The 72,089-nt window shown below is 34.7% G+C and overlaps 1 protein-coding gene, 2 long non-coding RNA genes and 1 other non-coding gene across 7 annotated transcripts; 3 read left to right on the forward strand and 1 right to left on the reverse strand.

Annotated features, from left to right (window-relative positions):
• The first annotated feature begins 5,399 nt into the window (after positions 1-5,399).
• On the forward strand, positions 5,400-15,485 carry LOC103500422 (PH, RCC1 and FYVE domains-containing protein 1-like). The gene is made up of 9 exons (XM_008463718.3): positions 5,400-5,915; positions 6,661-6,747; positions 9,912-10,001; positions 10,092-10,178; positions 10,268-10,387; positions 11,001-13,088; positions 13,219-13,365; positions 13,815-14,386; positions 14,959-15,485. The coding sequence occupies exons 1-9, from the start codon at positions 5,868-5,870 to the stop codon at positions 15,077-15,079; spliced, it is 3,360 nt and encodes a 1,119-aa protein (XP_008461940.2). The 5' UTR covers positions 5,400-5,867; the 3' UTR covers positions 15,080-15,485.
• Positions 15,486-25,073: 9,588 nt separating this feature from the next.
• LOC127148132 (uncharacterized) lies at positions 25,074-30,251 on the forward strand. Of its 2 annotated transcripts, XR_007818853.1 has the most exons (3): positions 25,094-25,336; positions 27,436-29,085; positions 29,502-30,251. It is a non-coding gene; the product is annotated as an uncharacterized LOC127148132 (long non-coding RNA). The 2 variants fall into 2 exon arrangements; XR_007818844.1 differs by lacking the exon at positions 27,436-29,085 and having other exon boundaries at positions 25,074-25,336.
• A 20,347-nt stretch (positions 30,252-50,598) lies between these two features.
• Positions 50,599-50,754, reverse strand: LOC127144310 (5.8S ribosomal RNA). The gene has a single exon (XR_007815960.1). It is a non-coding gene; the product is annotated as a 5.8S ribosomal RNA (ribosomal RNA).
• Positions 50,755-61,303: 10,549 nt separating this feature from the next.
• LOC103500423 (uncharacterized) lies at positions 61,304-64,871 on the forward strand. Of its 3 annotated transcripts, XR_540064.3 has the most exons (6): positions 61,304-61,532; positions 61,947-62,057; positions 62,605-62,688; positions 63,600-63,657; positions 64,235-64,334; positions 64,607-64,871. It is a non-coding gene; the product is annotated as an uncharacterized LOC103500423 (long non-coding RNA). The 3 variants fall into 3 exon arrangements; XR_007818878.1 differs by lacking the exon at positions 64,607-64,871 and having other exon boundaries at positions 61,304-61,830; positions 64,235-64,514; XR_540065.3 differs by lacking the exons at positions 62,605-62,688; positions 64,607-64,871 and having other exon boundaries at positions 64,235-64,514.
• The last annotated feature ends 7,218 nt before the right edge of the window (positions 64,872-72,089 follow it).

A 72,089-nucleotide genomic window follows, 5' to 3' on the forward strand; every position in this document is an offset into this window, starting at 1 on the left:
TATACTAAACTGAGTCATTACTACTCAAAAGGAAAATAAAATTTCTTAAATTAAATTTAAAGGTAAAACAAATGTTCATGGTCAAAACTTCAAATACTCATTTGAAATCATAAATAAATAATTCAATAGAAATAAATCTCAAAATAGCAAATTCCTAGTCTGGGCTCTATCTAGTTTTCAAGAGTAAAATAAATAAAAGTGCATAAATACGGAAATCACAATTAATATCATTAGGCGGAAGCAAAACGTTTCCTATGGCATGCCACGGTCACTTCTTGTCATTCGCCGGTTTTCCTGTGCACTTACCTCTACCTCTACCTAAAAAATTAAACATAAGAGAGTGAGTATAAAAATATACTCAGTAAGGGACCTACACTATCCCGCTAGGTGGCTGTTAACTTCCTATTAGAGTCCTGTAAAAATGATATCTCTAACTGGCATGTTCCTGAATACGTGCAATCTGTGATCCCGTAGAAACATCTCTAGTCTTTAGTGAACCCAAAGAAACATCTAGGATAATATTGGTCTTCGGTGAACACAAGGAACACTTAGAACAAACTGGTTTTTAGTGAATCTCGAGAGAAACACTAAGACAATCGGGCTGTGAGTGACCCCGTCGAGCCACTCGTAAACATATCATCTCATACTAGACTGGCGATTCCGTCGGACTACGCACTCATAAAGAGGTGGTGATCTCAAGGGACATCCATGTGAGTACGACTCTAATAGAAAAAGCTAACAGTACACTATATCCATAGCATGCATCATAACATAACATCATCATAACGTGGCATGAGTATTAATCGAAACATTCCTAATCATGAGATTAATGCTTCATGCATAAGCATCAACAACATTAAATATCATCATCATAAACATAACTCAGTCGGATCTATCAGTCATCATAACCTAGACTTGTCATAACTAGCAATCATCACAAACATAAACACCTTATGCATATTAGCTACATCAGTGCATAATGGAAAAGCTACATGCAAGCTCTGATTTCAATTCGTAGGTCTAGTAGGAGAATCTCTTACTTGAAGATTAGCTTAACCAAATGTAATCCTAACAGCAAGGTCAAGCTTCCAAAAAATAAATCCTAAACAGTAAGGGCAATTTACTAAGTTCAAAAACTTAATTCGCAGTTGATTAAGGATCCAAAAATCTTGTTGATTTAACTTACCCAAAGTCGAGGTCGAATTCGATTTACACTTAGTTGGACAAATCCTCAGCTCAACTTCCAATTAAATCTAACCAATTTAATCAAACATCCAAAATTACATTAATTAGAATCCAAAAAATCAATCTTTGTTGGGCACTAACCAAAACCCAATCAAAACTTACCAAAAATAGGTAAAAAAAAAAAGCAAAAAATAAGCTTGGTGGCTCAAAATGGCTTGGCTAGAGGAAAAACTGGCTAGGTGGCTCGGCTAAAGGAAGAAGTCGGCTCGAGTATGGTTTGGAAATAGGGGCGGCTTGTGCGCGGCTCAGACGCTGAGGTTCGACTAAGGTGCGCGAAGACAGCTCGATGCTCCTTTGTGGCGATCGACGGATAGGTCAGGCGGCGTGAGATGAGACGTGGTGGTGGCGGCAGTTGATTTGGGGTTGAGATTAAGGTTTCTTTAGGGTTTGTGAGGAAGATATGGATGGTTACCACGCAATCCGAGGCCTTAAATAAAGAAAATTAATAATAATATAAAATTATTATTATTTTCTTTTCTTTTTTTCCTTTATTTAATTTCTCAAAATCTCATACTCTCTCTTCATTAAAACCCACCAAAACTTCTCTTTAAACTCAAATTTCCCTATCTCTCCAATCCAATCACCTTTATCTTTGAAAAAATAAATATCCTTACCTAATTATATTATCTACATAATATAACTATTTAAACTTCAAATTCAATTAAATTATATAATCATATGTATAATTAATCAAATTTCTCTCAAATACAAATCTCTTAAAACAAACAACTTTAATCAAAATTCCAACTTTAAACAATTAGATATTTTTCAAAATATCTAATAAATTCCAATATCCTCAAATCAAATATTCCAACAATTGAAAGAAAATTACACCCAAAATTTTCAAAATAACACTTAAGATAATTAAAAATAAATTACCTTAATTTGAGACGTTACAAAAATAGAAAAAATATAATGAAAAAGAATAATAATAATTATAAAACAATGATTATAATTTAAAAAATATAAAAAAAATTGCAGAAAAAAAGAGAATGAAGAAGATGGAAAGAAAAAGAAAGAAATAGAAACCGTGTGAAATTCAAAAGCGGCGAGAACAAACCTTGAATATTTATAAAAATGGCTTGCTTCATAAACTTTTCGATTTTGTTACATAGACAATAAATAATATTTTGTTATTTTGTTATAATCATGAAAATTAACCTTAAAAATATATTTAATAATAATGCAAAATGATATTAATCATTTTAGAATCAACATGTACATACTCTTAATTACGTGACTCATGTCTCACATTTTGTGGTTCATAAAGACAGGTGAGAAGGTTTTTTCTTTCAAAGAAAAAACGCAAGAAAAAGTAAAAGTTATAGCCCTCATTCAAATTTTAGTAAACTTTAAATTATTAAAGTTGAGCACACTTTTTCAATATCCAATATTTATCTATACATTGAGCTGATTTATTTTTGAAAATATCTTACAAGATATTAAGAAAGCTTCCTCCCTCAGATTATTTCTCAAACTTAACCTTAATTGAAGTCAAACTTCTTGTAACATTTATATAAATCTAGTTAGTTTCGTAAAAAAGAAGGATGGTAAATAATAAAATTATTAAAAATATTTATAAAATAGAAATTTTAGATTCTACTCAATTATAACAAAATATTATACACCGATAAAAGTTTTGTCAATATTTTTCCAATGGTATATTTTATAAGTATTTTGATTTTGTTGAGTATATTTAAAAGTGAAATTAAAAATAAATAAATAATCAGAAATTGAAACCTACCAAATGCACTTTTTCCAAAATAATATGATCAATTCATATTATAGGGCCCACGTTGCATAAAATCCTTCACCAATGAAAGTTTGAAAAAGCTCATCTCATTCACAAACGTGCCTCCCTCCCCCAAACTAACATAAAAACTATTTTTTTCTTTTTATTGTAATTTAATACATTTATTATTAAGATATGAGGTTATTTAAAAATATAACAAAAACAACAAAATACTTATATTATATAAAAAATTCTAAAAACAGAAAAAACTCATAGTTTCGTCATGAAAAATATCAAAAATACCCCGTCAACACTACACATAATATATTTGGTAATGTGCGTAATATATTTTGTACACGATCGTTTAAATTTATTTTTTCTAACTCTATTTTTTAATTTGGTTATACGATCATTTAATTAATTAGGTTACACGATCATTTAGATTTAATTTTTTTTTCAAAATTTAGTACACAATTGTTTATATTTATACACAATTTTTTAGTTTTGCTTATCCTAATCTAAATGATTAAACAATTTTTTTCAAAATTCTTTATACGCCATCTTTTAGATTTGGTTAGACGGAACCAAATCAAACGACCTAAAAAAAGAGAAAAAGAAGAAAGATGGAAGAAATCGCACCTAAAAAAAATGGTAGATGATAAAAAAATGACGGAAGAAAAAGATGGAAAGACAAACTTGAAATATTTAAAAAATGGCTAACCTTATGAGTTTTGTTATGCAGACCGTACATATTTTAATAGTTTGTTATATTTACGAAAGTTTCCTAAGATATTTTGATTTATTTTGTTATATTTAAAAATATTTATTTAAAAGGATAGTAAAAGACAAAATTTTAAAATAACAAATAAAATATTTTGATTTATTTTGTTATATTTGAAATATTTTTCCTAAATTTTTATTTGGTCCATAGGTTCTAAAATATTTTGTGGTCTAAGTTTTAAAAATAAAATTATTATTAAAAAACCCTAAATGGTTTAGAATTTAAGTTTGATATCCTTTAGTTCCTAATTTCAAAATGTTTGTAATATTACTCCTCCAACTATGAGTTTAGTTTTAATTTAGTTCTAAGTTTTAAAATATTACAAACTCACAATTGAGATTTAATTTTTACTCCATTTGAATTTCAATATTTGCCGCTTTCAATTTAATTTTTTATTCAAATACAACACTTTTCTAGTACATCATCAAATACACACTTTCAATGTATGATCTCGATGTTCGTTAAATTATTTGAAATAGAGATCTTTTAAAAAATATAACAAATCAGAAAAATATTTACACTGTATATAACAATTTCGAAAACGAAAAAAGTCCATAGATCCATCATGAAAAGTATAAAAAATGCTCCATCAATTGCATCGTCAACAACGCGTAATATATTGTTATACGATCGTTTATATTTGGTTATTGTTTGGTACACGATCGTTTAGGTTTCATCGTTTACGTTTGTCTATCTAAATCTAAATGATTTATTTTTTAAATTGTCTAGGATATTTGGCGAATTAAATCTAAACGATTTCTTTTTCAATACACGATCATTTAAATTGGCTAAACGATTTTTTTGTAAGATTCTTTTGCTATTTGATTTATTTTTTTTTTACACGGTTGTTTAGATTTGAATAGATTTGGTTAAACGACATTTTTTTCCAGGATCTTGGACAAAAAAAAGGAAAAAAAAAAATGAAAGATGATAGATAGGACAAACGAAGACGGAAACAAAGAAAAATAAAAAGAAAAAGAAGAAAGACGATAGAAGAGGAAAAGACGGAAGACCAAACCTGTAATATTTAAAAAGCAGCTATCTTCATGACTTTTGTTGCATAGATCGTAAATATTTTAAGAAAATTTTTCTTTCAAATAATTATGGAGGGTTAAAAAGCAGATGAGTTGCGTGAGTGGAACGAGGGATGAAGAGGCAAATAGGATGGAAATGATATATCAATTATTTTTTGATCTTTCCTCCCTTTCATCGATTTAGAAGGCCTTAACTCAATTGTTTAAGCTTTAGAATTCTATTTGACATTGGGAATTTTGATTGAATGGTTAGAAAAGTAGCTAAATCTTAAAACCTAAGTATAAAATAAAAATAAAATAAAAATGCGAAAGGTAAAACCGTAAACGTTTGAAAATATAAATTAAAAGTAAACAAAAAGATTAAGAAGTAAATGATTAAGATGTTAAAACTTAGTAATAGAATATTAAGTAGATCTTAAAATTTGAATTATCTTTTGTAAAATATTTTTATTTTATTAAGAAACAAACAAATTCCACTATCTCTACTTTGGAAATGTTTTCTTGTTCCCTTTTTCCGCTCCCAGTCGATGCCAAAAGCAACCAAAACAAATTTCTTTTTCTTTTTTTAATAAAAATATACTTAATTCAAAATATTTTTTAATATATCAAATTTGTTTTTCGTCTTTGACTCTCCGTTTTGCTTTTTGACAAACTTCAGACTCCGATTCTCTCTCCTCTCCTCTCCTCTCCTCTCTCCTCTCCGCCGGAGCTCCATCGTCAGCACCTTTTCCGTCCAATAAGCCTCTTTTTCCTCTATCATTCCGGCGCTTTGCCGTCGTACTCTTCCTTTTCCGGTAGAATCTCTCTTTCTTTGCCGGATAGTTGGAGTTAATGTTCTGTGGTTTGGCTTTACTTGGAATGGAGGTGCTGTGGTTTAGCTATTCCAGGTGATTGACAGATCTGGAAGCTTTGGGGGGAGGGAGAAATGATGTTTTGCTTGTGAGAGATGGTTTGGTGTGTGTTGTAGTCGACGATGATGTTCGTGTATGGATGAGGTAGTCGGCGTAGATGATGACCGGAGCTCAGGCTACTTTTCGGCGAGGGTGGTGGATGTTCGTTGAATCTCTCACATGGAATGGCAGATCTTGTTAGCTACGGGAATGCCAACCGTGACACTGAGCAGGTCTCGATTTTCTAATTTCTTTGTTTCGACATTAGTTTGGGAACATTTCAGAGTTTTGTGGTCTAGCTTTGAATTCTGTTTTGTTTCTTCTCTTTTTGAAGCTTGCTGGTGTACTGTTCCTAGTTTAGGGGAATTTTACCTTCTAATTTGGTTTCGTAACTGCTGCGTTTGTCGATTATTTGAACTGTAATGCGTTACTAGTAGACCTTCTATTGAGCCAAAATTGTTCTCATGTGCGCAGATTTTCCGAAAGCATTTTTTTTGGAAATGTGCATTTTTTATTACTATAAGATGGATTTCAGATCCCCTAAATAGTAATTTTGTTTGAGTCCTGCCAAAATTGGAAGGGAAAAGTTAAAGAATATATAATAATTAGAAAAGTTTCAAGTGTCCCTATTCGTTTGTTGCTTCTTCAATAATTTAGAGTACACTGTAAGGTGATCGGAAAAAAAAAAGAAAAAAGAAAAATAATAAAACAAGCAGTTACCCAACTTTGTTGAATCTTAATGCTTTTGTTTTGCTAGTCGATTCGTGTCAAAACGAACTGATATTTGCAGGTGATAACTTCTTATGAAATCTCATGTTTGATGCAATGTAATTGCAATATCAATCAAGTCGATGACTGCAAGAAAAATACCTTCGTAAAATTTAATTAGTTTCTTGAGTACGGTGGTTTGCATTTAAATCTTATCTATGTTTACAATCTTCTGACTCTTTACTTTTATTCCTTTACAATAATTTGCAGGCACTAATTGCTTTGAAGAAGGGTTCTCAACTTCTCAAGTATGGTCGTAAAGGGAAACCAAAATTTTGTCCATTTAGACTTTCTAATGTGAGTTTGGTTAATTATTTTATTTATTTGAAATAAATGGTTTTCTTCATTTATTGCCTGCCATTCTTACTTTGATGAGTTAGTCTGTTTTAGTTTCATCAAAGTGAATTATATATTTGGATAAATGGTAAAAAATTATTTCATCCTCAACGAAATTTTCTTATAAGCAAACCAACAAGTCATATCATATATCTAACTAACAAAACACCTGCAAATCAACCAAAAACATATACAAACCCATTCGAAAGAAGCAAAATCCACCAACAAAATCAAGTGAATTTAAAAAGTCCAAGCTCGGGATTAAAATAACCAGATCGTACGACAGAAAATATCACCAAAAAAGAAAAAAGCCAGTGACGCCCACAATGATAGAGGTTTGAATTTACTGATGCTGAAGAATCAATAGATGAGTTGAAGTTAGTGTGGAATATCACTCAAGCTCAAAGTTAGTTGCTCCACAAGCTCTGTTAAGGCAGCAGGCTAGGCATCTAGAGGAAAAGCACTGATTAGGCATGGTTGCTAGAGCAGTACGAATAGAGACAAACTGTGAATACTAGATATTATCTCAAAATTCTAGGGATCAAGGTTGGCCAATGAGACAATGGGGAACAACCTTTAATATCAAGTGGGAAACAACCTGAATTTCCCCTTTAGCTGGCATACCCATGGTAAGGATATGTGCAGCCTTTGAAGCCCATGAATCAATATCTCAAGACAGTGACGCAAGATTGAAGCTTTGGCAGTGTATAAGGTTGGAAATGGCAGAAGAATAGCTTTTTAGTCTGATTTGTGGATGGATAGAATTCCTCTAAAATTCACATTCCCTTGATTTTTCAGAATTGCTGTGTTCCGGAAGGTTCTATGCTGATCATTGGGACTTCTCCACTTCCTCTTGGTCTCTGATTTTTAGAAGACTCTGAAAGAGGAGTAACGTTCATCAGATTTGAGTTGGTCCAGCCCTTAAGAAAAGGTCTTCTTTGATTTGGAACAATGCAGTAAAAGCCTTATTGTCTGAATTATGGTTTGAAAGGAACCAACGAGTTTTCCTCAATAAATCATCCCATTGGATAGACCGCTTTGAGTTTGCTCAATTAAACGCTTCTTTATGGTGCACACGATAAAAAATATTTTGAAGACTATTCAATTCAGGAATTTAATCTGAATTGGTAGGCGTTCCTCCTCCCCCAAGCAGGAGATTTTACGTTTTTCTGTCCTGTTTTCTGTTTTGGAGTTATATCGTACTTTATCATGAATGGATTCTTTTTCTTAGTCTTAGTATTATTAGCTAAAGGATCATACTTTTGTATTTTGGCCCTACATGTATCACTATCATATGCTGTAAAGGCAGTATGGTAGCCTTAATCGATTGGTCTTTTCTTAGTTTCGTTTGGATATTATGAGGATGCTTAGGGGTTGTCAACCTAGTTGAGATATCTGGGTGCATCTGTTGATCCTAATTTTTCTTTTGCTCATTGTATAGTCCTCTTGTACTGTGAGCCTTTGTCTCATTTGTTAATAGAAGAGTCTTGTTTCCCTTTAGAAAAAAAGACAACCTGAATTGCCAGCTAAAGTCCCTAAATATTCGCTCTCCCAAGCTCAGTAATGCCCTAGTTTAGGCTTAATTTTCTGGAAAAATGTAAATTTAAACTGTGAAGAATGTTAATTTTAGTAATTATTCAAGTTCTCTCTCTTTCTCTCTCTTTTTTATTTTTATTTTTTAAAAAAATCGATACAAATTACGTACATATTATTCTTCTGCAGATTATGGATGACTACAAGTTTCATATCTCCCTTGGTTGTCAACAAAGCTAACAAAAACTTATGATTTTAAAAGCATATTAACTTCAAAGATGAAGGGCAAGAACTAATTATTCAAGTTCAAACTTTAATACGACACTATGACACTATTAAAACTTTAAAATTAAATATGAATACTTCAACTAACTGTAAAGATAAGAATGAATGTTCTTAATCTTTATCATTGAAAATGGCTGTTGGTTCTTAATCTTTATCATTGAAAACGGCTGTTGGTTTATTGGGAAGGGTAATGTTAAATCTCAACCTTTAATTTTATCGGTCCTTGTTTATCTTTTCTCACTTGATACTATATATACAATGTGCTAGCAATACTATTGACATACTTGTGCTTGAAGACAAGCATGGGGGTCAAAGATAAGTTTTGTTGTTTGCTTATGGCCAAATTTGTCATAGAGATTGAAAGTGGAAGATTCATGTTGCAAATTGTAGTTAGCCACTCTTCTAGCTTATTCATTGGAAGAGATGAATGTGTTCATGGAAGTTTTTTTTGATGAAACAACCTTGAGATTTAATGAAAAAACCCCTCTGACCTAGTACGTTGTTTGTTTGGAAGGGAATCTGACACATGAACAACTGAGTTAGAAAACTAGAAAGGAAGAAGTATAAGAAGGATGGTGAAGTGACGTCTAAAACGGGTGAATTGGTTGGTGTAAGAGGGGATTGAAGGGTGGCTAGTTATCTGGAGGAAGAGTATCAGAGTATGCAAGTGTGAAATCGTCAAAGAACAATGGTTTGCCTAGCGACAGTTGGTGGGCAGTGGATTCCCAAGAAAACTATTGAATGTGCAACTGGTAGATTAAATTTTGAAGAAGACAATTTGTTGAAAAGCTTAGGATTCAAAAGAATTAAAGGGGGAAGCAAACGAGTAGTATTCAAAATTTGTGCTAAAGTATAATCAACCGTAAACAATAATAACTTGCCTCATTGTAACATTTAAGAGATATTTCCTTCTTCTTTCATCTTTTTCATTGACAACAACCGAATAAGTATGCATAAAATGTGGGGGCCACTTGGGCTTGTTTGTCTTGAGATTTCCTTTTGTGCGGTGTTGGATTTTTTATCCAATCTGATTCTTTCTTATTAGCTACCTTTTTCATTGTAAGAGGTAACCGTTTGTCACTTGATGAAGAATGTCTTTATATGCAAGATTTGTTGATACTGGAGGTAGTCTATGTAGAGATCAAGCATATTATCTTAATATCAAAAAAAGAAAAAAATAATAAATAAATGAATAAATAAATAAATAAAAGCTTGCTGTCTCTTTTTTATGCTCATCATGTAGGTTTCCCATGACTTACCTGAGATGTGTACTACAGTGACAGATTTTTATTTAATTGAAATTGCAGGATGAATTATCTTTAATTTGGATTTCAACTACGGGTGAAAAGAGTTTGAAATTAGCTTCTGTATCGAGAATTATTCCTGGACAAAGAACCGTAAGATCTATGGAAGTGTTTTTCACCCGTTACATGATCTTTTTGATTATACTGGTCAAACTTGATAGATGTGTACTTCAATTGTGTTAGGCTGTGTTCCAACGATATCTACGACCTGAGAAGGATTATTTATCATTTTCTCTGATCTACAACAATGGAAAACGATCTCTTGATCTGGTTGGTGATGAACAATCTTATTGTTTGTAACCGAAAAGTCATTGCTCATAAGTTGTTTTAATTAATTGCAGTTTGTTCTGGATTTTCAGATTTGTAAGGATAAAGTCGAGGCTGAAATTTGGATAGCGGGTCTGAAAGCCTTAATAGGTTCTGGTGATGGTGGGCGTTCTAAGATTGATGGATGGAGCGATGGAGGTCTCTATCAAGATGTAATCTTCTAACTTGGAATTGTTTAACAGTTAAACATGCATGCTTCAAGTGTTTGATAATGTTAAACAATTTGAGCATTTTAGCTTGGAAAAACTCATGGGGACCATTATAATTGACTCTCTGATAGCAACTCTACTCTACTTCTGTACTGATGATTAATGAAAGCTGTCGTTATTCTTTCATGAGGGGAGATACATTGTCATTTGACAGTGAGTTCGGTACTGTTGTTATGTCAGTAGGTTTGGGATGCTGTCCAAAATTTTCTGATTGGATTTGGTACTAAAAATCCAATGAGCTGGACGGTTTTCAAAGCCTCATACATTTTATTTGGAATCCAATGATTTCTGACATCTTATAATTGTTGGTCTTTTAATGTTCACAAGATGTTAAATATTATTTTTGTATGCAATGAAGATCTGTGTCATTGAGCCATTGGGTCTAGGAAGTTTGCCAAAATTTATTGCATCTGTATTGTATGACGGAATGCAAGATTTTAGTTTCTGTCACTTCTCTTGCTGTTAAATTTAGAATTTTAGGTGCTGATGCCATCAAAAGTCGTTATAAAGTTTTCTTGTGTATTGCTTTATCCATGCTCTTGGATTTCTTTTTCAGGACAACAGTGACTTAACTTCAAGTAGCCCAAGTGACAGCTACAATAGTGTCGCTAGAGATATTAGCTCTCCTGAGGTCCGTGCTACTTTTAGTCCAAATAAATCTCCAACCAGTGTTAGGTCTGAGAACTCTACAAGGTCACATGTACCAATAAACCAAACAAATATGCAAGCAAAAGGATCTAGTTCAGATATTTTTCGAGTTAGTGTTTCAAGTGCTCCTAGCTCCTCCAGTCATGGCTCTACACCAGATGACTGCGATGCTCTTGGAGATATATTCATATGGGGTGAGGTTATTAGTGATAATTTTATGAAGCCTGGGGCTGATAGAACTAGTAACGTGAGCTCAAGGACGGATGTGCTACTTCCTAAGCCACTAGAGTCCAATATTGTTCTAGATGCACAACATATAGCCTGTGGTGTCAGGCATTCTGCCATAGTCACAAGGCAAGGGGAGGTCTTTACATGGGGTGAGGAAACTGGAGGAAGGCTTGGCCTGGGAATGGGGAAAGATGTAACACAACCTCGCCTTGTTGAAGCTTTGGCAGCTACTACAGTAGATCTTGTGGCATGTGGAGAGTTTCATACCTGTGCTGTTACTATGGATGGGGAACTTTACACATGGGGAGATGGAATACATAATGCGGGGCTTCTTGGTAATGGAACTGATGTCAGCCATTGGATGCCCAAGAGAATCTCGGGTATTCTTGAGGGGCTTCAAGTTGCATTTGTAGCATGTGGTCCATGGCATACGGCATTGATCTCATCCACGGGGCAACTATTCACATTTGGTGATGGTACTTTTGGGGTTCTGGGTCATGGTGACAAAAAAAGCATTTCATACCCGAGAGAAGTGGATTCTTTAACAGGCTTGAGGACAATTGCTGTTGCATGTGGAGTGTGGCATACTGCCGCTGTGGTAGAAGTTATTATGACACAATCTAGTACAAGCATCCCATCCGGCAAATTGTTTACATGGGGTGATGGAGACAAGAATCGTTTAGGACATGGAGACAAGGAACCCCGTCTTAAACCTACATGTGTTCCAGCATTGATTGACTACAATTTTCATAAAATTGCTTGTGGTCACAGCATCACTGTTGGATTGACAACATCAGGACAAGTGTTCACTGTTGGAAGTTCAGTTTATGGTCAACTTGGAAATCCCCATGCTGATGGAAAGCAACCATGCTTGGTGGAAGATAAGCTTTCGGGTGAGTCAGCTGAAGAGGTTGCTTGTGGTGCGTATCATGTGATGGTACTTACCTCCAAAAATGAAGTTTATACATGGGGAAAGGGTGCAAATGGGAGGTTAGGCCATGGAGATGTTGAGGATCGGAAATCACCCACTTTGGTTGAATCTTTGAAGGATAAACATGTCAAAATCATTGCTTGTGGTTCTAACTACTCCGCAGCTATTTGTCTACACAAATCATTGTCAGGTACAGAGCAGTCACAATGCTCTGCTTGTAGACAGGCATTTGGTTTCACAAGAAAGAGGCACAACTGTTACAACTGTGGACTTGTGCACTGCCATTCATGTAGTTCGAAAAAAGCATTAAGAGCGGCACTAGCTCCTACTCCTAGGAAATCTTATCGTGTATGTGATTCTTGTTATGCCAAATTGAGCAAGGTGTCAGAATCTGGAAGTAATTACCGGAAGAATGCTGTACCCCGCTTGTCAGGCGAGAACAGGGACAAGCTGGACAAGAGTGACACAAGACCTCCTAAAACAGCACTTTCAAATATGGATCTGATAAAACAACTTGATAGCAAAGCAGCCAAGCAAGGGAAGAGAACAGATACATTTGCCGTTGTTCGCCCCACTCAAGCACATACGCTTCTTCAACTCAAAGATGGTCCAATTCCCAACACTGTTGATATTCGGCGACTAGCTCCCAAGCCAATTCCTATGGCTAATGGAGTTAATTCCAGATCTGTGTCACCTTTGTCAAGGAGATCTAGTCCGCCAAGGTCAGGTACACCTGTTCCTACAGCGTCAGGGCTTTCCTTCTCCAAAGGTATAGCAGATAGCTTGAAGAAAACTAATGAACTTTTAAATCAAGAGGTTCTAATGCTGCGTGCACAGGTAATGACTTGATTCCTTGTATTGTTAGTTTCCTTTCACTTCAAATTGTGCAAGGAAAGGATTCATAGCTTCTTATAATTAAATATGGACGGTAATTAATTGGGTTGTTAATCTTTCAATAAACCTTTAGGTTGAGAGCCTGAGGAAGAGATGTGAACTACAAGAATTAGAACTTCGGAAGTCAGAGAAGAAAACACAAGAAGCTATTGCAGTCGCTGCAGAGGAATCTGCTAAATCCAAAGCAGCAAAAGAAGTTATTACATCACTAACTGCTCAGGTTGATACTCAGATACATCATTATCTTAGCTATTGAGTATTGTGCCTCTAAGTCTATGCTTTATCGTTATTAATCTTTCATGCAACACGATGGTCTATTTTGACATTCACTGTTATGCATGAACTGTTCCAAAAATAGCATCTTGAGGTTGTTGGTCTGTCAAATTGTATTATGATACAAAAGAAACTCATGAGGATTCCAATTAGAGTACGTTGTGTATGAGTATGGTTTCTATGGCAAACAAAAATTTCTGAATCCATAAAATTTAGAGACTAGGTTCTTTCAGATGGTTAGTTTTGCTATTAGACTTATTCTTCTCCCATTGTTCTTTCTGACCGAGACAATCTAATCAGTGATCATTGTTTTGTTTAGAAATATTCTATGCGAATTTAATATCTTTATATTGAGCTACTGTAATTTTCATCAAGTTCTACTAATGTTATTTCCAGATTAAACATATGGCCGAAAGGTTACCCGATGGAATAAAAATGGGCCTTCCCGGAATTAATGACTCTGAAAACATGAGATCATTGTTTGTTCCGAATGGCATGGAGCAAAATGGTGTCCACCATTTAGCTTCCAATGGAGAGCGTCTTTCAGAATCAGATTCACACAGCTCCTTGTCCTTGGCTTCTTCAGTTGCAACTGATTATTCCTTAAGTAACGGAATTCAAGGTCTGGCTAATTCATCTGGAGAATTCCCTGCAAGTAGTGAAACTAACTCAGCCTCAGAGCCAGGGCGATTTACTGCTGATGGGATAGATGATGATCCAGATGTAAGACTCTCTTATGGTCATAGAGGGGTTTGGGAAAGCCGCCGCAGCAGCAGCATGTCAGAGGGAGCAGAGAATTCGGGTCCTTTACTAGATAGTGAGAATAATGCCAGATCAAGAAGTTCTGCATTGCCAGGAAATGACAATCAAGTTGAGGCTGAATGGATTGAGCAATATGAACCTGGTGTCTACATAACTTTGACGGCACTTCGTAATGGAACTAGAGATCTTAAACGAGTGCGCTTCAGGTAATCCCTCTTTTTTGCAACTCATTTGGTGCACGACCAAACTTCTGAGATGAAAAATTAAGGATGAAGCATGTGGGAATGTGCATAACCTTCCATCATTTTCAAAAACTATTACTGTTTTCCAATATTTAATGGACAGATGATGTATTTCATTATAGACATCCTTTGCAAATATTTTGAACAATCTTTTGAAACCATAGACCCCTAGGATGGTTCTCTTGTACCAATTTGGACAGAGATTTTAACATTTCCATGCAAAAGGCGCAAAATTCTTCTAACCATGAAATTGTAGTATTGGATGGTCCTTTGATAATGTTTTTGTTCTTCATTTTCTGTTTTTAATCATTCTGTTTATTTATTATCATTTTTCTTTGTTTTCTAATCTACTCTGAAAATGTATCTTTAAATCATTGCTAAATTCTTAACTGAAGAAAAAGGTACTTTTCATAGCTTAAATTTTTTGAAACAGAACAAAGAAACAGTCTTTTGCAATAACTTTCTTTGATCTAAGCCGCATCTTTGATTGCTTAAGACCAACAAAATGTTTATTGCTGATGCAATTCTACGTGCAGTCGGAGACGATTTGGGGAGCACCAAGCAGAGAGTTGGTGGTCAGAAAATCGTGATAAAGTCTACGAGAAATATAGTGTTCGTGGAACTGAAAAATCCTCAATTTCTCCAAGTCCTCCGTGAGAGTTGGAGGAAGATGTCTCCCCATGGTTCTACGATCTCTAATAGAAGAAAGGATAACGAAAAATCTTCAGATTCTGAATATAATCTTCTTAGAGTTCAGAGTGAGCTAATTCTCCTCTTTTGCACAAAGTTTGGTAGGTTATATATATGTTTATGCCCATTAAAAGCTCATTTTCGCTTAGATATTGTGGCTTGGTGACCAAGTGGGGGGAAATTAGGGAGAAGGAAAGTGGTCACCTTTTAGTCATTTCTTTGTTAAGTCATTTTCATCCTTTCACCTCCTTTTGTCATATTTTCAATTGTTTTTTCTTTCAATTAATTTATAGGCAGTTTTTCCCATTTTCTTATTATTAGTGTATATATTATGACTAATGAGTTAATGGTAGAGGAAGGAAGTTTTTGTTTTTGTGCTCTGGTAGAGGAAGTGTTTGTTTTTGTGCTCTTTTTTCTTTCTCTTTCTTGACGTACAGGGACAGAGTGCTTTTGGCAGCAATCTCTCTTTAAGGCATTAAGGAGGTTGGAGTTTATTGATCAATTTTCATATTCAAGGTCAATTTCTGATACCTTCCTTTACAGTCTTAATTAGTGTTTGTTGGGTGAATGATTTTGAGTTACAATCACTTCTGTTATGTTTAAAATCACTTTGAAATATATGTTTAATCCTTTGAAATCAATTCAATGTTTAATTTTACACTTCTAAATGGTTTCTCCATGCTCTTAAATTTTATTTTGAATGAGTAAAAGGATTTTTTGAGTAATTTCTAAGGTGACAAGTGATTTTGACATTTTTAGAATCATTTCCAAAGATGCCAATAGATGACTCCTATTCTAGATTTTCTTATCATTATGTGGTAAATCATATCGATAATGCCACATAATAGAGACTGTTGACTGATTTAAATTAGATATTCTTTCTAAATTCACTTTAGAGTTTTGGTATCAGGTCTGTAACTTAGAAGTGTTAAATAATAATGAGTTGATGGTAGATAAAAGAAGATACACGTCTTGAATAAGTAACCGAAAGTGAAAGCTATCACTCGTAGGGTGGGGTCTTGAGTTATGAGGTTTCTCTCTTTTCAATGAGCTACTGTATCGGATCGTCCGCTCTCTCTCTATAAGTTCGTAGGACTAACCTAAAGCTAGAGATACGCTGCCACAAGCTATGCATAAAGTAGGGTTATTAGAAATGCTGGCATTGAATGTTTATTGTTTTACAACAGTATTATTTTAGCTTTTCAGGCCTAAATCTCAATAGTGCCCTAATTGTAATTAGGCTAATGAAGACATGTATTTAAAGGTAAACTATATACCCAAGAGAAACTTTGAGCAAATGGATGTGAACCATTTCTTCTCTATAGATGAAATTAGGCCTATTATGCAACAACTGCTAGCTAAGCTATGAAGATATATGATTAAGATATCAACTTGAATATAATTCAATTAGTTAAGTTATACATTTGCTCTTACTTTCATACGTTGGTAGGATTAGAGAGGAAGTAACTAATATTATTATTTTGTTTAAAATATCATTTTTGTAATTGTACTTTGGATTTCATTTCATTATCTTGAACTTTTCATAGTACTATTTTTTATTCTTATACTTTCAATATACCCTTAAAACACTTTGTTGTTTAGTTTTTCCCAAAAGAAAAAATTAGTGAAGAAATATTTACGGTCTTTTTTCATGCATTATTTAACCATTCTTTATTAAAATTAATTTGAATGACTAATTTTAATATTTATTGAATGTGCATGAGCCATGGGCTAACTTTGAAATTCATTTAATTAACAATTAAAAGTAGAAGAATCAAAATGAAACAATAAAGACTAAAATGACGATTGACATAATCATTCTTTTTAGAGGTTGAAGGTTTGATATGCCATCCCTTGCATTTCAAATGCAAGGTAGGTTATTATAGGTTGTGGTTAATATAGTCTATGTGATATGATCACTTGTGTTATTATATATTGTGTTTGGGTGCAGATTATTACATTATGATTTATAATAGTTCGTAATTGGTGTATGAATTATTTTAATTTGTGTACAAATTGATTTAACTCCACCACCCTCCCAACACCCAACAAAATTTGCAGAGCAAAATACCAATGATTTGTTGCTTCTTAGTTTTGGTTTCAACTCCAACAGAGTTCACTTCTTCCAAATACCAATCATTTGTTTCATTGGGTAAAGATACTTAATACTCAAAATAATCAACTAGCAAATAACTTGTCATCAAATATTTAATTTACTTTTTCATCCACCAGATCGACCACTCGTCTAAGAATGTATAAGTTGAAATATTCATGGTGAAAAGATGTGCAGAATAATGCAAGAAAGGGAATGATATTTGTATGAAGTTAACAACAAATTTAGTTAGCAAACCTATGATTTAAGTCTCATTGTTCGTATCTTTGATTTTTTTTCGTAATTATATTGTTCTTTAACTCACTGTATCAAAGGGCACTTGAATTGAGCATAGAGCTTTATTTTCTACCTCCCACTCATTATATTTGTTGTTTATTTATTTTAGTTTTTGTATCGTAATTTAGTTATGCAATTTTGTTGTAAGAGAACTTACATATGTTTAGGTTTAGTTCCTACTCTTACCTTTCACTTTTGTTAAAATATAAGAAGATTAGTTATATTTAAAATGTGATTAAGATTACTTGAACCATAGAATTCATTATTTTTGTGACCATTTTTTCTTTTACTTTTATAGTGTTGTAAAAGGGTCATCATGAACAATCAAACAATTTACACACAAACATGTTTTGATCTATGCAACTTAAGATCCACACACAACTTTAAATGTCATGTACTGAGTCTACTAGTAACACAAAAAAAATATTTAAGGGTGATCAAACCAAATATAATCTAGGCATACAAATTAAAATACACTCAAGAATCACAAGAATTCTCAAGATAATAATGTAAGTACAAATCCTCACAATGTTGGGATTCTTTCTCAACCTAAGCTTAGATAATACCACTTAGTCGCTAAAAATTGGGATCTCCAATGAATATAAGCTTGTGGAGCTTAAGATATATCATAAAGATGAAAAAATATAGAGAAAAGGGAGGGAAAAGAGTGTGGAATTCGGTTGGAGATCGGAGGGATTGATTATATTCGCTTGGCCTTCGAGAGCGTTGTGGCCCAATGGCTTTCCTTCATATATGATATTTTCCATAATTGAACATGTTGGGTTGTGTGACGCTGCAAGATGATTTCTTATAAAAATAAGCTATTAATGCTCTTAAATCACAAATCTTTACTGGTCCTATAACATGTCTTTGAGATAAATAATCATTTAAATCTCATTAGACATGTAACAAAAAAGAAACACAGGGTGTTGATAATAAACATGGTATAAGAATGTATAAAAGATTTTCCAGAAATAAAGTCTGCAGAGAATGATGTTGCAGGCGGCCGCAAAGCTTGAATTTAATTTTAAGTTATAGCATGGTGCATCGTCTGCATACCGTAAACGGACATATACCTCGTTTTGACACATTTTGTAGCACGTCAAATCGCCCATATATCGTAAAAACTTAAAAGGAGAGAAATCAATATTGTAGCATTGGCAAAACTCGAAGCTACGACATAGTTCATATGCTATAAATCGACAAAGTGGGCATCATTACTCTAAAGTGTCAGCTTACCTTCCGAACTGTTAAATCACTTGAGCGACAAAAATGTGGAAGACTCTATCAAATCACAGTGTCTACGACATGTTGATGTTATAGCATTGAAGACGAAAAATTTGTAAAAAGAAAATATATATTATTTTATTCTCCGAAGTATTCCCACATTGATTATTTTGGAATGTGGAGGCTCCTATTTGCCAACATCTCCACTTGTGTGCACCGCTCCTATCATCCGGGCGAGGAGGGATAAAATAATATATATAATTTTACTAAATTTCTTTTAATTTCTAAACGTTGTTTCCTGAGCTGTGTGTGTCTGTCAACTTTTAGTGATTATCAGTTAATTTCGGGTGAGGCTGTTTTATCTTGGGGACGACGAGACAACAATCGGTTTGTACAATTCAGAGCAGAGCCGTGAAACGTCTTAAAGAAAGCGTGCTCTGTGACTCAGCCGTACTAATCTCTTTCTGTTTTGTAATTTTTAGTTTTGTTCCTCAACCGATCCATCCTGCCATTGTTGTTCTGCCTTTGCCGTACCAGTTGCAGACTCTGAACGTGTTTTGTATTGGAAGACCGAAGTGCAACAACAATTTTAAGACGTTTTCTTCTTTATAGTGATGGTCGGACAATTTCAATCTGATTTGATGTCTCTCGATCTCAACCATCCATTCCGATTTGAAGGAGCACATTTCAAAAGGTGGAAACAAAAGATGTTATTTTTCCTCACGCTGAAGAAGATGACCACTGCTTGTACTATTGAAAAGCCGAAGGTCTAAAAAACAGTCCTACAGAAGAACAAATGAAGGACCTCGCCACCTAGACAGAAACCAACTTCATTTGTAAGAACCTAATTCTTAATGGTTTTACTGATGAATTATATGATTATTACAGTACCATGACTACTGTAAAAGAAGTGTGGACGCGCTGCAAAAGAAGTATGATACTGAGGAAGTAGGATCGAAGAAGTATGCTATTAGTCAATATCTAAGATATCAAGTTACTGATGACAAATTTGTGGAGGCATAATCACATGAAATCCAGAAAATAGCCCATGAAAGTATCAGTGAAGGTATTCCACTCGATGATCAATTTTAACTTGCTGTTATTATTGATAAATTACCTCCACTGTGGAAGGATTTCAAGAACATTCTAAGGCACAAAACCAAGGAGTTCTCAATGGAAAGCCTAATCACGAGGCTAAGGATAGAGGAGGAGGCAAGGAAGCATGATAAAAAAGAAGAGGTGAACGCTATCCCCAGAAAGAAGCCCATGTAGTTCTGAAACTGGATCTAAAGCCGAAAGGAAACAAGATGAAACGAAGATCCAACAAATAGAATAACTCCCAATCCAGAAGTACGATACAAATTGTTTGTTATAATTGTAATAAGCCTAGTCATTTAGCTGGAAATTGTAGAAATAGAAGTCGTCTTACTGCACAGGCGAACCTGATAGAAGATGAATTAGTAGCTATAATTTATGAAGTTAATGTAATTGGGGGTCTGAAGGTTGGTGGCTAGACATCGATGCATCTCATTATGTCTGCCACGACCTTAGTCCTTTTAGAAAACACAATGAGATTAAGGATAGGATAAGACTATCCTTCTAGGAGATCATCATACAACCAAGGTGGCCGACATTGGAGAAGTAGAACTGAAATTCACATCTGACAAAATACTTGTGCTGAAGGAAGTTCTGCATACTCCAGAAATTCGAAAGAATTTGGTCTCCAATATCTCCTCAACAAGGCTGGATTCACACAAACCATAAGATCAGACTTGTTTACCTTAACTAAAAACAATGTATTTATGGGGAAGGATTACGCTATTGATGACATGTTTAAATTGAATCTAGAAATTAATAAGATTGCATTTTCTGCTTACATGTTGTCCTCTATTATTGTTTGGCATGCTAGACTTTGTCATGTTAATAAAAGGTTAAGTAGCAACATGAGTAGGTTAAATCTTATATCTAAGTTGTCTCTGCATGATTTTGAGAAATGTGCAGGTTGTAGTCAAGCTAAAATAACTAAAACCTCGCATAATTTTGTAATTAGAGTAACAGAGCCTTTAAAATTAATTCATTCTGACTTATGTGAATTTGATGACACTTTAACTAGAAACAGTGAAATGTATGTAATTACCTTTATAGATAACTGTTCTGACTACACTTATATTTATCTACTTAAAAATAAGAGTGATGCTTATGACATGTTCAAAGTTTTTGTAATTTAAATAGAGAATCAATTTAACAAAAGAATTAAGAGACTTTATAGTGATAGAGGAACTGAATATGATTCAATTGCCTTCAATGAGTTTTATAATTAAAAAAGGAATTAATAATACATGAAACTACAACATCTTATTCTTCTAAAATGAATGGAAAAGCAGAAAGAGAGAATAGAACTTTAACTGAGTTAGTAGTTGCTATCTTACTTGAGTCAGGAGCAACACCATCTTGGTGGGGTGAAATAATTAAAACTATTAATTATGTCCTTAATAGGATTCCTAAATCAAATAGTAAAACTTCACCATATGAAGTCCTTAAACATAAAACACCAAACTTGTCTTATCTTAGAACTTGGGATTGTCTAGCTTATGTTAGAATACCTGATCCAAAAAGAAGGAAATTAGCAAGTAGAGCCTATGAATGTGTCTTTATAGGATATGCTTAAAACAGTAAAGCCTATAAGTTCTATGACTTAGAAAACAAAGTAATCATAGAATCGAATGATGCAGATTTTTTTGAGTATAGATTTCCTTTTAAATCTAGAAATAGTGGGGGCCTAAATAGTCAAACTAGTGAGGGCTCAAGTTCCAGTAGTTTACCTTCAATTAAGATTCAAACTCAAGATAAGGAAGTAGATCCTGAACCTAGAAGATGCAAGAGAGCGAGAACAGTAAAAGACTTTGGAGAAGACTTTGAAACGTAAAACGTAGAAGATCCAAAAGATTTAACAGAAGCCTTATCCTCAGTAGATGCCAATTTATGGCAAGAAGCTATCAATGATGAAATGGACTCTCTTGAATCTAAAGAACTTGACACGTAGTTGACTTACCCCCTGAATGTTAAGGAAGAAACTCAAACCTGATGGATCAGTAGATAAGTATAAGGCTAGATTAGTAGCAAAAGAATTTAGGCAGAGAGAGAATATAGATTTCTTTGATACTTTTTCCCTAGTCATTAAAATCACCTGTATTAGAGTGTTGATATCTATAGCTGTCCTTGACAATCTCTTAATCCATCAGATGGATGTTAAAATTGCTTTCTTAAATGGTGATTTAGAAAAAGAGATTTATATGGAACAATCTGAAGATTTCATAGTTCACGACAAAGAATCCAAAGTTTGTAAATTAGATAAATCCCTTTATGGCCTAAAACAAGCTCCCAAGCAATGGCATGAAAAGTTTGACAACTTATTCAAGTCAAAAGGACTCAAAGTAAATGAGAATGACAAATGTATCTACTATAAAACTGAAGGTAGGTTATGTATTATCATATGCCTATACGTAGATGATATGTTAATCTTTGGATCAAACTTGCACGTCATAAATGATGTAAAATCTATGTTGAGTGCAAACTTTGGCATGAAAAACCTAGGTGAAGCTGATGTAATCTTAGGCATCAAAATTATAAGAACTGAAAATGGAATTTTCTTAGATCAATCTCATTACATAGAAAAGATTCTAAAGAAGTACAACTACTTCGAAAGTAAACCAGCATGTACACCTTATGACTCTAGTGTAAAATTATTCAAGAACACCGGTGACAGTGTTAACCAATCCAAGTACACTAGTATAATAGGTAGTTTGAGGTATACTGTTGATTGCACTAGAGCAGACATAGCTTACGTTGTAGGATTACTATGTAGGTTTACTAGTAGACCCAGTCTAGAACCTGGAATGCAATAGAGAGAGTAATGAGATACCTTAAGAAAACCCAAAACCTAGGACTACATTATAATAAGTTTCCTACTGTACTTGAAGGTTACAACGATGCTGATTGGAGCTCCCTCTCAGATGACTCAAAGGCTACAAGTGGCTATATTTTTAATATAGTAGGAGGAGTTGTTGCTTGGAAATCCAAGAAACAAATACTATTAGCCCAACAACGATGGAGTCAAAGATCATAGCACTAGCTACTGCTAGTGAAGAAGCAAGCTGGCTTTGAAGCTTGCTATCAGAGATTCCCACATGGGAAAGACTAATACCAGCCATACTAATCCATTGTGATAGTACTGCAACTATTGCAAAAGTTCATAATAATACTGCAACTATTGAAAAAGTTCAGAACCTTTATTATAACGGTAAGAGACGACAGATACGTCGTAAGCATAGTACCACCAGAGAATTGCTCACTACTGGTGTAGTGATAGTGGATTATGTACGGTCTGACGATAACTTGGTTGATCCTTTGACGAAAGGACTCGCTAGAGAAAAGGTTTTTAAAACCTCAGAAATAACGAGACTCAAGCCCATTAAAACTTGAATTACTATGAGGTAAACCTAACTTGAACGACTGGAGATCCCAAGAAACGAGTTCAATGGTTAATAACTGATCATAAGTAATATGTTGAGAATCATGCTAATCAGTTAGAAGTTCCATTCTTATGATTTGAAGATTAGCATGATATTTTGAAGCGTATGATGAGGCTGAACTTTGTTCTTAATGAAATCTATATTTGATATTAAGTAGGGTACCTAGCTACAAGAGTACTCTTGATAGATTCACCTTTGTGAATGTGGAAGTGAAAGTCGCTTCCTATGGAATTCTGGCAGATTCCTAGAGCATTCATTAAACTGGAATATACATGCAAGGCCATAAAGCACGGGCTGTTTTTAGAACTTCACTTAAATAATGCTGTGTGTGCAATAACATTAGAAATAATGTTCAAAACAACGAGTTACTTTACAATACTCTAAACTATTGTCACTACATAAAGATTCAAGTCATCAGACACCTTTACTTAAGCACAACACTATAGAAACAGACACTGCTCGATGAAAATATTTTTAAAAATTTTCAAGTGAGGGACTGATAGTTAAAATTTTTCAAGTGGGGGATTATTGAATGAAAAATTTGTAAAAAGAAAAAATATATTATTTTATTCTTCAAAGATTTCCACATCGATTATTTTGGAATGTGGAGGCTCCTTCATATACCTATTGATTGACCAATGGGTTTGTGCTCTTAGGGCACCCAAGTTTTGGAAGGAGGAAAGAGATAGGAAAATGAGAATATGCCTACATCTCCATGCACGTCGCCGTCACCGTTTGTCGAGCGTGGCGAGGAGAGATAAAATAATATATATATATATATATATATATATATATATATATATATATATATATATATATATATATATATATATATATATATATAATTTTACTAAAAATTTCTTTTAATTTCTAAACATTTTTTTAGAAACGTTGACCATTAATTAAGTGATAACATTTGATAACGTTTACTTAATTAAATGTTTAACATTTCATTTAAATTAATTTGACTGTTTAAACGTTTCCTAAATTAAATTAATCTTACCATTGTTGATCTCTTCCACCACTATATAAGTCCCTCAGTTTTCATCTCTAAACATAACACAAAAAGAAAACGATCTTCTCCTAATTCACAAGTTTTTCGAGCTGTGTGTCTCTGTCAACTTTTAGTGATTTAGTGATTACCAGTTGATTTTTGTGCAAAATCAACTGAAGGGTGAGGTGTTTTATCTTGAGGACGGTGAGGCAATAATCTGTTTTCACAATTCAGAGTAGAGCTGTGAAACGCCTTGAATAGAGCGTGCTCTGCGACTCAGTCGTACTAATCTCTTTCTGTTTTGTAGTTTTTTCTTTTGTTCCTTAATCGATCCATCATAAATTGATGTTCTTTGTCGTACCAGTTGTAGAATCTGAACGTGTTGTGTATTGAAAGACCGAAGTGCAACAACACCTAAACTTTTCACTAATGAACACAACCAACCAATAATAACCCATTAGAGAAAAAAGAGATGGGTGATTTGTGCAGAACTTAGACGCGTCTTGGTTGGAATTCGACGTTTTAACGACATAAATGTTGTAGCAAGGCTAGTTTTTTAAACCCGAGACTTTAATCTAATCTTTGTTCATTTCAAGTAATAGAAGTAAAGTTTATTGTTGATTTTTTTAGTACAGAATGACCGAAGTAAGCTTGTAATTGAAATTACTGGAAGAAAGTAAAGGAATTTTAGTTTTTGGCAAAAGCAAAGCTAATTTTATTTGGAATAAAAGAAAAAAAAAAAGAAATGAAAATGGGGGATCCTTATTGTTTTATTTAAAAAGAATTTAAATAAAGAAGAAGAAAACAAGACAATGAAAATGAAGGTTGGATGCACTACATGTGGGCTTTATTTCCACCGTTAAGATGTATCCTCATTAATTCTCCTTCAAATTTCCAGAGCATTTCGAAGGGAGAAACTGAAAATAGAAGAATAAGAAAATTTTGGAAAAATTGGGTGGGGGAGAATAAGAATTTCCAAGAGAAAAGCTTCAGCCATCACAGTTCTTGGTTCACACAACAAACTTCTGATGTTTTATTGACTGCAAACTACTAAAGAAGAATTAGAAGGTGAGACCTATCAGGTTAGAAATCTTGTTCTTTTTCTAATAAATTTTATGAAGCATGTTTGAGTTAAATCTGATATTAAGTAAATGAAAATTGAAGAGATAACTTACTGTTTTTATACGTGAATCTGAGATATCTCTGGTTTTTCGAGTAGCCTGAAGTCTAGAAGAGGAACTCGAAGCTCTATTTGGTATGGTGGGAAATATTATATAATTTTTCAAAACTTTTATAAATTATCAATTGAGCCAAATATGGAGGGAAGTAGGTTAATTGTCGGGTAGAAGACAAAGGTTTGTTGGAATTGTGAAATTTGAGTAGTACTTGTTTTGGGGGATTTTGGAGAAAATATATTATGAATTTGGCTTTTACTTCTTCGTGTAAGATGTAGAGGACTTGAAAATAAAGAGTTGGATATAAAATGCACTTATTTAGGTTAAAAATGAATGAGATATGAGCTTATAAAGTTAGGCCTTTGAATTTGGAAATTATTGGATAAAATTGTGAAAGTTTAGTTTTTATTCTATAAGTTGGAATCTTTGCATGACATCGCCAGAACATCATATTAAGTACATCATAGAAGGACAAGAATATTTAGGCTTTTAATACCCAGTTATGGTTTGTTTGACAGGTTTGAAAAACAGTGAGAGATAATCAAATAAACCTTTACTTAATTCTAAAGTAAATAACTGTTTTAATAACTAGAAGGAAAACATAAAAGTATAACACAAGAAACTTTGGTAACTCAATTCGGCTAATGTTGCCTATGTCTGGGGAGTTGCGCACAGCCCTGATGAGTAATATTATTATGATTCACAGATAGTCAATATAAATCAATACAACAAATGCTCTCTAATAAACTATGTGACTATCTTAACAAGCTTAATAGTTTAAGACTCTAGGCTCCCACTGAATGTTTGAGTGAATCTTCTTGACGTCGTCGTCATACTCTCCATGAGTTTAAGGTGACCACTTTGATCACAGCTTCATCTTTCTCATTACTCATCATAAGAATAATCACAGACCAACATGTCGAAACCATAGATAAATAATTGCAATACCTTCTTCTGCTTATAGTTATTGCAATACAAATTCGACTAATAGCTCTAAAAGCTTTCTTCGTTCGTCAGTCGTACCAGAACCCACAAGTTCCGTAGTGTATATATATATATTTCCTCAAGAATAATCTCAAAAAGATAATAATATAAGATTCCTAAAATAAAGGAGGATATTTTATCTTTTTGGAATTAAATAACTCATTAATAAAAAGATAATCTCAAAAAAGCTTTTTGACAAAATCCCAACAAGGTCAAGAAGAAATAGACTAAATCTACAGACCAAGGATCTAGCCAAGACTATAAGTGATATGATGAATTTCAATAGGGATTTCTAAACTTGTTTGCTAGCTAGAACCTTGGTTCTTTAACATGCTTTGAGTTTAACTGTTTTGATTTGTACCACTATTTAGCTAGCTGTTTTCTGAAGCATGTGATTTAGTTAATAAGATTTGATGAGCATGACTTTTATGAGAAAAATGTTAAATTAAGCATAAATTTGATGAGGATGATTTCTGGGCTAGAAAGAGGAAGCAAAAACGAATTATGATAAATGAGTTTGTAAATGTTTTAGCAAAGCATGGGTCATGATTTTATAATTTGCCAAGTGCAAAAAATGTTTAAACATGTTGTGATAATGTTTTCTTTAAAAACAAACTATGGTTTCAAGCATGTTTTATTCTATACATAGGCATTATTATAGTCCGAATGGGCGAGATTATTGCGCAGAGGATATATTGAGACAGGGACGCCTATTTCAGAGGTTTAACCAATAGTATTGAGTTTACTCTATTATCAAGATAGAGGTGGATTTGGTATTGATTATGCTCTGCCATTTCCAAAGGATTTGTTTTATGGTATAGAAAGGAAAAACTAGATTTAAGAAATTGTTTTAAATGCTTTGCTAAGCTCGAACTATTTAGTACGATTTGCTGAGTTTAGACTATTTTGAATCGTTTGATGTGTTTTTTGTCTAAAGTTTTAAAGCATGGTTTGTTTTAGAAACCTAGTCATTCATTGAGCTATTTCAGCTCATTCTTTCAAATTGTTTTTCTACTTTCTAGGTAAAGATCGAGTTTTCGATACCTGACAAGCACACTGTCACAGTCTACTAGAAGCTTCTAGTTCTATTTTTAGTACGTGGGTAGATTTGTGCATAAGAGTATATATATGTTTGAGTTTTGTAAACACTTAGTAAAGTTTGGGTAGTGGGTGTTAGTATTTTGAAATTTTTGTTTTATGGTTTGTTGAACTCTGGTTGTAAATGTCTATATCAGACTTGGTAAACCATTTGTGTTAAATTTGGGTTGCACTACAATGTTGGGAAAAGATTGGTTCTAGTTTACATTGTAATTGTTGCATGATATATATATGAATTACAGGTTAAATTTTAGGTTTAAGTTCAAGTTTCAAGCGAGGTCAGCAGGTATCATTAGAGGGGGACGATGTTTGTTGGCTTCATGCCATCTTTTAGGCTAAAAGCAGGTGGTCTAGATGGGGTGTCTCAAGTTTTTTCTAAACTCTATCTTTTGATCTTTTTGTTTGTCAAAGTTATTTTCATCATGGTTCTTTATGGCTAATTTTCTAGTGTAAGGCTTGACTAGAATCTGTATATTGTGGCAATTTATTAGTATTAATCGAATATAACCTTGTGTATCTTTTTGCCTTAGTTCTTTACCTTATAAAGTGTTTTTCTTTATCTAACCAATTGAAGTCAAACGGTAGAACATGATTCTTTGGAGAAAGGGAGTGTGAAAATATTTAAAGCAACTGAGACTGTAGCATTAATATACATGTTTCATCAACTAAAAATTTAATCATATAACACTAATCCTTAGGTATAATAAAGACACTCAAAAGTTAGAGTGGAAATGATGGTAAACGCATGGAATTAACACATATGACCACCAACTAGTTTGATGTTCTAGATCTCTGCGTGTTTTCAACCATCTAGCTGCAAGAAAGAAATTATTTTTTCTTAAGCAAAAAAAGGAAAAAGAAGTATCACTTGAAGCTTCAATGGTTTCAACAAAATGTGCGATTCATTGCATAAAATTGGAGGTGATTTGCCGACGTCGAAAAAGGCATTGGAAAAAGGGACGTTGTAAGAAACACCATCTCGCGGCGTCGTGAAGAAAGCGTCAGTAGTATGGAGTTCTGGCGATGTCGCACAAATAACGTCGACATAGGGTGAGGATCCAAGATGCTACATGAGGAGACATTGCGAAAACATTTAATTTAAATAATAATATAGGCTTTTCACGATGCCATGCATGTACACGTTGTTGTTGACCCAATTATTGCCGACCTTGCATGTAAGTCGTCGTGAGAGGTTGACCTTTGAAAAAATTCCGACAACCATATCACGACGCCAAATTGCATGGTGTTGTGAGGGGTCTAACCTCTAGTAACATGGGGTGGGTAATTTCATGAGATATGTGACGTTTTGACTGCTTTTGACAAGTTTCTCACAATGCCATAAGTGACTGCGTTGCGAGTTGGGGATCTTATGCTGACGTCATAAGTGAAACGTCAGGATTTCCTCTATAAAAAATCAACTTCACATTCTGTAATTCATAGAACTGAGAAGGTTGACCGAGAGAGAACTGAAAAGGAGAGAAGATCGAGAGAGAGTTGAGAGAGGCTAAGAAGAAGAGCAATTGTTGTCGCTTCATTCTGTTCGTCGTCATCTGCCGCTGTCGCTCTTCATTTTAGTAAGTGGTTTACTTTATTTTATTTTTGTTTTAGTTAATTAGTTTTAGTATTTAGATTTTAAATTAGTTTTAGGTATTAGATTTTAAATTAGTTTTAGTATTTAGATTTTGCTTTAGTTGTAGGTTTTAGTATTGCATTCGAATTTAGTGTTGGTAGAATGTAAGATTGAAGTTGAGATTGAAATTGCCAATACCACATTCTGCCAGTCATGTATTTAGATTTTGATTTAGTCTTACATCTAAGACTGAAAAAGTGATAGCTACATACATAATACTAATATGATTGCATAGGTGAATAACGGTAAAGTTACTGATTGTAAAGCAGAAAAAATTACCTTTGCAGTGGGATGTACTTTTGCTGATAGATGAATGTGTATTATTTGCATGTTTCATACCAAATTTGTTGTACATTTCAGAATTACAATTTTCTATATTGAAGTAGTGAAGAAAGAAAAGGAATAGTATGAGAAGTCTATAGAGGAGCTTATATGCAATGGAGGAGCTCAAAGAAAGTTAAATAGTAGCAGTCAAGAGTTCAACATGGATTGTAGCTAGTATGATCATAGACACAGGCATAATATGCAAAGAGGAAAGTTGAACATTATTACAAGCTACGTCAAGGAAATACAAGCTTGCTTCAGATAGAAACAACCCTTATTCTAGTGGTTCAGAAAATTGATTCAAAAGAGAGGAGAAAATGACAAGATCAAGAACCGAACAGGTAAGCCATAACTCACTTGCATATTACGTGAATATGATTGATTGTTAAAAAACTTATCAATCACATTTACTTAATATGCAAGTGGGAAACTTTCTATGACTTACTGTTCTGTAATTGATTTTGTCATTTACTGCTCCTCTCTTCCTAATCAATTTTCTGGAACCACTAGAGTAAGAGTTGTTTATGCTTGAAGCAACCTCGTATTTTCCTTGATGCACCTCGTAATAATGTTCAACTTTCCTTTTTGCACATTCTTCCTATGTCCCTATGATCATACTATCTATAATCATGTGAGACAATGTGCATAACTTGAGAAACTGGCATTGACGTGTAGAACTATGTTTTAAGTTTTCAATTTTACTTTTTATTATTCATGTAATTTCTGAACCTAAAAATGTGTACTTTTTAATATATGAATTAATATTAATATAAATTCGATTTGGTATTTTAATAATTTGTTTTTAGTTTTATGTTAATTGTAATTCAATTTGGAATTTTAATAATTTTTTTATTAATTTTATTTTAATTGTGTATTTAGAATGAATTTAAATCAGATAATACTGTCAACGCTGCGTACTTGATGATGCCGACATACTTGACGTTAGCAGTAAGGTATTTGCATGCTGTTAACAAACGTTGGTAGTTCCCCACTACCGACGTGTTGACCATTTCGGCGAACAGTGTGTCAGTAGTAATCCTTTGCCGACATCATCCCGTTTTCGCGTCGGGAGCGCCTTTGATGATGCGTCTCTCACGAGGCTTTTGCCAACGACCATTTTTGCGTTGGCTTAGCCCTTTCTGACGTGGATCTGACATCTACCGATACATCTCTACGTCGTCAGAACCCCTTGTTCTTGTAGTGATTGATAAGTTTATCAGGTTAGGTTACTTCTAGTTCAAGAAAATCAAAACCATTCTTAGGACATAAAGGCATCGAATAATTTGGTGGATCCAAAAACCTCACCTACAACTGTCACTGATATAGACAATCCCACAATGAATGAAACAACGTTGTAATATTAATGCTTAACATTTCTCATAAGTTCTTGAGGCAGGTAATTGATGAACCCTTAACCCATGATATTTGGCAAAAAATGCAATCTCTACATGATAAAAAAGATCTTTCTATTAAGCTTTATGTTAGAGCAAGATTGTTTTCTTTTAAAATGATTCCTACCAAATCACTAGAAGACAATCTATATGAGTTCAAGAAACTTAGTAATAGTTTCAACCAATCTGGTGAGAAGTCAAGTATGTTGAGAGTGAAGCTGCAATACTGATAAATGTGATTTATGATGCATATAAGGAAGTAAAATCTGCAATGAAGTATGGAAGATATAATGTGTCAGTAGATACTAATGTAGATATAAATACACTAAGAAGCAAAGATCCTGAATTTAAATGTGAACAAAAGAATTTTGGAAGTGGTGAATCATTATATTCCAAAGGAAAGAATTCATTCAAGAAGGGCAAGTCCTTTAAAGGAAAAAAGCACAAGGAGAGAAATACTTTGAAGTGCTTCATTTGTCCCAAAGAGGGTCATTTTAAACGAGATTGTCCAGAGAAAAGAAAGCTTTACAACAGAGATTAGAATAGAGAAAGAGGCCACCATCATTACAATATAATAAAAACCAATAACAACAATGGTACCAAATATCTTAGGATTATAGTAGAGGAGATGTTCAATAGGGGAAGATATGTAATACTCGTATCTTCTATCCCATTTGTTTGCTAAGAAATTGAGAGGCAAAGAGTTTTGTCATAAAAATCTCGGGCCAAAAACTTGCTTGTTAAGAATTTTGATTTGGTTTAGAGATTCAATGTTTGTTGTAACACACTAAGAATTAAGGTAATTTTTAAATTTAATGATCTTAGTTGATTTAATTATGTTGGAATTATTTGAGGTGTTATTTGAGATATTTGTTGAGAATCGTTTGATTTGTGAAAATTAAAATTAATTAAATATTTTTGGATGAATATTTAATTTATTTTGGAAGTTGGGAATTTGATGTTGTTAAATGATTTATTTAAGTTGAATGTTATTGGTTAATTTAAATTGGTGGATTGTAACAAATTTTGGTTATTTATATATGTGTGTGTGTATACACACACACACACATATACAAATATACATACATATGCATATACATATATACATACAGATATAGATACACATATATACCTATACATATATAGTTATTTTTGGAAGTTGATAATATTGGTTTTGATGAAAATATAATTGTTTAAGAAAGTGTGATTGTATTTAGGAAGAAAAAAGATGAAGCGACGGAAAAGAGTTAATGAGGAGAGAGAATAAGATTTATTTGATTTAAAATAAAAAGGAAAAGGAAAATGAAGAGAAAAAGAGAAAATATTAAATAATAGTAATATTAATATATTATTATTATTAGGGCTCTTCGTGAGTTGTGAAAAATACTATTCATCTTCTCCCTCTTCTGCACCCTTACCAAACTCTAGCTCCAGTCGTCCATCTCTATTCACCATTCTTCTTGACTGATGTTGTCTTAGTTTCCATTTTTCATCGAAGCCGTTCAACGTCGAGCCCTCAGTCCCGTCGCCTCCATCTTCTTCACCCTACCCATCTGAAATCGGCCCCATTTCTCTTTCGTCGAAGCCTCCGTCGGTCGTACCTCACCAACCATAGAAAAGCAACACTTGGCTACCACAAGCCAGTTATCCTTGTGGTAACTTTCTTGACACCTCTAGCTTTAAATTTTGAAGGTTTAAAGGATCGATAGGCCACGCTTTCACGGTTCTTATTCGTACTGGAAATTAGAATCAAACGAGCTTTTAGCCTTTTGTTCCACATGAGATTTTTGGTCTCGTTGAACTCATTTTAGGACACTTGTGTTATCTTATAACAGATGTGCCTCCCCAGCCAAACTCCCCACCTGAGAGTGCCTTCCACCTAGATTGGTTCGTTGAAGGAAGCCTTATGTCGAATAAGAGGGGCAATGCCCCACTTTCGTTTCACAGAATAAGTAGTGGTATTTCACTTTCGCCTTTCGGCTCCCACATATCCTACACCTTTCAAGTCATTTCACAAAGTTAGACGAGAGTCAAGCTCAATAGGGTCTTCTTTCCTTGCTGATTTTGCCAAGCCCGTTCCCTTGGCTATGGTTTTGTTGGATAGTAGATAGTGACTGTGGAATCTCGTTAATCGATTCATGCGCATCACTATTTAGATGATGAGGCATTTGGCTACCTTAAGAGAGTCATAGTTATTCTCGGTGTTTACCTGTACTTGGTTGAATTTCTTCACTTTAACATTTAGAGTACTAGCCCAAAATCACATTGCGTTAGCATCCGCAGGGACCATGACAATGCTTTGTTTTAATTAAATAGTCAGATTCTCCTTGTCTGTACCAGTTCTGAGTTGATTGTTCGACGCTTGGGGAAGGCCTTCGAAAGAGTCATTCCCAGCTCATCCCCTAATTGACACGGGGCGACCTGCTCTTGCTATGGAAGCAACTCAAGCATTCTATCGACAGTTGATGGGTTTGACGGGTTCAAGACTGAGACCTTTATGCCTAACCCTTAGAGGCAATCTTTTTCCTGAGGTTATGGATTCATTTTGTCGACTTCTCTTGCCAACATTATTTCATCGACCAGAGGTTGTTCACCTTAGAGACATGATGCGGCTATGAGTACGATTGGACGTGAGAGGCACTCGATCCTTTAGATTTTCAAGGGCCATCGGGAGCGCAGCGGACACCACGCAACGTGCAGTGTTCTTCCAGCCACTAGACCCTACCTTTGGCAAGTCATTTCCAGGGTGGGCAAGCTGTTAAACAGGAAAGATAACTCTTCCCGAAGCCCCCGTCGACGTCTCCAAAATCCCTTACATTGTTGTTAGTTGCCACATCCCGCTTCAGAAATTTTAACCCAATTCCTTTCAAAGTTTGCACTGTCGTACTATCAGACAAGTTTCCTCCGTCTCTTAGGATCGACTAACCCATGTGCAAGTGCCGTTCACATGGAACCTTTCCCCACTTCAACCTTCAAAGTTCTCATTTGAATATTTGCTACTACCACCAAAATCTGCACCGACAGTTATTCCGCCAGTACTCACGCCCAAAATTTTGCGGTGACCACTGCTCCTTACTACATCGGGGCCTGACTCTTGCTCCGATGATTGGGTATAGGTCGCGCGCTTCAACGCCATCCATTTTCGAGGTTAGTTGATTCAGCAGGTGAGTTGTTACACACTCCTTAATGGATTTTGACTTCCATGACCATCGTTCTGCAGACTTAATCAACCAACACACTTTGTGGGATCTAGGTTAGCATGCAATTAGGCATCGTAACCTAGCTTTCGGTGCATCCCGCATTGCCAGTTCTACTTACCAAAGATGGCCCACTTGGAGCTCTTGATTTGTGGTGCGGCTCAACAAAGCTGCCGGACTGTGCTACCTATTTAAAGTTTGAGAATAGGTCGAGCACGTTGCACCCTCGATGCCTCTAATCATTAACTTTATCCGATAGAACTTACTTGTGAGCTTCAGCTATCTTGAAGGAAAATTCAGAGTAAACCAGCTACTAGACGATTCGATTAGTCTTTCCCCCTTATACCCAAGTCATATGAATGGAACAATATAAATTTGTTCAAAAATCACTACCTTAAAGTCAGACAAAACACTGTTACTTTATATATATGTTTCGATGGAAAAGGTGACGAAATAGGAGACCACATTGATCCAAACTATAGTGTATGAACTAAAGATACTAGCTATGGAATATTTCAAAAGGGTTTCTCAACGTAACAGTTTATGAAAGAATAAAGCAATTTTAGACATTTCCTAAAATTTAAGAAGGGAACGACTGGCAAGTTTCGAGATCTTTTGTTCCGGGAGTGTCCATAGAATTTCAATAGATTCCATATAGGATGGGTGTAACAGCATTTCACACTCAATTTATTTTACAATGTTTGAGCGTAGAAAATAAAGATAAATTTGATATAGTACAGTAACGTGGTTACGTCCTACCCAAGATAATAACAACATTTTTAACAATAAAAAGTGAGTTTACAAATGTTTCGTTGTTAGTTTCAAAATTTGTTTAGCATACTGTCATAATAATAAGAATCAATATGTGAAAGAAAAAAAAAACACAAGACATGTAACACAAAATATAGAAAATTTTTGCTTGTTAAATTTCAAAACTTCCTACACGAAATCTCTCTTTCCTTACCCCGAGCAATTTAACTTCAACAACAGTTTATTTTTTCAAGAAATGTGATAATATCTACATAAAACTAAACTCTTCATTATTTACAAGGTTGCAATATGGACTCTTTTTTTTCTTTTTGTTTTATTGCTTTTACTGTTTTAATGTCCTCCCCCTTCCTTTTTGCCTCACCAACTTAAAAGTCGCAATTTATGCCAACAAAAGGTAACTTTACTCATTTCTTATTTTGCACAAACGTTTAAACAATAACGTCGACAGTAAATATTATAGTTTAAATATACACCATTCTTTACCAACACACGAGAAAACAACTTTTTTTCTTTGCACATACCCTATGTATATATATTCCCTATTCCTATCACGTCCCAATCATACCAATACAAGGCAAAAGGTATAAAGCCTCATATTCTTGTGTCTTCCTTTGTGTTTCAACCGACGCCTTAAAAATGGGCTCATCTCCAACACTTGCACTATCTTTGCTAATTTTCTTTTTATGTAACCTACGTACGATTCAAGGATCGATCTTCATCCAACCAGTAACTACAGTCGTAATCGTCAACCAAATTGAATATGGCATTCCTGTCACCGTTCACTGCAAATCCAAGAACGATGACCTAGGAGTCCATGTCCTTCCGCTTGGACAAGGCTACTCGTTCAAGTTCAGACCCAACCTCGTGGGGACGACATTGTTTTTCTGCAGCTTCACATGGACTGGACAACACCAAATCTACTGGTTCAATATCTTTGACGACAAAAGGGATGCAGGGAAATGCACCACATGCAGATGGATCATTCATGAATATAGCATGTGCTTGCAAGACCCGAAAAACCCTGGCAAAGATATATGCTATAACTACGGAGATAAGGAGCCAAGCATTGTGTAATGAAATATTTTGACATTATATCTTTTTCATGCAGTTGTTTCCAAGTGTTTAAATTCCATCTCAGTCAACAATAATGAAATGATATATATATATATATATATATATATAAAAAAGTACATAAGTTTCATCTTCGCTCCCACTCTCCCTCTTTTGTGTTCAAAAGTAGGCAATATCTATTCTATAATTCGTTGATTTCATCGTGCTATTCACATGATTCAAGACCCCGAAGAAATTAAATCATCATATAATCGAATCATTAATTTTGGTCTACAGTCGAACTCTATTCTCTACATTTAAGCACCCATGTCCGACCATTCCCCAGAAAAGAATGAGGTGTTTTGGTAACTCTTCTTTATCGTCAATTGAAAACCTCGAGGGTCGACATTTCTAACAATTGAATCGATGTAGATTTAAATATGAAAGGATACCAAACTCGAATTTCTTCATATATTGATCGTTACAACTGTTGATACGATTAAACCTGTGTTGTAAAACTCGAGGGTCAATACATGTAACGATTGAACCCACGTAGATTTAAATATTTGAGGATATACCAAACTCGAATTTCGTTATACAACAATCATGAAGGGCGGTTCGCTACCTCTTGTACTTTGATCGATACACATGTAACTAGAGAAGTTTCTTGAAAAATGTGAAAATTTTCGACGTCTGAACAATATAAATTTGTTCAAAAATCACTACCTTAAATTCAGACAAAACACTGTTACTTTATATATATGTTTCGATGGAAAAATAGGAGACCACATTGATCCAAACTATAGTGTATGAACTAAAGATACTAGCTATGGAATATTTCAAAAGGGTTTCTCAACGTAACAGTTTATGAAAGAATAAAGCAATTTTAGACATTTCCTAAAATTTAAGAAGGGAACGACTGGCAAGTTTCGAGATCTTTTGTTCCGGGAGTGTCCATAGAATTTCAATAGATTCCATATAGGATGGGTGTAACAGCATTTCACACTCAATTTATTTTACAATGTTTGAGCGTAGAAAATAAAGATAAATTTGATATAGTACAGTAACGTGGTTACGTCCTACCCAAGATAATAACAACATTTTTAACAATAAAAAGTGAGTTTACAAATGTTTCGTTGTTAGTTTCAAAATTTGTTTAGCATACTGTCATAGTAATAAGAATCAATATGTGAAAGAAAAAAAAAACACAAGACATGTAACACAAAATATAGAAAATTTTTGCTTGTTAAATTTCAAAACTTCCTACACGAAATCTCTCTTTCCTTACCCCGAGCAATTTAACTTCAACAACAGTTTATTTTTTCAAGAAATGTGATAATATCTACATAAAACTAAACTCTTCATTATTTACAAGGTTGCAATATGGACTCTTTTTTTTCTTTTTGTTTTATTGCTTTTACTGTTTTAATGTCCTCCCCCTTCCTTTTTGCCTCACCAACTTAAAAGTCGCAATTTATGCCAACAAAAGGTAACTTTACTCATTTCTTATTTTGCACAAACGTTTAAACAATAACGTCGACAGTAAATATTATAGTTTAAATATACACCATTCTTTACCAACACACGAGAAAACAACTTTTTTTCTTTGCACATACCCTATGTATATATATTCCCTATTCCTATCACGTCCCAATCATACCAATACAAGGCAAAAGGTATAAAGCCTCATATTCTTGTGTCTTCCTTTGTGTTTCAACCGACGCCTTAAAAATGGGCTCATCTCCAACACTTGCACTATCTTTGCTAATTTTCTTTTTATGTAACCTACGTACGATTCAAGGATCGATCTTCATCCAACCAGTAACTACAGTCGTAATCGTCAACCAAATTGAATATGGCATTCCTGTCACCGTTCACTGCAAATCCAAGAACGATGACCTAGGAGTCCATGTCCTTCCGCTTGGACAAGGCTACTCGTTCAAGTTCAGACCCAACCTCGTGGGGACGACATTGTTTTTCTGCAGCTTCACATGGACTGGACAACACCAAATCTACTGGTTCAATATCTTTGACGACAAAAGGGATGCAGGGAAATGCACCACATGCAGATGGATCATTCATGAATATAGCATGTGCTTGCAAGACCCGAAAAACCCTGGCAAAGATATATGCTATAACTACGGAGATAAGGAGCCAAGCATTGTGTAATGAAATATTTTGACATTATATCTTTTTCATGCAGTTGTTTCCAAGTGTTTAAATTCCATCTCAGTCAACAATAATGAAATGATATATATATATATATATATATATATATATATATATATATATATATATATATATATAAAAGTACATAAGTTTCATCTTCGCTCCCACTCTCCCTCTTTTGTGTTCAAAAGTAGGCAATATCTATTCTATAATTCGTTGATTTCATCGTGCTATTCACATGATTCAAGACCCCGAAGAAATTAAATCATCATATAATCGAATCATTAATTTTGGTCTACAGTCGAACTCTATTCTCTACATTTAAGCACCCATGTCCGACCATTCCCCAGAAAAGAATGAGGTGTTTTGGTAACTCTTCTTTATCGTCAATTGAAAACCTCGAGGGTCGACATTTCTAACAATTGAATCGATGTAGATTTAAATATGAAAGGATACCAAACTCGAATTTCTTCATATATTGATCGTTACAACTGTTGATACGATTAAACCTGTGTTGTAAAACTCGAGGGTCAATACATGTAACGATTGAACCCACGTAGATTTAAATATTTGAGGATATACCAAACTCGAATTTCGTTATACAACAATCATGAAGGGCGGTTCGCTACCTCTTGTACTTTGATCGATACACATGTAACTAGAGAAGTTTCTTGAAAAATGTGAAAATTTTCGACGTCTGAACAATATAAATTTGTTCAAAAATCACTACCTTAAATTCAGACAAAACACTGTTACTTTATATATATGTTTCGATGGAAAAATAGGAGACCACATTGATCCAAACTATAGTGTATGAACTAAAGATACTAGCTATGGAATATTTCAAAAGGGTTTCTCAACGTAACAGTTTATGAAAGAATAAAGCAATTTTAGACATTTCCTAAAATTTAAGAAGGGAACGACTGGCAAGTTTCGAGATCTTTTGTTCCGGGAGTGTCCATAGAATTTCAATAGATTCCATATAGGATGGGTGTAACAGCATTTCACACTCAATTTATTTTACAATGTTTGAGCGTAGAAAATAAAGATAAATTTGATATAGTACAGTAACGTGGTTACGTCCTACCCAAGATAATAACAACATTTTTAACAATAAAAAGTGAGTTTACAAATGTTTCGTTGTTAGTTTCAAAATTTGTTTAGCATACTGTCATAGTAATAAGAATCAATATGTGAAAGAAAAAAAAAACACAAGACATGTAACACAAAATATAGAAAATTTTTGCTTGTTAAATTTCAAAACTTCCTACACGAAATCTCTCTTTCCTTACCCCGAGCAATTTAACTTCAACAACAGTTTATTTTTTCAAGAAATGTGATAATATCTACATAAAACTAAACTCTTCATTATTTACAAGGTTGCAATATGGACTCTTTTTTTTCTTTTTGTTTTATTGCTTTTACTGTTTTAATGTCCTCCCCCTTCCTTTTTGCCTCACCAACTTAAAAGTCGCAATTTATGCCAACAAAAGGTAACTTTACTCATTTCTTATTTTGCACAAACGTTTAAACAATAACGTCGACAGTAAATATTATAGTTTAAATATACACCATTCTTTACCAACACACGAGAAAACAACTTTTTTTCTTTGCACATACCCTATGTATATATATTCCCTATTCCTATCACGTCCCAATCATACCAATACAAGGCAAAAGGTATAAAGCCTCATATTCTTGTGTCTTCCTTTGTGTTTCAACCGACGCCTTAAAAATGGGCTCATCTCCAACACTTGCACTATCTTTGCTAATTTTCTTTTTATGTAACCTACGTACGATTCAAGGATCGATCTTCATCCAACCAGTAACTACAGTCGTAATCGTCAACCAAATTGAATATGGCATTCCTGTCACCGTTCACTGCAAATCCAAGAACGATGACCTAGGAGTCCATGTCCTTCCGCTTGGACAAGGCTACTCGTTCAAGTTCAGACCCAACCTCGTGGGGACGACATTGTTTTTCTGCAGCTTCACATGGACTGGACAACACCAAATCTACTGGTTCAATATCTTTGACGACAAAAGGGATGCAGGGAAATGCACCACATGCAGATGGATCATTCATGAATATAGCATGTGCTTGCAAGACCCGAAAAACCCTGGCAAAGATATATGCTATAACTACGGAGATAAGGAGCCAAGCATTGTGTAATGAAATATTTTGACATTATATCTTTTTCATGCAGTTGTTTCCAAGTGTTTAAATTCCATCTCAGTCAACAATAATGAAATGATATATATATATATATATATATATATATATATATATATATATATATAAAAGTACATAAGTTTCATCTTCGCTCCCACTCTCCCTCTTTTGTGTTCAAAAGTAGGCAATATCTATTCTATAATTCGTTGATTTCATCGTGCTATTCACATGATTCAAGACCCCGAAGAAATTAAATCATCATATAATCGAATCATTAATTTTGGTCTACAGTCGAACTCTATTCTCTACATTTAAGCACCCATGTCCGACCATTCCCCAGAAAAGAATGAGGTGTTTTGGTAACTCTTCTTTATCGTCAATTGAAAACCTCGAGGGTCGACATTTCTAACAATTGAATCGATGTAGATTTAAATATGAAAGGATACCAAACTCGAATTTCTTCATATATTGATCGTTACAACTGTTGATACGATTAAACCTGTGTTGTAAAACTCGAGGGTCAATACATGTAACGATTGAACCCACGTAGATTTAAATATTTGAGGATATACCAAACTCGAATTTCGTTATACAACAATCATGAAGGGCGGTTCGCTACCTCTTGTACTTTGATCGATACACATGTAACTAGAGAAGTTTCTTGAAAAATGTGAAAATTTTCGACGTCTGAACAATATAAATTTGTTCAAAAATCACTACCTTAAATTCAGACAAAACACTGTTACTTTATATATATGTTTCGATGGAAAAATAGGAGACCACATTGATCCAAACTATAGTGTATGAACTAAAGATACTAGCTATGGAATATTTCAAAAGGGTTTCTCAACGTAACAGTTTATGAAAGAATAAAGCAATTTTAGACATTTCCTAAAATTTAAGAAGGGAACGACTGGCAAGTTTCGAGATCTTTTGTTCCGGGAGTGTCCATAGAATTTCAATAGATTCCATATAGGATGGGTGTAACAGCATTTCACACTCAATTTATTTTACAATGTTTGAGCGTAGAAAATAAAGATAAATTTGATATAGTACAGTAACGTGGTTACGTCCTACCCAAGATAATAACAACATTTTTAACAATAAAAAGTGAGTTTACAAATGTTTCGTTGTTAGTTTCAAAATTTGTTTAGCATACTGTCATAGTAATAAGAATCAATATGTGAAAGAAAAAAAAAACACAAGACATGTAACACAAAATATAGAAAATTTTTGCTTGTTAAATTTCAAAACTTCCTACACGAAATCTCTCTTTCCTTACCCCGAGCAATTTAACTTCAACAACAGTTTATTTTTTCAAGAAATGTGATAATATCTACATAAAACTAAACTCTTCATTATTTACAAGGTTGCAATATGGACTCTTTTTTTTCTTTTTGTTTTATTGCTTTTACTGTTTTAATGTCCTCCCCCTTCCTTTTTGCCTCACCAACTTAAAAGTCGCAATTTATGCCAACAAAAGGTAACTTTACTCATTTCTTATTTTGCACAAACGTTTAAACAATAACGTCGACAGTAAATATTATAGTTTAAATATACACCATTCTTTACCAACACACGAGAAAACAACTTTTTTTCTTTGCACATACCCTATGTATATATATTCCCTATTCCTATCACGTCCCAATCATACCAATACAAGGCAAAAGGTATAAAGCCTCATATTCTTGTGTCTTCCTTTGTGTTTCAACCGACGCCTTAAAAATGGGCTCATCTCCAACACTTGCACTATCTTTGCTAATTTTCTTTTTATGTAACCTACGTACGATTCAAGGATCGATCTTCATCCAACCAGTAACTACAGTCGTAATCGTCAACCAAATTGAATATGGCATTCCTGTCACCGTTCACTGCAAATCCAAGAACGATGACCTAGGAGTCCACGTCCTTCCGCTTGGACAAGGCTACTCGTTCAAGTTCAGACCCAACCTCGTGGGGACGACATTGTTTTTCTGCAGCTTCACATGGACTGGACAACACCAAATCTACTGGTTCAATATCTTTGACGACAAAAGGGATGCAGGGAAATGCACCACATGCAGATGGATCATTCATGAATATAGCATGTGCTTGCAAGACCCGAAAAACCCTGGCAAAGATATATGCTATAACTACGGAGATAAGGAGCCAAGCATTGTGTAATGAAATATTTTGACATTATATCTTTTTCATGCAGTTGTTTCCAAGTGTTTAAATTCCATCTCAGTCAACAATAATGAAATGATATATATATATATATATATATATATAAAAGTACATAAGTTTCATCTTCGCTCCCACTCTCCCTCTTTTGTGTTCAAAAGTAGGCAATATCTATTCTATAATTCGTTGATTTCATCGTGCTATTCACATGATTCAAGACCCCGAAGAAATTAAATCATCATATAATCGAATCATTAATTTTGGTCTACAGTCGAACTCTATTCTCTACATTTAAGCACCCATGTCCGACCATTCCCCAGAAAAGAATGAGGTGTTTTGGTAACTCTTCTTTATCGTCAATTGAAAACCTCGAGGGTCGACATTTCTAACAATTGAATCGATGTAGATTTAAATATGAAAGGATACCAAACTCGAATTTCTTCATATATTGATCGTTACAACTGTTGATACGATTAAACCTGTGTTGTAAAACTCGAGGGTCAATACATGTAACGATTGAACCCACGTAGATTTAAATATTTGAGGATATACCAAACTCGAATTTCGTTATACAACAATCATGAAGGGCGGTTCGCTACCTCTTGTACTTTGATCGATACACATGTAACTAGAGAAGTTTCTTGAAAAATGTGAAAATTTTCGACGTCTGAACAATATAAATTTGTTCAAAAATCACTACCTTAAATTCAGACAAAACACTGTTACTTTATATATATGTTTCGATGGAAAAATAGGAGACCACATTGATCCAAACTATAGTGTATGAACTAAAGATACTAGCTATGGAATATTTCAAAAGGGTTTCTCAACGTAACAGTTTATGAAAGAATAAAGCAATTTTAGACATTTCCTAAAATTTAAGAAGGGAACGACTGGCAAGTTTCGAGATCTTTTGTTCCGGGAGTGTCCATAGAATTTCAATAGATTCCATATAGGATGGGTGTAACAGCATTTCACACTCAATTTATTTTACAATGTTTGAGCGTAGAAAATAAAGATAAATTTGATATAGTACAGTAACGTGGTTACGTCCTACCCAAGATAATAACAACATTTTTAACAATAAAAAGTGAGTTTACAAATGTTTCGTTGTTAGTTTCAAAATTTGTTTAGCATACTGTCATAGTAATAAGAATCAATATGTGAAAGAAAAAAAAAACACAAGACATGTAACACAAAATATAGAAAATTTTTGCTTGTTAAATTTCAAAACTTCCTACACGAAATCTCTCTTTCCTTACCCCGAGCAATTTAACTTCAACAACAGTTTATTTTTTCAAGAAATGTGATAATATCTACATAAAACTAAACTCTTCATTATTTACAAGGTTGCAATATGGACTCTTTTTTTTCTTTTTGTTTTATTGCTTTTACTGTTTTAATGTCCTCCCCCTTCCTTTTTGCCTCACCAACTTAAAAGTCGCAATTTATGCCAACAAAAGGTAACTTTACTCATTTCTTATTTTGCACAAACGTTTAAACAATAACGTCGACAGTAAATATTATAGTTTAAATATACACCATTCTTTACCAACACACGAGAAAACAACTTTTTTTCTTTGCACATACCCTATGTATATATATTCCCTATTCCTATCACGTCCCAATCATACCAATACAAGGCAAAAGGTATAAAGCCTCATATTCTTGTGTCTTCCTTTGTGTTTCAACCGACGCCTTAAAAATGGGCTCATCTCCAACACTTGCACTATCTTTGCTAATTTTCTTTTTATGTAACCTACGTACGATTCAAGGATCGATCTTCATCCAACCAGTAACTACAGTCGTAATCGTCAACCAAATTGAATATGGCATTCCTGTCACCGTTCACTGCAAATCCAAGAACGATGACCTAGGAGTCCACGTCCTTCCGCTTGGACAAGGCTACTCGTTCAAGTTCAGACCCAACCTCGTGGGGACGACATTGTTTTTCTGCAGCTTCACATGGACTGGACAACACCAAATCTACTGGTTCAATATCTTTGACGACAAAAGGGATGCAGGGAAATGCACCACATGCAGATGGATCATTCATGAATATAGCATGTGCTTGCAAGACCCGAAAAACCCTGGCAAAGATATATGCTATAACTACGGAGATAAGGAGCCAAGCATTGTGTAATGAAATATTTTGACATTATATCTTTTTCATGCAGTTGTTTCCAAGTGTTTAAATTCCATCTCAGTCAACAATAATGAAATGATATATATATATATATATATATATATAAAAGTACATAAGTTTCATCTTCGCTCCCACTCTCCCTCTTTTGTGTTCAAAAGTAGGCAATATCTATTCTATAATTCGTTGATTTCATCGTGCTATTCACATGATTCAAGACCCCGAAGAAATTAAATCATCATATAATCGAATCATTAATTTTGGTCTACAGTCGAACTCTATTCTCTACATTTAAGCACCCATGTCCGACCATTCCCCAGAAAAGAATGAGGTGTTTTGGTAACTCTTCTTTATCGTCAATTGAAAACCTCGAGGGTCGACATTTCTAACAATTGAATCGATGTAGATTTAAATATGAAAGGATACCAAACTCGAATTTCTTCATATATTGATCGTTACAACTGTTGATACGATTAAACCTGTGTTGTAAAACTCGAGGGTCAATACATGTAACGATTGAACCCACGTAGATTTAAATATTTGAGGATATACCAAACTCGAATTTCGTTATACAACAATCATGAAGGGCGGTTCGCTACCTCTTGTACTTTGATCGATACACATGTAACTAGAGAAGTTTCTTGAAAAATGTGAAAATTTTCGACGTCTGAACAATATAAATTTGTTCAAAAATCACTACCTTAAATTCAGACAAAACACTGTTACTTTATATATATGTTTCGATGGAAAAATAGGAGACCACATTGATCCAAACTATAGTGTATGAACTAAAGATACTAGCTATGGAATATTTCAAAAGGGTTTCTCAACGTAACAGTTTATGAAAGAATAAAGCAATTTTAGACATTTCCTAAAATTTAAGAAGGGAACGACTGGCAAGTTTCGAGATCTTTTGTTCCGGGAGTGTCCATAGAATTTCAATAGATTCCATATAGGATGGGTGTAACAGCATTTCACACTCAATTTATTTTACAATGTTTGAGCGTAGAAAATAAAGATAAATTTGATATAGTACAGTAACGTGGTTACGTCCTACCCAAGATAATAACAACATTTTTAACAATAAAAAGTGAGTTTACAAATGTTTCGTTGTTAGTTTCAAAATTTGTTTAGCATACTGTCATAGTAATAAGAATCAATATGTGAAAGAAAAAAAAAACACAAGACATGTAACACAAAATATAGAAAATTTTTGCTTGTTAAATTTCAAAACTTCCTACACGAAATCTCTCTTTCCTTACCCCGAGCAATTTAACTTCAACAACAGTTTATTTTTTCAAGAAATGTGATAATATCTACATAAAACTAAACTCTTCATTATTTACAAGGTTGCAATATGGACTCTTTTTTTTCTTTTTGTTTTATTGCTTTTACTGTTTTAATGTCCTCCCCCTTCCTTTTTGCCTCACCAACTTAAAAGTCGCAATTTATGCCAACAAAAGGTAACTTTACTCATTTCTTATTTTGCACAAACGTTTAAACAATAACGTCGACAGTAAATATTATAGTTTAAATATACACCATTCTTTACCAACACACGAGAAAACAACTTTTTTTCTTTGCACATACCCTATGTATATATATTCCCTATTCCTATCACGTCCCAATCATACCAATACAAGGCAAAAGGTATAAAGCCTCATATTCTTGTGTCTTCCTTTGTGTTTCAACCGACGCCTTAAAAATGGGCTCATCTCCAACACTTGCACTATCTTTGCTAATTTTCTTTTTATGTAACCTACGTACGATTCAAGGATCGATCTTCATCCAACCAGTAACTACAGTCGTAATCGTCAACCAAATTGAATATGGCATTCCTGTCACCGTTCACTGCAAATCCAAGAACGATGACCTAGGAGTCCATGTCCTTCCGCTTGGACAAGGCTACTCGTTCAAGTTCAGACCCAACCTCGTGGGGACGACATTGTTTTTCTGCAGCTTCACATGGACTGGACAACACCAAATCTACTGGTTCAATATCTTTGACGACAAAAGGGATGCAGGGAAATGCACCACATGCAGATGGATCATTCATGAATATAGCATGTGCTTGCAAGACCCGAAAAACCCTGGCAAAGATATATGCTATAACTACGGAGATAAGGAGCCAAGCATTGTGTAATGAAATATTTTGACATTATATCTTTTTCATGCAGTTGTTTCCAAGTGTTTAAATTCCATCTCAGTCAACAATAATGAAATGATATATATATATATATATATATATATAAAAAAAAGTACATAAGTTTCATCTTCGCTCCCACTCTCCCTCTTTTGTGTTCAAAAGTAGGCAATATCTATTCTATAATTCGTTGATTTCATCGTGCTATTCACATGATTCAAGACCCCGAAGAAATTAAATCATCATATAATCGAATCATTAATTTTGGTCTACAGTCGAACTCTATTCTCTACATTTAAGCACCCATGTCCGACCATTCCCCAGAAAAGAATGAGGTGTTTTGGTAACTCTTCTTTATCGTCAATTGAAAACCTCGAGGGTCGACATTTCTAACAATTGAATCGATGTAGATTTAAATATGAAAGGATACCAAACTCGAATTTCTTCATATATTGATCGTTACAACTGTTGATACGATTAAACCTGTGTTGTAAAACTCGAGGGTCAATACATGTAACGATTGAACCCACGTAGATTTAAATATTTGAGGATATACCAAACTCGAATTTCGTTATACAACAATCATGAAGGGCGGTTCGCTACCTCTTGTACTTTGATCGATACACATGTAACTAGAGAAGTTTCTTGAAAAATGTGAAAATTTTCGACGTCTGAACAATATAAATTTGTTCAAAAATCACTACCTTAAATTCAGACAAAACACTGTTACTTTATATATATGTTTCGATGGAAAAATAGGAGACCACATTGATCCAAACTATAGTGTATGAACTAAAGATACTAGCTATGGAATATTTCAAAAGGGTTTCTCAACGTAACAGTTTATGAAAGAATAAAGCAATTTTAGACATTTCCTAAAATTTAAGAAGGGAACGACTGGCAAGTTTCGAGATCTTTTGTTCCGGGAGTGTCCATAGAATTTCAATAGATTCCATATAGGATGGGTGTAACAGCATTTCACACTCAATTTATTTTACAATGTTTGAGCGTAGAAAATAAAGATAAATTTGATATAGTACAGTAACGTGGTTACGTCCTACCCAAGATAATAACAACATTTTTAACAATAAAAAGTGAGTTTACAAATGTTTCGTTGTTAGTTTCAAAATTTGTTTAGCATACTGTCATAGTAATAAGAATCAATATGTGAAAGAAAAAAAAAACACAAGACATGTAACACAAAATATAGAAAATTTTTGCTTGTTAAATTTCAAAACTTCCTACACGAAATCTCTCTTTCCTTACCCCGAGCAATTTAACTTCAACAACAGTTTATTTTTTCAAGAAATGTGATAATATCTACATAAAACTAAACTCTTCATTATTTACAAGGTTGCAATATGGACTCTTTTTTTTCTTTTTGTTTTATTGCTTTTACTGTTTTAATGTCCTCCCCCTTCCTTTTTGCCTCACCAACTTAAAAGTCGCAATTTATGCCAACAAAAGGTAACTTTACTCATTTCTTATTTTGCACAAACGTTTAAACAATAACGTCGACAGTAAATATTATAGTTTAAATATACACCATTCTTTACCAACACACGAGAAAACAACTTTTTTTCTTTGCACATACCCTATGTATATATATTCCCTATTCCTATCACGTCCCAATCATACCAATACAAGGCAAAAGGTATAAAGCCTCATATTCTTGTGTCTTCCTTTGTGTTTCAACCGACGCCTTAAAAATGGGCTCATCTCCAACACTTGCACTATCTTTGCTAATTTTCTTTTTATGTAACCTACGTACGATTCAAGGATCGATCTTCATCCAACCAGTAACTACAGTCGTAATCGTCAACCAAATTGAATATGGCATTCCTGTCACCGTTCACTGCAAATCCAAGAACGATGACCTAGGAGTCCATGTCCTTCCGCTTGGACAAGGCTACTCGTTCAAGTTCAGACCCAACCTCGTGGGGACGACATTGTTTTTCTGCAGCTTCACATGGACTGGACAACACCAAATCTACTGGTTCAATATCTTTGACGACAAAAGGGATGCAGGGAAATGCACCACATGCAGATGGATCATTCATGAATATAGCATGTGCTTGCAAGACCCGAAAAACCCTGGCAAAGATATATGCTATAACTACGGAGATAAGGAGCCAAGCATTGTGTAATGAAATATTTTGACATTATATCTTTTTCATGCAGTTGTTTCCAAGTGTTTAAATTCCATCTCAGTCAACAATAATGAAATGATATATATATATATATATATATATTAAAAAAAAAGTACATAAGTTTCATCTTCGCTCCCACTCTCCCTCTTTTGTGTTCAAAAGTAGGCAATATCTATTCTATAATTCGTTGATTTCATCGTGCTATTCACATGATTCAAGACCCCGAAGAAATTAAATCATCATATAATCGAATCATTAATTTTGGTCTACAGTCGAACTCTATTCTCTACATTTAAGCACCCATGTCCGACCATTCCCCAGAAAAGAATGAGGTGTTTTGGTAACTCTTCTTTATCGTCAATTGAAAACCTCGAGGGTCGACATTTCTAACAATTGAATCGATGTAGATTTAAATATGAAAGGATACCAAACTCGAATTTCTTCATATATTGATCGTTACAACTGTTGATACGATTAAACCTGTGTTGTAAAACTCGAGGGTCAATACATGTAACGATTGAACCCACGTAGATTTAAATATTTGAGGATATACCAAACTCGAATTTCGTTATACAACAATCATGAAGGGCGGTTCGCTACCTCTTGTACTTTGATCGATACACATGTAACTAGAGAAGTTTCTTGAAAAATGTGAAAATTTTCGACGTCTTTTGCACGACAACATTGCTACGGGCCTTTACTAGAGTTTCCTCTGGTTTCGCTCTGCTCAGGCATAGTTCACCATCTTTTGGGTCCCGACAGACATGCTCACACTTGAACCTTTCTCTAAAGATCAAGGTCGATCGGTGGTGCAACATACGAGGGGATCCCACAGTCAGCTTCCTTGCACTTTACAGGTTTACTCGCCTGTTAACTCAGACACATGTCAAACTTCTTGGTTTGTGTTTCAAGACGGGTCGAATAGAAAGGCCACAGGCTGATGCTAGGAGAGCGCAGATGTCGAAGCCCGTCAGAAGGCGCTCGCTGCCAGGCACGATCAGGATGATGACGTCTCCACAGGCATAACAAAGGCCTGAGCGTAGGCTGCCTTCTCAATCCGCATCGGTTCATTCCTCAAGTCGATTGGCGGACCGACTCGTTACAGTTCTATATTTGACTAGGGCACATTGTTCGACAATTTCAAGCACTATTTGACTCTCTTTTCAAAGTCCTTTTCATCTTTCCCTCGCGATACTTGTTTTCCATCGGTCTATTGCCCATATTTAGCTTTAGATAGAATTTACCACCCGATTGAGCGGCATTCCCAAACAACCCGACTCGTTGACAGCACGTCGTGGTATAACAAGGTCTGAGTGTAATGGGGCTCTTACCGTCTTTGGAGCCCCTTTCCAAGGACTTAAACCCGGTCTTTCGTTGAGGATGCTTCTACAGAATACAATTCGAACGTTGACGACGCCCGATTATGAAGCTGGGCTTTTCCCGATTCGCTTGTCGTTACTAGAAGAATCCTTATATGTTTCTTTTCCTCCGCTTATTGATATACTTAAACTTAGCGGGTAGTCTTGCCTGACCTGGGGTCGCATCAAGAGTGTCGTCCTTTTAGGGGGCGACATTCGGAGGGTTGCACAAGAGTTTGTGGAGGTGAAGTTGAGGTCGAGACGTGTCCCGAGGTTGGATCAACCAAAGTAATGTTACAACGACGAGCGTCGAGGACTCGAATTTAAGCCATCCGCACGAAGGTGCACATGGGAGGTCAGTGTGTGCCCCCTGCCTACACAATGATTCCGCATGGGGAGAGCTGTGTGGTGGGGACAACGACGCGTTACGATCAGGCAGACGTGTCCTCAGCCAGAAAGTTGCGGGTGCAACTTGCATTCAAAGATTCGATGGTTTATGGGATCATGCAATTCACACTAAGTATCACATTTCGCTACATTCTTCATCAAAGCGAGAGCCAAGATATCCATTGCTGTGAGTTATACGACTAGAATTCTCTGCCCCTCGCACGCTGAGGTCGGGGTAGGGGCAGGCGAGTTAATTTCAAGTTCCTTGGCGCGACCTGTACTAGGGTTTTGTTTAGATGCATCAGAAGGGGAGGAGGTGGGCAAATAGCATGCTTCCCTCGACTGTGATGCTGAAGTCTATTTTTAAATGTGTTCGTGAGTCGTTTGATGTTGAAGCATTGACAATGATCCTTTCGCAGGTTCACCTATGGAAACCTTGTTATGACTTCTCCTTTCTCTAAATGATAAGGTTCACTGGACTTCTTGTGACCTTGCGGGTACCGAATCACCCCGTCACCATAATCTGAACACTTAATCAAACCATTCAATCGGTAGGAGTGACGGGTGGTGTGTATAAAGTGTTGGGTTTTATATCCTAAAACTCGTAGATAGTAATATAATCAATTGATTGTTATTAATAAAGTGTTATTATTATAATTTCAATGTGTTATTGATTTTATTATTAGTTTTGTCTTAATAACCTAAATCCAATAAACTAACTTCCTAAGCTGTTTGATGAGTCTTGAACAGTATGTAAATTCATATAAGGATCAATGTTCGAGACCAGCTTAAAGGATCTATAGTATAAGGACAAGGCTAGGATAAGACATATAAGGATTTAAGGTTATAAGGAAATTCCACAAGTAAAGTTCTGTCTAAGGTTGGGGAGACTTAAGTTGACGGTTTACGGAATGCCTCCTACCTGGAAACTAACCCAGATCAGGTGTTGAATTAACCTTATTCCTATTAGCATAAGATGTCACTAGGTAAATTAAATGGTTTTATACACCTAGAAACTTTAGAGTAAAGTTTTATTACAAGAGTTGTAATAAGAATAGATTTAGTTAGATTCATTTAGCCAGAATTTAGCTAAGTACAACCAAACTCTAAATTAATATAATATTTTAGTGGGAGAAAAATGGTATATATAATACATCAATTTTTAGCTCTCACATCCCTAAGAGTTCACACGTGAGATCCATACTTGGCTTCATGTCGCCCTGGACGCAGCCTCCCTTCAGAAAGTATTTGTATGCATCAATAACAAGGTGAATATGGGAAATGTTCATAGTAAGTGGGAGAAGAATGCGTGTCAACGTATCCTACGGTCTCCTCCATTAGGTTGCACCATGAGATTTCTATGATCTACCTGTGTGACATCCTGAAGCGACCATCCCTTCAAAAGGTCTGATAATTTCAATCGAAACATCGCAAGCTCTAGAAATTAATAGAGTTCCTTAGGTTAATCTTCAACTGTTGTCTTTCCTAACGGTAGCCTGTTGAAGCTACCTATGGGATTTGAAAATGGTAGAGTCACACTTACGGGAGGAATTAAGTTAGTTAATGAATCCTTGACCGAACAACGGTAGCTAAGAACTATAGGAATAAGAGTTATTCTGGTATTAGTAATTAACTGAGATTGTCTCAATTTAGGAGAGGAGTATTTGATCATCCTTCAATGGCTGTTGCTCTAAACTTTTGAAGTATCATTGCAAAAACTAAATAATTTATTTCATTAGGGTTGTTTGATTGTTTATTTTTGATGAATTGATTAAATTATTTTATGTAATGGGTTAAGACAAAGATAACTAATACGACCAATTGTTTGTTATTTCAGCATGTCTTACTCAATTATCGGACTACTGAAAAAAGAACTATTAACTGGTGAAAATTATGATCTACGTTTTGTCTTAATGGAGGAATGTATTTCTTTCCCTTCTCTAAATGCATCACAGAGTGTCAGAGATGCATATGACCGCTAGACAAAGGCAAATGACAAGGCCTGCATCTACATCTTGGCTAGTATGTCTGACATACTAAACAAGAAACATAAGATCATGGTCAGTGCATGTCAGATCATGGACTCCCTTAGAGAGATATTTTGACAATCGTCCATTCAAATTAAATAAGAGGCTATTAAATACGTTTATAATACATGTATGAAAGAGGGCCAATCTATTAGAGAACATGTTCTCGACATGATAGTCCACTTCAACGTAACAAAAATGAATGGAGTGGTCTTTGATGAAAAGAGTCAAGTGTTCTTTATCTTGAAATCTTTTCTGAAGAGCCTTCTTCAATTTTGCTGTAATACGGAAATGAACAAGATAGAGTACAAAATGACTATCCTTCTAAACAAGTTGCAAACTTTTCAGTCTCTTAAGGGATAGATAGAAGGAGAGGCAAATGTTGCCCATTTCAGAAGGTTTAGGTGGAAAGGAGAAGGGCCTTACTGCTGAGGGCAAAGGGAAGACTAAGGTAGCCATCAAGGGGAAATGTTTCCACTGCAATGTGGATAAACATTGGAAAAGAAACTGCACCAAGTACCTTGCTAAAAGAAAAAAAAGAAAGGTAAATATAATTTACTTGTCTTAAAAACATGTTATTAAAAAATGACTAAAATGCCTGATTACTTGATTCAGGAGCCACTAACCATGTTTTTTCTTCTTTACAGGAAACTAGTTCCTTCAAAGCTTGAAGAGGGTGAGATGATGTTCAAGGTTGGAGCAAGAGTTGTCATTTCAGCTCATGCAGCGGGAGATGTCAAGTTGTTTTTTAGAAATAGATTCTTGGTTTTAGAAAACTTATACATAGTTCCTAAAATAAAAAGGAACTTAATTTCTATTTCTTCACTTGTTGAACAATTGTACTCAGTTACTTTTTCTTTGAATAAAGCATTCATTTCGAAGAATGATGTACATATTTGTTTGACTAAGCTTGAAAACAACTTGTACATATTAAGACCTAATAAAACAAAAGTAGTTTTAAATCATGAGATGTTTAAAACTGCTAACACTTAAAATAAAAGACAGAATTTCTCCGAATAACAATACCAATCTTTGGCATTAAGATTAGGTCACATTAATCTCGATCAGATCAGAAGATTGAAGAATGGACTTCATTACCACCATATGAATCTTGTCTTGAAGGAAAGATGACTAAAAGACCTTTTACTGGAAAAGGTTATAGAGCCAAAGAGCCCCTAAAACTTATACATTCAGACCTCTATGGTCGGATGAATGTAAAAGCTGAGGAGGTTTTGAATACTTCATCTCTTTTATAGATGATTATTCAACTTATGGTTATTTATACTTAATAGAGCATAAGTCTGAAGCTCTTGAAAAGTTTAAAGAGTATAAGGCTGAAGTTGAAAATCTATTAAGTAGAAAGATTAAAATACTTTGATCTGATCGAGGTGGAGAGTACATGGAATTGAGATTCCAGTACTATATGATAAAACATGGAATCCAATCCCAACTCTCAGCACTTGGTACACATCAACAAAGTGATGTATCAAAAAGGTGAAATAAAAAAACATTGTTAGACATGGTTCGTTTAATGATGAGCTATGCTCAATTGCCTAGCTCATTTTGGAGGTATTGCAATAGAAACTGCAATTCATATCTTGAATAATGTTTCCTCAAAGAGTGTTTTTGAAACACCTTTCGAGTTATGGAGAGAACATAAACCTAGTTTAAGTCATTTCAAAATCTGAAGTTGTCCAGCACACGTGTTGATGACAAATCCCAAGAAGTTAGAACCTCGTTCAAGGTTATGCCAATTTGTTGGTTACCCTAAAGAAACGAGAGGTGGTCTATTCTTCGATCCACAAGAAAATAGAGTGTTTGTATCGATGAGTGCTACTTTATTAGAAGAAGACCACATGAGAGATCATAAACCATAAAGCAAATTAGTATTAAATGAATCTACTAATGAATCAACAAGGGTTCTTGATGAAGTTGGTCCCTCATCAAGAGTTAATGAAACCAACACATCAGGTTAGCCTCATCCTTCTCAATAGTTGAGAATGTCTCGACGTAGTGGGAGAATTTTATCACAACCTAACCGTTACTTGGGTTTAACTGAAACTCAGGTTGTCATATCAGATGATGGTGTTGAGGATCTATTGTCATATAAATAGGCAATGAATGATGTAGACAAAAACCAATGGATCAAAGCCATGGACCTTGAAATGGAGTCTATGTACTTCGATTCAGTGTGGGAGCTTTTAGATCTACCTGAAGGGGTAAAACCTATAAAGTGCAAATTGATCTATAAGAGAAAGAGAAATTCAACTGGAAAGGTATAGACCTTCAAAGCTAGGTTTGTAGCAAAAGGGTATACCTAAAGGGAAGGGGTTAACTATGAGGAAACTTTTGCCCTGTTGCTATGCTAAAGTCTATAAGGATTCTTTTGTCCAAAGCCACATTTTATGATTATGATATATGGCAAATGGATGTCAAGACTGATTTTCTAATTGTCAATCTTAAAGAGAGTATCTTTATGTCTCAGCCCAAGGGATTCATAACCAAGGTCAGAAGCAAAAAGTTTGCAAGCTGAATCGATCCATTTATGGATTGAAAAAGCATCCAAATTTTGGAACATTAGGTTTGATATTGCTATCAAATCTTACGGTTTTAACCAAAACGTTGATGAACCTTATGTAACAAGAAAATCAACAAAGGTAAAGTAGCTTTCTTAGTACTTTATATGAATGATATCCTCCTTATTGGAAATGATATGGGATACCTGACTGACATTAAAACTTGGTTGGTAGCCCAATTTGAAATGAAAGATTTGGGAGAAGCTCAATATGTTCTTGGGATCCAAATCATAAGGGATTATAAGAACATAACGTTAGCACTGTCTCAGGCAACCTATATCGATAAAATGTTGGTTCGATATTCAATGAAGAACTCTAAGAAGGGTTTATTACCTTTTAGGCATAGGGTTCACTTATTTAAGGAATAGTGTCCTAAGACACCTCAAGAAGTTGAGGATATGAGACGTATTCCCTAGGCCTCAGCAGTGGGCAGCTTAATGTATGTTATGCTCTGCATTAGGCTAGACATTTGTTATGTACTGGAAATAGTCAGTAGGTATCAGTCCAACCCAGGGTTAGACCATTAGACGATGGTTACAATTATTCTCAAGTATCTTAAAAGAATAAGAGACTACATGCTTGTGTATGGAGCTAAGGATTTGATCCTTATATGATACACTAACTCTAATTTTCAAACCGATAAGGATTCTCAGAAATCCACGTTGGGATAAGTGTTCACACTAAATGGGGGAGCTACGTATGGCGTAGCATCAAGCAAGGATGCATTGCAGACTCTACTATGGAGGCTATGTACATCGCTGCTTATGAAGTAGCAAAAGAAGCAGTTTAGCTCAGGAAGTTCCTACATGATTTGGAAGTTGTTCCAAACATGAACTTGCCCATCACTCTATATTATGATAACAATGGAACAGTAGCCAATTCTAAAGAAACTCGCAGCCATAAACAAGGGAAATACATAAAGAGGAAGTATCACATGATACAGGAGATTGTGCAACGAGGGATGTGATCTTCACTACGCTTTAGAGCACAACATTGTTGATCCGTTTACGAAGACTCTCACAGGTAAAGTGTTCGAGGGTTATCTAGAAAGTCTAGGTCTACGAGATATGTACATTAGGTAATCTAGGGCAAGTGGGAGATGTGTAATAGGTATGAGGAAGTCCTAGTTTATTATAATCTAGGGTAAAAGGTAGGGACGTAATCAATGCGAGCTGATGACTCGCGCTTATTAAGAATTCCTCATTGAAGACCAACAATCACAATGATTTATTCGCATTATGATGAAATTTTAAAGATTTATCGAGCCTCTTGGCTAAGGCTATAGACTCATTGAATACATTAGTGTAGCGCAGGTGCGGCCCAGAACATTTAAGGGCATCACATACCTGTTATTGCCTAAAACTTCCTTAGCCTAAGCGACCATAGTCCCTCTAAGAAGCTGGCTGTGGAGGGTTCCTCCACATAGCTAGTTAGCAGGCTGAGGTCTTGTTCATTAACAAAATTAACCAGACAAATCACTCCACCAACTAAGAACAACCATGCATCACCACCCATATAATCAAGAAAGAGCTCTCAGTCTGTCAATCCTTACTATGTCTAGACCTGGTAAGTTTCTCCGTGTTGAGTCAAATTAAGCCGTAGATTCCATTCCTAGTGATGCCCTTTTGTCAATTCCTTTAAGTTTAAGCCTTGCGACCATACTCCCTCCAAAACTCAAAGACTTTGCTTTCTCATAAGATGCTGACAGAGTCCTTAAAGCAACATCTGTAAATCCCTGGTTGGCATCGTTTATGGTTGAGACTAGGACGGTATCTGTGATGGAAAGCATACGAACGCATCGAAAATAAGATCGAATTTTTACCCTAATTGCAACTAAACTTAATTTAGAGATTAACATGCATACTAAACATAACCCTAATTACATTGAATTAAGGTTAAAAGAAATACTTACCTTTGTAGCTTTCCGAAGCTCCAATTCTTCTCCCGAACTCGAATCGGACCACCACTAGAATTGACCCGTTATTCTCTGGACTTGGAACCGGGTTGTGGGACCTATTTAAAGTAGGAAAAATGAGAAAGAGATTGAATTTGGAGGTGGATTTTGGTGTGAGATTTGGGAGAGAAAAATATTTTCTTTTGTAATTCAAAAATTACAAAAATGGAAAAATCTTTTTTTCATTTAAAATTTTTCCCTTAAATAGACAAGTTACATGCAAAATTTGCATGTAATTGGAATACGAAAGCCCAACACCTCACAATCCACTATCCATTAGTGGATTGATTCACCATTCCATTTTCTTTTAGTGGACTTGATGTCATCACCATAAGCTTCCACATAGCCCACTAAGAGTTAGTGGAATTATCCAACAAAATGTTGGATTTTTCCACTAACTTTGGTCAAGGGACAAAATGGTCATTTGACTATTCTAGTCAAAGTTAAACTTTGGCTTTTCGAGTCAAAAGTCAACATTTTAACTTTTTACCATTTTGTCCATCTTAACTAATTTCGACCTCCCAAGCATGAATCCACATTCATTTTCTTGAAATTAAAACCACATTTGAATATAAAGCAGATCAAAGTTTGACTTTTCAAAGTCAAAAGTTAACATTTTGACTTTTAACAAATTTGACAATTTCCATCAATTTCAAGCTTTCAAATATGAATCTATATTCATATTTTTAACATTTAAATCACATTTAAAAATAAAGCCCTATAACCGACGACTATATCACATATATTCGTCGGTTTCTCTCTCTCTATCTCTAATTGGAATAATTCAAATTATTCCAACATATTGTTCTAAGTTAATTTCGTATGAGCTATCAGGGGAACTTAAACGACCTATAGAGCGTGGGCTCTAACGATCCGAGCTTAACTTGCTAAAATCCTTTTAGACCGAGCTAAACAACATTCGTTAACTAAAAGGTCATTCCACTAAAGTTCCGTAGTTGCACTTCCCTCACTATAGATATGTTTGTGTCCATTTGATATAACCATGATCAGTAAGTTAATCTTTCACAGGTTTTTGTAACGTCGGCTAGATCAAAATACCGTTTTACCCCTGAGACTACATCTTGTTCCTTAAGTCCCACTAATCCACTATTGAACATTTGGTTTAAGGTCGAACCTATAAACCGAGTCCCTCTCGGGCCAATGAGAGCGCGGGATCACTTGTTCAAGACTTGGATTTAGTCCTTAAAAGAACAACCTATCTACTAATCCTAAAGTGGGTATGAGTGAATTACGTCTTGCACCCTATGTCCCTAGCTATTCATTTGGTCTTACCCCTAAAATGAGAGGCTTATTGGGCCAACACCGTTGAGTTGCCCTCACCTATGCAGATCTAAGAATAATATCATTTGAACAGAAGTTCATAGTTAGGTCAGGATTAAGATTAAGTTACCTAGGTCATCATAATCGAAATAGTCAGTTTATATAGTCAACGGTGTTATAACTTAAAAGTGACTACTTCATGGTTCCAGTCTTATGCAAACTCTTTACATAGGATGTCCCCCACTCTCATGTCTCTACATGAACGACTTAGGATCACATCGTTTGTACTAACTACAAAGCGGGCCGCATTCATAGTGTTTCCAGAATAAGGCGTCCCACCTTATTCATTCACTATAGACCGTTTAGGCTATATACTTGAACTTGATCCAAGTTTATGTCTTTACATAATGTTTAAGTCTACACTAGATAGCCTCTAGACTTTAATTTATTGGATTAAAGATTATAGTATTCTATTTTCACTAATAAATCCTCAATAAACACTTTATTAGATAGAATATAGTTTTAACTACAAACTACGAGTTTTAGGACATAAATTCGAACAATATGATCGTCTTCGAGCCCCCAACCTTCGTTCTTGATTAATGAAAATATCATTGACAAATGCTTTTACTGTTGTTCGTCTTTCATAATCTAAGAATTTCATCTCTGACTATGAAATACGAATGTCGCCGACTGTCCTTGTTAGTTATTACTTCGATTCTGAAAGCCAATAGAATAGGATCAAAATCCTATGATGTTATCCCATGCTAATGTATACAGAGCTTAGACTTGCTTTGAGCACTCTAATTTTTTCAAAGTAACGTCGGAGGCACGACACGACAAGTTAAGGCCAGGAGCGCATCGTCGGCAAAAGGGATAAGTCGATTGGTGCTCACCATAGGCAGACCAATCGACCCAACCCAAGGTCTAACTACGAGCTTTTTAACTACAACAACTTAAATATACACTATTGGAGCTTGAATTATCGCGGCTGTTGGAACCAGACTTGCCCTCTAATTGATCTTCGTTAAGGGATTTAGATTGTACTCATTCCAATTACCAGACTCGAAGAGTCCAATATTGTTATTTATTATCACTACCTCCCGATGTCAGGATTGGGTAATTTGCACATCTGCTGCCTTTCTTGGATATGCTAGCTGTTTCTCAGGCTCCCTCTCAAGAATTGAACCTTACTTCTTCGTATCCGGTCATTACCATAGTAGGCCACTATCCTACCATCGAAAGTTGATAGGGCAGAAATTTGAATGATGCATCATCGACAAGATGGTTGTGTAATTTGTCGAGTTATCATGAATCATCAAAGCAATGGGTAGAGCTCACGTCGAGCTTTTATCTAATAAATGCATCCCTTTCAAAAAGTTTGGGGTTTATTGCACGTATTTGCTCTAGAATTACTACGATTATCTGAGTTGTAGATTTCATGAGTCATTTGTAGTTTCGCAGTCTCAATTAGTTCATACTTACACATGCATGGCTTAATCTTTGAGACAAGCATATGACTACTGGTAGGATAAACCAGTAGCATTCCTACACGACATCGTAGCCCATAGGCATGCTAGCACTGTACGGTGTTGGAGCAATGTAGGGAGCGAGCGTCATTTATTCAAGCAATGAGCAAAGGTAAAACTTTCGAGAGAATTCCTAAGCATATCATGCCACCGAATGCGCTACATCCGAGAGACCGAGCACTGACGACGCAGGCCGCAATGACAACTGAAGATGTCCAGGTATAATGCATTGCGGGCTATGGGATTTTTCATTCACCAAAAGATGGGTACCGACAAAAAGGGGCCAACAAGACATGACACTTCCATCGCGTGAGAGACTGATGCAATAATCGATCAATTTCAAGCCCGTGCAATGCTTGATTGTTTGCACCCCTACGATGCATTAAAGCAATCAAGACAATAGAGTTATTGCCTGAGGCTAAGCACAGAATGTCGTGCGTGCTTGATCTGTGCATTGTGTACCCATGTGAGCATTGCAATCGAAACACCTTCGTTCTTATGGGGCGATCCATTCCGCCAAATGGGGATCGATCGCAGCATGTCCAGTCTCGACAGACGATAGCACGCCGAGAACACACCGGTAACGAGGTGCAAGCATTATCCAAGCAAGCCCATCCCCCACCTTGACTACATATCCTACTCTCTATCCTCGCCCAACGTAAGGGTGTGGTGTTTGGAACGTGGATCATAGCCACATATGGGTACTACCACACCTAACTTTTTATGTCCTTGTATTGTTATTACATATAAAAGAAAGAAAATGAAAAAGTTTGCACAATAGAGGAACCTCGAGGTGGTAGTTTCAAACTTCAAAATCATGAAAATTTGGTGAAAAACATTGTGTGACCCATTTGGGGGCCAAAACAGACGTTTTTTTTGGGATGAAGGGTCAGACAAGTTACATTGAATCAAAAACAATTTCTACAATACAGACAACTATGCTCAAAGTTATGGTCTTTTAAAGTTTTGACATAGTTTTTTGTAATTTTGAAGGGAATTCAATGTCAAGATATGTTAATAAAATGTTTTGATTATGATTATAGTTGTAAAGATAGTAAAAAATACATCGAATCAAGTGGTGACATGTGTAAAATGACTTAGTATTGATAGAGATATAAAGCTCAAAAGATAACGTTACGTTGTTGAACTTTGTGATGGAATTGAATTTGGGAATGACAATTAAACAAACTATTTCATTTATATAATTAAAAATAAATTTTCTAACTAAATACCTATTTTAGCCGTACTGGTATAATTCTGGTTTTTTTATCATTTAGGTTAACAGTTCGATCCTAAAATTTATTGGTTTTTTCCATTCCTTTATAATAACAGCCAATGACAAAATGCCATCTTGACGCCCTTTCACTTAGCGGCAAAACACCTTAGCAGCAAAACACTTCGCATAAAATTTCATATTCTCCCTGCCTTTTTCACTTTGCGGCAGAACACCTTAGCGGCAAAACACCATAGCTTTACTTTGTTGTCTTCTCCTTGAAGTCAATAAATTTATTACCCTGATTTTTCTCTTCTTATATGACTTTCAATGCCGGCTCGACCAAATCTTGGATGGCTCTGGTTCTTAAAAGTTTGAGTTCAATCGATTGGGTATGTCGTAGGGCTTGAAATTAGATGATAAGAACTAGACTTATTTACTTCGAAGGACTGCAAAAATAATCCATTTTCTCATAAGCTCGACTTTTATAAGGGTCCGGTTTGAGAGGGGCAAAGAACCCACGTAGAGGTTACAGAGCAAAGCGACTCTACAATCAGTCTATTATGCCTCTAAAACCTTTTAGGCACGACGCATTCCCTTTGGCTATATAATTGTGCGGTTTCTGGAAATTGCAAACCCTTAGCAGCCCTCTTGCTTCATAGGAATTGAACCACCCTGAATAAGCAAAGAGTTTGATGTTTATCTTCTAATGCTTAATAATATTTTGTTCTCCTATTAATGTTCTTAATTTGAAAGGTATAAAGTCTATATGTTAATGCCTTCTAATTTTGTTTTTCTCATAATAGGTTTCAAGACAGGAAATGAAGGAATGTATTATGGTATGAAAAATTACTTGGTTTTGAAGAATATAAGGTCGATCAAGGCCTCCTAGGAAGATCAAAATAATGCAATCCAAAGTAAGATAGTATTCTTATTCTTAATTATACTAGGGTTTTATCATAATTTGTGGGAATGATTCATCTTATATATATATATATTTTTCTTAATTAAATTGGAGACAATTATTTAGTGCATTGACAAATTTGAATTTTTGGTCTGTTCACAAGGAAGACAAGTACATATAAGATATTTTGCGACTATAATCGTGCAATTGAGTATTACTATCCTTAATTAATTACTGGTTTTTATCAGAATCAGAAATACATGAAAAAGAATTTAGTATTCTTATCTTACATTGATTTCTTGCTATACTATCTTTTTGTCTATCTGTACTTGAGTGCTACTCAAGTGGAGTAATATTTTTAGTATTCTGTTTTTGGAATTAGGTAGACTAATTTTGTCTAGGCTCATTACAACAAATATGATTTTCATCCATTTATAGCAAATATGGTTATCTCAATGGATTGGGCATGAAGAACTATATTGAATAATTTTGAGTTTGAAATTGTGATTTTCTTTCTCTATGTCGTTTGCGCTCCTGTTTCTGAATTTGGTCTATTCTAGGTTAACTTGGATTATATTTGTTCAAGTGATTGAAAACAATTGGGATCTTTACCTTCATCTTCTAGACGCAAACTATTCAGAAGGGTAATGAAGTAACACACTCAATTTTTTTCTTTTTTTTGTTATTATATATTTTGATATTAGAAGAAATAATAATTTTTTACGTAACTATGGGGATGCTAATGTTATTTTTTCGTTTTGTATTAGTGATGCATTTAATGCTTTTGGCGTGGCTTGCTTTTGCTCTTGAAAGATGATTATTACTTGTCTTGGCCTTATTTAGAAGCTTCTTAATTAAAACAATGAGGTTGATGTTCTTGTTGATTTGTTCACATTATATTACAAACCAGTTTGATCTCATATTTGTATTAATGGTTGAACCAGAACACAAATGAGGACCTAATTGACTATGTTATCGCATATCTTACTAGATTTCATATGAAAATCCTTTTTTCTAGGTGTTTGCTAGTTATTAAAGATATGCAAACAAGACTTTTATTACAATATAGCTTTTGGATTAATCCACGTTCCAAGATGATTCATTTTTTCATTTACTAAAAGAACAACATATAGAGACTTTGTAAAAGGAGAAAACCGAATCAAAGGTAAGAATTTAAGAAAATTTTCAAGATTCTATGGATTGCATAAGATCTCTAGAATCCTTTGATTAGTGGGATTAAAAATTCCTGACTGTTATGGTGTGTTTCATTGATAGTTTTCATAGTTTGTTGTAAAGCTAGAATTCTACTAGTTGTTGGTGTTTACCGAGCTGTGTTTCTTGCTGTTAGGGTGACTGTGTAGTGAATGCATTATGGAGTAAGTGCTGAGAGTTGTAGTGTCCTTTACTGTTATAATAGTTCATTGTCTTATTTTATATCCTTTTCTATTCAATTCCACAATTTCTCTTCAATGTCGAGACTTTTAACGGTTATGGTTGTTTATTGATGATGACAATGACTTTAAGTGAGACAACATTCTTTTTCGTTGATCAACAGACAATGAAGACACTTCTGTGATGACTTGGCTTAGGGTTCTTCAAAAAGCCAAGTTTAGGTAATCTCTACCTATGTACTCTTTTTTCTTTTTTCCAAAGTGTACTGTATTTGATCAATGTTTAGTTCATTTTCTACTACTTTTGAGCCTTCCTATTATAATATGGATGATTAAATAGTAGTTCTTTTTTTAATATTATCTCTTACATTTTTTTTTACCTTTAGATAACTAAGCAAAGCTCAATCTTGTTTCTTTCCATTATATAACTTAAAGTTGCATAAAAGAAAAAATGTATAAATTCTCATTATTGATTTCATGTTTAAAGTCGGCAATTCAATTGAGGTTTACTTCATGGTGGTGTTAGACTCTTGGGTATGGAGCTTGTATTGAGAGGTTTTTCGATTACTGAATTATGTAAAATCTGGTAAATCTCAATAGTTTTGGAGTTCTTTTTTTTTTTTATTTACTTTTTATTCTACGGGTAATTTGGTGTTTTATTTTGACCAAGTTATCTTCTGCTATTTACATTGAAACATTATGTAATGATAATAGTTATTTGTTTCATTATCATTTAAATGAGGATCTTTGCACCAACCAATTAAAAAGTTGTGTTAATTTGTTATTGTTGCTCATGTAGGTTGAACCATTTGATTATTTGAAAGTTGTTGCTTTGCCCGACTACGATAAAGACGATAGGAGTGTTGGACAGGTCCCACTACATCGTAGAGCTAGTAATTGTTAGTAGTACTGGGTGTGCCCTACACAATATAGATTTGTCATGTTAGTTAAAATTTTTAATATACTTGATGTGCCTTGCTAGATTTTAGTGACGTACTTGCTGAGCATTTGAGAAAACTGTTATTATTACACATTTATATTTAGCATTTGGTTAAACAAATTAATATGTTTAAGGTTTATCATGTGCTCTAATTTGAAGATTTACAGTTTAAAATTTAGTCATTCACTAGGCTTATAGCTTACCCTTTCAAAATGTTTTCCTACTTTCCAGGTAGAGATCGATCTTTCGATGCTTGATAGGTTGCCTTAATTTGCTGAAAGCTCCCAGATTGATTACTAGTATATGGGTGGAGTTGTAAATCTGAGTCTGGTTTGTTATGTTGTAAATGTCTTTTTAAGAATTAGATAATTTACACTTTGTGCCAGCTTAAGGAGTTGTGGTTGTTTAAACCCTAATTGGATATGTGTTTTTTGTTATGATGTCACTATCAGGATTTTTCCCAAAAGTGATTTATTTCAGGGCTGCACTTCATGTATGTCTATGGATTATCTAGGATCCTCTATGTTGTGTTCCATGTAAAGTATTTTGTATAGAAGAGTAGCATGTTTATCGGGTTCAAGGGTTTAGTAGAGTTGGTAGGTGTCGTTAGAGGAGGACGACATCAATCGACTTTGCACTATCTTTTTGACTAAGCTAGTAGGTAGTTCGAGTGGGAGTATGACAGTTACTATCAGTGGTTGAGTATGAGAGAAAGTATACTAAGCCCTACCAGTATGTTGATGTTATAATAGCATTTAAGAGTGACAGATGTAGAAGGTTTGAGAAGGGTTTCCAGGAGGAGATCCATAACCCAGTTATGACTATAGCAAAATGGACCAACTTCTCCCAGTTTGTAGAAACAACTTTGTGAGTAGAGTAGAGCATAGATGGACTAAGGCTAATGATGGAGCCTTGTAAAGGGGTTTCTACTGTGGCTCCAAGAGCTAAGATCAAAGGAGATACACACTTGGTGTATCAGGTAAGTGAGATTTGAATGGCCCTTCTCGTGGTTGGTTCTCTAGGTAGCACAGTTCAGGGAGTACCTTTTAGAGGCAGAGTCAAAGGACTCTTAGTCAGTCGGCTAGATCGACGACTTTTTCTAGAGCAAGGCAAGTGTCTCTAGTTGGTGCAGCATCAAAGTCATGTCTTGTTGGGGTGGATGTGTTCTACCACTACAAGTAGGTAGGTCACTGTAAGAGAGATTGCTCACAGTTGAGAGTAGAGATACAGAGCAACCAGAGGGTTGAGTCTTGGAGAATAGAGCAGCTGAAAACTTCAGAGGCTGGAGGAGAGAAGACTAATGGGTCGAAGCAGATGGAGTTGTGGGAAGGCCTTACCAACAGGGCAAGGTGTACGCCATGAGTGAACAGGAGGTAGATGACATGCTAGATGTCATTATTGGTAAAATTATCATTTGTAATTTTTCTATTTATGTGTTATTTAACTTAGGTGCTACGTATTCTTTCATGTCTAGCATGTTTATGAGTAAGTTGAGTAAGAAGTCGAAGCCCTTAGCTGAAGAGTTAGTCATTTATGACCCAGTGGGTAATGTAATGCTAGTCAGTGAAGCATTGCAAGGTTCTGAAATGCTAATGGAAAGTGTCAGCTTTTTAGGGGACCTTTCGCCGCTTGAGTTGCAAAAGCTAGATGTGATTCTTGGAATGGACTTCCTGTATGCACATTTTGCTTCTATGGATTTCCATAAGAAGGAGGTAGTTTTAAAGAAACCAAAATTTCTAGGGGTAGTGTTCTGAGGCCAAAGGAAAGTTGTTTCATACAGTTTAATTTTAGCTTTGAAAGCTGGGAAGTTGTTGAGGAAATTGTGCCCAACATTTCTTGCACATGTGTTAGTAGTGCAAGAAGAGAAGTTAAGTCCAGAGGTTGTTTTAGTAGCAAAAGACTACTTGGATGTGTTTCTAGAGGAATTATCAAGATTGCCACATGATAGAGAAATGGCGTTCCCCATTGAGTTATTGCCAAGAACAACACCCATCTCACAAGCACATTACAGGGTGGCTCTGAGGGAGCTAAGTGAATTAAAGAAACTACAAGGGTTGGTTGACAAGGGATACATTAGACCTAGTATATCACCTTGGAGAGCTCCAATTTTGTCTGTCAAGAAGAAAGATGACACTTTAAGGTTGTGGATAAACTACAAACAACTAAATAAGGTCACAATACGTAATAAGTACCTTTTACCACGTATTGATGATTTGTTTGATTAGTTGAGAGGTGTATCAGTGTTCTCCAAGATTGTCTTGAGGTCAGGTTATCACTAGTTAAAGGTTAAGGAATCAGAAATTCCGAAGGCAACCTTCAAAACAAGGTATGGGCATTATAAGTTCTTAATGATGTCATCCGGTTTAACGAATGCACTGGTAGTGTTCATGGATCTCATGAAGTAGATTTTCTACCTATACTTGCACCAGTTTGTGATAGTACCCTTAAACTGGCGCGTTCCTAAACACACACAATCTAGATCTTGAAGAAACATCTCTGGTCTTCGGTGAACCCAAAGGAACACCTATGACAAAACTGATCTTCGGTGAACTCGAAGGAACACCTAGGACAAAACTGGTCTTCAATGAACTCGAAAGAACACTTGGGACAAACTGATCTTCAGTGAACCCAAAGGAACACTTAAGACAATCAGGTTATAAGTGACTCTATCGGACCACTCATATACATAACATCTCATGGGTGGTGATCTCGAGGGACATCCATATGGGTAAAACCCTAACAGATAAAGTTAACAGAACACTCAATCCATAGCATCATCATAATATCATAAACATGACGTGAATATTAATCATAACGCTCTCAATCATGAGAATACTCACCGAAATAGATTAACAAGTTAACCTAACCTATAACTTCTAACTAAATCTTATCAAATTGTCACAAGTCAAAGATTCAATGTAAAGGAGAAGTTGTACATTTCTCATGCGTCTGAAGATATAAAAAAATATCGTTTAATACAGAATCTAAACCAAAAGTTAGAAGTTCAAGTTCTAATAAATTGAAAGGAACAAAAGGGAAATTTCTAAAAACCAAAGCTAGAATAAGTACCTTATTCTCTCATTCACATCTTGCATAGGCAATAAAGGTTTGAAGCGCCATGACGTCGCCTTGAGGTGCTCATGTGGATCTTTTCCTCAAGAACCACCAAATTGTCCAGCTATTTGGATCATTTGTAGCATCATCGACTTTATATCAAACTTGGCCCCTGTAATCCCCTGATAGGCTTGGTGATGTCATGAGCAATCAAAATAGGATGCTTAGGATCCCTACCATCTTAATTAGTACTTTGTGTAATTTCCCTTATGGGAACATTCTAATTCAAAGGTTGATCTCCCATTTGCTCGAATTGGTCTATTAATCATCTAATCCTTTATTCATGATTTCTGCAATTCTTTTGTCAAAAGATGCGTTTAATTTTCAGGTTGAATATGAGTTCTGGTATTAAGCCTTCACTTATATATTTCTTTTGAGAGTTTCTTTGACTGAGCTTTAATACTCCTTCAATTAAACCTACAAGAAAGTAATATAAACCTACTTAGTATTAAAAAAAATAAAAATATTTTTCCAGAAAGTAGCGCCACAAACTTGTTTTCTTATGTGTGTAAAGTTGCAAAGTTATGCGTTGCGTGAATATGATAATATGCATTGGCAATATGCGTCAATGGTGGTGATGCGAAACAATATTTCCTAATCCAATCCAAGTGTAAACTAGACAATGTTTTGGTGAGTCCAATGTCGAACACAGGAAAAAAATTTCTATTGAAGTTTGAATTAACCGTTACTCTCTTGCTAAGAACTTGGTGTTGAAAAATAATAATGATGTTGATGGATAATGGACCTATGCTATGCTGCCCAAAATGTAGTGCGATGGATGTGGTTTAGGTGACCTAGAACTTTATCTATCTGATTACAAGTATGCAGAAGGATGAGATCAAGACGTTTCTTCCATCCTATATAGTTCTAAAGGTGTCTTACGCATTCAAATACTAATTAAGACAAGCAGCCTTTCAGTGCCACATACTACAAATGCTCTATTTCTTGATGCAAATGATGTACAAAATGTGATAGGTTTATTTTTATTTCTAAGTTGATTCCTATTTTCGTTTGACTAGGCCTTTGTGTCACTTACTCTTTCAAGCAGTTAACTACCCGTACCTAACTTAATCTTTCAATGCATTAGGGATGGCTTCACAGTACGGGTCAAACAAAATAATTACGTTTTACTCAATTCTATAGCTTGAATCTACTTGTTTTTTCTTTAGAAAATTTAGCTACGCATGCAACTAAAAAAGATGAAAGACATAGATGGATAGAAGAATGGTTTGCTTGTATTAATGATGAGACTCATTACAATCTCCAATATCTAGTACAGACAGTATGAACAATGTGTGTAAATGTAAATAAAAACAGAGATGATGACTACAACTTCGAATTTATTGGTTTGCAAAAGCAATCTTGAATTAAAAAGTTCTCGACTTGGAGAATAAAGATAATTTGTGAGTCTGGAAGGATCTGGGCAGCGTGTTTTTTCTCCCTCTATTGTTCCTTTTGAAAGTATTTATAGGCTTTCGACACTCACCACCCATTACGCACGTTCTGTGTTTTTTGGCATCTACTTTTCTGCTGTGTTCTAGAAGTCATGCAACACCTCACGCTTCATAATTATGCAATCATCGGAAAGATGCGTTGTACGCTTTTTGGTTCCTTGCTATGTGTTGAACTTGTTCAACCTCTCTTCACTAAATTCCTTCAAAATATGCGTTGATGATACCTTACTTTGGCGTTGATTTGGATGTTCCTCATTTTAACAAAATCCTACAAAGGAGAATACCTTGAAGTTATAATATCTAAGAGTTAACGTATTGTAAATGTGTAAACACGTTGTAGCCAAATTACAAAATTTCTAAGCTATTTCGATGCATTTCCTAATCATTTTCCACTCTTATCTTAAATAAAGAAGTCTCTAACTTATATTTCTACAAGTTATCACTTGTGATTTGTGGTTGACAATAAAAAGCATTGTTCTATTGACCTTGAGAAAACATATTAAATTCTTATTAGGCTCTCTTTTTAATTACAAATTTATCCTAGCGCAATCTGTCCAACATAACATGGTTAAGTAAATTGATTAGGATGTTTTTCATCCAATTAAATTGGCTAATGTGATATTAAGGACTGTTGGTTAGCTTTTATAATCAATTAGGCTACACATGGGTAAGAAGTTAAAAATCATACCTTGATAATTCGATGATCAATATTATAATAAGAAATTCCATTCCCCCAGGCTAGAACGTTTCTTTTGATTGCACTTTTATCATTTACTTTCATGTGTTTACTTTCCACATTTGAATCTCAAACCACACCAAAGCCCATTGACTTTGAGAAACAAATTTTCGTGCTTTCTTGTGGATCGATTTGATCTTGCCACTTGTACTACTTAGTAATATAGGTAGCATTGGTCGGTGTAGTCTAAATTTCATTTGATTGGCCATTTACAACCAACAATAAAAGGCTACATCAAATTGGTGTCGTTGAAGGGATTAGAGCCACGATGCAATAGAAGAATATACAAAGACAAAATCTCAATTTTATTTAGGATTTGGAAATACTCATACATTGGAAAAAAAAATACATAATTTATTTAAAAATTGTAGGATAAGCATGCTTTTAGAAATTAAATTACAAACTTAGAAATTAAATTGCAATGCCTTATTAAGAGTAATGAATTGTGTTCTTCAAAATTATAAAACACCACAAAAATGGAAACCTCCCCGTATCTCTGAGCAATCTTGAGATTTGGTTTGTGAGAACCCCAATCTTGAATTGGAAAAGTTAGAATTTTTAGATATAAAAAAATGTAAAACTCTTTCTGGATTTTTTTCGTTTTTAGGTTACGTATCACATTCCTGTGTCTTCGATAGGTTAAAAGGTAGGTTAAAAGAGGAAGAAGACGATGAAAGGTTGAGATGGCAAGGGAAAATGACATTATGTAGGATTTAACCCATGTTCTCCAAATAACTACCCTGTAAGGGAGGTATTTTTAATTTAATATTAGGTTTCTATTTAATAACTCCTACGTTCTCCATTGACTAGTTAGTTTTCTAATTCAATATTTTGCTATTGTTTAAAATGTCCCTTAAATTAATTAAACAATTAAATAATTAGCAATTAACTAAATTAATAATTAATTAAAGGTTAATTTACATATATTAAACAAAACCCCAAAATATTTACGGTCCATATACAAAAAATAAAAGTCCATGAAATCATCATTGTATTTTCATAAATTCCAAATTTGCCCTTGATAGTTTTGAATTTCGCGTTGAATGCCTACGCGTCTTCTTCATAATATTACTTATCCTTCTTTATATTCTCACTTCTTGTTCGCGATTTTTTTGTCTCCTCTTCCTGAATTTCTTCCTTTTTCGTCATCTCTCATTTTCGCCACCATCTTCTTATTCTTTTTTCATTATTATGCGTAGTGTCCTTCTTTCTTTCTTCTTTTTTTTACTACATAATCGTATACCAAGATCTAAACAATCAGTCAACTATTCCAGATAGATAGAAATAGACCACTATCACTATCTATCCCAAATAGATAAGTGATAGATTCAAACGATCATGTAATTATATTCATGTTTTGTTCTATTTTTTAAAAAAATCTAAATATTCTTTAATTGACAATTATAGATATAAGAGGCTTGTTGATTTTGATGTATCTATTACTGTCCATCCGAGATAGACAATGATAGTGCTATATCTTTGTCTATCTCAAATAGAGACTAATATATGACTATTACTATTTATCTCAGATAGACATTAATAGAGAACTATCACTATTTATCCAAGAGAGATAATGATAGAGTACTATCACTCTCTATCTTTGTCTATCTGAGCATAATTCAACAAAAACAACAAACAAAACCATTAAAACTAACCAACAATCATTAATATCAAATTAGCCAAGAAGCATGGGAGCAAATAAACTTTAGGAAGTTAACTTTGATACCACTCAAAGAAACTTTAGGAAGTATTAACTTCCTACTCAGCACATCTGTTGCAATATTATCTTTTCCTATATTATATTCAATAAAGCAGTCACAGCCTTTAATCAACTCGACCCATATTCTTTGTCTTAGATTCAATTCTTTCTGATCAAATATATACTTTAGGTTCTTATGGTCTATAAAGATATGAAATTTCTCTCCAAACAAGTAATGTCTTCAAATCTTCAATGCTAACATTATTGTTGCTGGTTCTAGATCATGAGTAGGATAGTTACACTTATGCTTCTTTAACTGCCTCGAAGCATATGAAACCACTTTACTTTCTTGCATAAATCTCAAACTCTTTCCTTGAAACTAGAAGCGTTAAAATAGGGTTGTTACTAACTTGTTCTTCAACTTTTGGAAACTCTGCTTGCACTTATGTTTCCATTCAAACTTAACATTCTTCCTCATAAATATTGTCAAAGGTAGTGTTATCTTGGAAAAATCATCTACAAACCTTTCTTCGCAATAGAAAGTCGCTCTCGTTTAACAACTACTTCCGTCTTATGAGGATCTACACTAACTCTCTTAGCTGACACTACACGACTCAAGAATACTACTCAATCAAGTCAAAATTCACACTTACTGAACTTAGCATACAACTCTTATTTCATAATGAAGGCGGGCAGTTGCAAGGCGTCAAA

Source organism: Cucumis melo, chromosome 1 (assembly GCF_025177605.1).
Source record: "Cucumis melo cultivar AY chromosome 1, USDA_Cmelo_AY_1.0, whole genome shotgun sequence".
Classification (NCBI taxonomy): Eukaryota; Viridiplantae; Streptophyta; class Magnoliopsida; order Cucurbitales; family Cucurbitaceae; genus Cucumis; species Cucumis melo.

Coding starts and splice junctions, on each gene's coding strand:
- LOC103500422 (XM_008463718.3), top strand. CDS start 5,868: ATGGCAGATCTTGTTAGCTACGGGAATGCCAACCGTGACACTGAGCAG. Junction 10,388..11,000: donor ATGGAGGTCTCTATCAAGAT/GTAATCTTCTAA, acceptor TTTCTTTTTCAG/GACAACAGTGACTTAACTTC. Junction 13,366..13,814: donor TTACATCACTAACTGCTCAG/GTTGATACTCAG, acceptor TGTTATTTCCAG/ATTAAACATATGGCCGAAAG.